General features: G+C 43.0%; 1 protein-coding gene across 1 annotated transcript; it reads right to left on the minus strand.

The window, feature by feature from the left end:
• Positions 1-5182: 5182 nt before the first annotated feature.
• KDR (kinase insert domain receptor) lies at positions 5183-52170 on the minus strand. Its single transcript, XM_083458007.1, has 30 exons — positions 51604-52170; positions 44301-44391; positions 43563-43759; positions 42220-42362; positions 41618-41786; positions 39752-39906; positions 38577-38751; positions 37321-37432; positions 36507-36670; positions 34258-34414; positions 30653-30776; positions 29231-29339; positions 27299-27643; positions 26824-26970; positions 25341-25472; positions 22474-22580; positions 21898-22033; positions 20155-20259; positions 18322-18435; positions 17109-17197; positions 15679-15823; positions 15156-15256; positions 13635-13757; positions 13405-13516; positions 12032-12131; positions 11442-11547; positions 11148-11299; positions 7496-7595; positions 7326-7414; positions 5183-6525 (listed from the first exon to the last, which is right to left on the minus strand). The coding sequence occupies exons 1-30, from the start codon at positions 51674-51676 to the stop codon at positions 6348-6350; spliced, it is 4050 nt and encodes a 1349-aa protein (XP_083314133.1). The 5' UTR covers positions 51677-52170; the 3' UTR covers positions 5183-6347.
• Positions 52171-72089: the final 19919 nt, after the last annotated feature.

Here is a 72089-nt window from a genome sequence, read left to right on the forward strand (position 1 = left end):
AACAAGTACTGAAGAGTGACAGAAGACTCCTGGCTCCACCCAGACACAACAAGTCCACTGCTACCTAGAAGAAGAAGAAGAAGAGTTTGGATTTGATATCCCACCTTTCACTCCCTTTCAGGAGTCTCAAAGCGGCTAACATTCTCCTTTCCCTTCCTCCCCCACAACAAACACTCTGTGAGGTGAGTGGGGCTGAGAGACTGTGACTGGCCCAAGGTCACCCAGCAGCTGCATGTGGAGGAGCGGAGACGCGAACCCGGTTACCCAGATTACGTGACTACCGCTCTTAACCACTACACCACACTGTGGTTACCAGACGTCCCCGTTTCCCAGGGACAGTCCCCGGATTTACAAATTTGTCCCCGGACAAAATCCATCCTGGGAATGTCCCCGGATTTCATTTAATGTCCCCGGATTTATATTTTAAGTGTTGTAGATTTATTAGCAGGGAATGAATGTTGCATGATTGGTTCAATGGCACAAGTCAAATGATATGGGGCCTTCCGGCGAGATAAAATGGCAGGCATCACAGCAGTGAGTAACTCCTGAAGCCAGCCAGAGCCAACTGTGCTACCAGGATGTCTCCAGGCTGCTGAGACTGCTGCTGCTGCCACCACTGCCGAGGGGGAACTGGGGACGCCCGGTGCGTCAACTGGGGGAAGCGCTGACACACGCACCCTACGACCCAAATTGAGCCAGGAGCGAGAGCACCCGGCAGCCTAGCAGGCTGCCCAGCGGTGCTCCAGGGCCACGAAAACCCCGGAGCCGATGCAGGGAGGAGGAGGAGAGGAGAAGGGGAAGGAAGAGAGAGAAAGAGGAAGGAGAAAAAGAAGGGGAGCCCCGACCACTGCCGCTGCCACTGAGAAGGAGACGTAGGAGAGCACCAGGAGTGCAAGGACACATGGCTGAGCCGAGGCCTGACCTAAGCCTACTCCACAGCAGCTAGCACCCTAAGAGAGCAGGCCAGGGCCCAGAGGAAGGCCATGCGACAGAGGAGACCACAGAAGAGAAGATATTACTTCTTAATTTTTTAAAAAAATAAGAAAACTTTTCTCTCTCTCTTTTTTTAAAAAAAGTGTCCCCAGATTATTTGAAAAAAAATCTGGTAACCTTAACCTAGTGACTAAACTACATAATGGCATGATCTGACCACCCATTGCTACCCTGTGAGACTAAGAAACATGTGCTTTTCTGTTGTTTTAAAACAGCCAGTGGAATTATATAAACTGGAAATAAATTGATGATTTGTGGGCATGTCTCTCTTCCCAGCTTCCCAAGTCTTGCTCCAAAAAAAGTCTCCAAAAAAAGTGCTGTGGCTTTAGTCTGATTTGACAAAGCAAATTAAGTCAAGGGGCAACCAGTAACTCATCACTGCAACATCAACAATAAATCAGTTCTATTTTCTGCCATTGATCGGTGCTATCTGCTAGGTGGGCATTTCTCACCAGAACTGGGCCAAGACATTTTGCTGCCTAAGGCAGAATTGAAAAACCCTCTAGGTGCATAGTTCTCAAAGCTACATAACTTATTTGGCACCTGAGGCAGAAAATCCCACACGTGCCTTTCTCTGCAAGTAAAGTTCAACTATACAACCTTTAGAAGACATCTGAAGGTTGCCCTGTATTGGGAAGTTTTTAAATGTTAAATGTTTTATTATCTTTTTGTATATGTTGTAAGCAGCCCATAGTGGCTGGGGGAAGAAGAAGAAGAAGAAGAAGAAGAAGAAGAAGAAGAAGAAGAAGAAGAAGAAGAAGAACTTATGCCTTATTAGGAACGGCTAAGGGAGCTGGGCATGTTTAGCCTGGAGAAGAGGAGGTTAAGGGGTGATATGATAGCCATGTTCAAATATATAAAAGGATGTCACATAGAGGAGGGAGAAAGGTTGTTTTCTGCTGCTCCAGAGAAGCGGACACGGAGCAATGGATCCAAACTACAAGAAAGAAGATTCCACCTAAACATTAGGAAGAACTTCCTGACAGTAAGAGCTGTTTGACAGTGGAATTTGCTGCCAAGAAGTGTGGTGGAGTCTCCTTCTTTGGAGGTCTTTAAGCAGAGGCTTGACAACCATATGTCAGGAGTGCTCTGATGGTGTTTCCTGCTTGGCAGGGCGTTGGACTCGTTGGCCCTTGTGGTCTCTTCCAACTCTATGATTCTAAGAAGAAGAAGAAGAAGAAGAAGAAGAAGAAGAAGAAGAAGAAGAAGAAGAAGAAGAAGAAGAAGAAGACACACCTATTTTAATCGGAGGGTATGGAAATGGGGTTATGACAGAACACAGACAAAACTGACATAAACCAGGGGTATAACTTTGCATTGCCATTTAAGAACAGTGGCTGATAAGCCTGGACTTCTTGAGATAACTCATCAGTCAATGTTCATGGTTCAAAACATTTTCAAGTATGAAAATGATGTATCAATGGTATTTAATACCTATAAAATTAGCAAAGATGTATAGAACTGCTTCAAATGGAAGCACGTTCTACTACATGTGGTGGACATGCAAGATAACAAAAGCATTCTGGGAAATGATATATAATGAGTTGAAAAAAATGTTTAAAATATAATTTGTGGAAAAACCAGAGGCTTTTTAATTGGGAATTTTAGGTGCAGAGATACCAAAGGAGCAGAAACAATTATTGATGTGTGCAACGACAGCAGCACGGATACTACTGGCCCAGAGATGGAAAGAAGATAAAGTCCCGACCAGAGACAAATGGCTGATGAAGATGATGGACTATGCCGAAATGGCGAAATTGACTGGGAAAATCAGAAATCAGGAAGAGAACTTTAACAAGGAATGGGGGAAATTTACAATGTATTTAAGAGAACACTGTAAACAACTAAAAACTTTGGCAGGATTTGAGTAACGCTTGCAATGTACTAAAAATAAATGGGGGAAATTGATTATTTAAGAAAAATAGAGAAAATAAGTGAAGCAGTTGAAAAAGATTAAAAATGGTAACCATGGAAGGATGGAGGGGAGTCAAAGGGTTCAGAGAATCCTAGAGGATTGTGTTGATGTTTAATGTTTGAATTCAAATTTGCAATGTAAAACTCAATAAAAGTGTATTTTAAAAAGCAAACAAAACATTTTCAAGTATTCCACTTTGCATTGTGTGCCACATGACTGCCTAAATAAGATGCTAGGTTGTAATCCTTTATGTTTGGGGCCCATCTGACCTGTAACTTGTGAGTTAGCAGAATATATCTCATCGTGATCCTGATAGGGTTAACAGCTCGTTACATCTGTGTGAGGATTATGCTTTACACTGCACAACTTTATGGTTACAAAAGCCAAACTTCCCATAATCCCATTAAACAACTTCTTATCTCAGAGATGCTGAGATGTTTATCAAAACCATTTGTTAAAGAGCTCCTGCTAGTTTCCAAAATGACCCCATGGAGGTATTCCCAGGACTCAATCAGTCTAAGATGCTGGATGCTGTGAGATTTAAATCACAGTTCCCAGCCCAGCAAAAACCCAGGCCTAAAACTGAGAATAATATTATGACGGTGTTCTGTCAGAGGTTTTCTCTAACCAACTGGGCAAAGTGTCCGTGTTCAGCACTTTGTTTAAGCTGTTTTTGCTTTTGGTATATTTTTCTTTATTGTCAAGAATAATATCTAGCTACAGAAGAATAAAAATGTCCTCAGCGGTAGAGGTATTTGTCCTTTTTTAGTCAATAACAGTCAATAGCAGGTTGATAAATGCAATACATCAGGTAACAATAGAACAAATAACTAGGGCAGCCCCTATTCACCCTTTTAGTGATGATTTGATGTCACATCCAGGTTTGGCACTGTGCGCATGTGCATGATTGTGTGTCTATCGGACACACATAAATCAGTTCTTGCCTGTATTAATACTGGGCTACATGGACTCCAAATGAGACACCTTCCTATGTTCTTATGTGCCGATCTAGAACAGGAGTAAATACCATAGTCCCCTCAGAGTCCAACTCTTATCAACTCCTACAACCATGACCAATGGTCAGGGATAACAGTGGTTGTGGCCCAACACATCTGGAGGCTACCACATTAGTTACCCCTGCTCTAGAAGTAAAATCTCTAACTAGGTATGAGTATGCTCTGCATTTTGTCTATACTGTAATGCACACAAATGTAAATGTGTGTGCATACCTATAGTGCCACATGATGCACACTTCCATTTCCTAAGCTATGGTTGCCAAGGTATATTTCGAACTGATTATATTATATTACACACCTAAGTAAACATACGTAAACTGAAGCTGTGAGAGTCAACAATCCCCCCTCCCAAAGCTCTAAAAGAGTGTATCATATGACCTAAATCCCCATAGTTAAATGTTTAAATTATGTGACAGAGGGCTGATCTGTCATGAGTCGAAATTATTTGGACTGAGTTGAAGTTGCTTTACATTTCATAATAAAATATTGTATAATCTGACATCTGCTAAGCCAGATGTGACCCAACAGATGCTTTGCCAAAAATATTGCATTGAGAATATATATGTTTTTATTGAAAGGCCAGGTGCCTTTCCATGAAAATGCCTAAGAAAAGAACTGCAGATGAGTGCTAAATAGATCAACACATTTTCTGACTTGTTCCTGAAGTGGATTACATGTCAGACCGGAAGTAAGACCAACTTCCTTTCAAAACCAGGTGTTAGGTTATTTCAGTGCTGGTTCTCAGCTACAGCACCTTCAAGATGGACAATCAAACTGAGAATCCTCTATCTAATCTTACTGAATACTCTGCCCAGAATGAGAATGACAGCACCATTACAGCAGTGGGCCCTCTCTTTTTCTAGGAGGCCTTGGCACACGCCCAAACTTGCAGAAGGACTATAACTCAGTGGTAGAACACTTGTTTGCATGTAGAAGGTCTTTGTTTCATTTCCTGGCGTCTCCAGGTAGATGTCTCCATCTTGAAACCCTGAACAGCCAATGCCAGTCATTGTAGAGAGCAAGATGGACCAATATTCTAACTCTGTATAAGGTAGCTATCTATATTTTTATGGTTATCCCCCAGGCAGCCATGATTCTGATGTAAAAGTGAGCCTCTCACACATTTTAATTCAGGTCTTCTCAAATTTTACAGCATTTACCAAGAACATGAGGCAGGATAAACAGAAACCTGGGAATCAGCCCTAACACATATATATCCACAACAAGTTTTCAGAATATGTTGGGACCCAACCACACATTTTTCATTATATATAACATATATTTATTTCAACAATATATTACATTTCTTTCTACGCAACCAGGCTATAAATACTCTATGTGCCACTTCTGATAACTCATAGCTTCCCAAGTTTTGAAATTTTATACAAGTATTGAATTTAAAAAAATACAAAAGGTAAGAGCAGTCAAAATAGTTTCACAATGTCTTTTTTTAAAAAAAGGGAATATTGTAATTTACAGCACGTGTTAAAAACTCTGGCATACAAACACACAGAAAACTTTCTAACAACTCCTAGATTGAAAAGCATCAGTCAAAAATCTGAGCAGCTAGTTATGCAACATGTCTGTGATACATGTGAGCTTACTGATAATGCTATTTGCTGGGCTACATTGGGACTACATCAGGATTTGCCCTCTCCCCAGCAAGAATCACGGTTCTGTCAATCAAGAGTGACCAAATAAACAAGGATCACAAAAACATAAGGTAAACTCCAGGGTCACTTAGCTGAGTCTATATGTACTGACCAAGCCAAGACAGAATTGTCTGTTTCAGTGTGAACCATTCACTGATAGAACCTCAGCTGATCAAGGACCACACGGCAAAACAGGACCTCTTTCAGTAAGAGGGATAGTCCCTCTGCTTTTTGCCAGTATCCACCAGGAAGATTTAGACTGAAGGCCCCTTTAATTGAAGAGAAATAAATGGAAATAGTTCAGCGAGCCCAGCAAAGTAGCAATAGCACCTTCCTGAAGACAGATGCCCAAAGACAAGAAAGGCACTGGCGAAATGGAAAATCCAAATGGTTCTGGCCAACCACTATTCCACATTCATATCATTGCATAGAAATGTAGTGTATCAATATTCCACTTCACGTACACCTCACAGTTCACAACACTGTAACCAGGCACTCTAAAACAGGCATAGCCCTGGCAGTGCTTGGTGGTGACTGATAGGCTTCTTGAAGAATGAGTTTGGATCCAGTATTCCACAGACACTTTGGGTCCTTCTCATCAAATAAGATGCAGTAAAAGAACACATACACTTTCCAGTCCGGTGAATGTAGATGTTTTGGGCGTCACATGCCACTGGCTCAAGAAAAAGGCCATGTTTGGTGCAAGTTCCAGTTATTCCGTCTTTTGGAGGGTTTCTTAAGCGGGAGGTGAGCTAAGAGGCATCCCAGCGCCTAGGCCAGTGCACTGCAAGTCTGAGAAGCATCTTTCCTGAGAGTTAAAAGTTCTGTTTCTTCACCACAGTATGCCGTGGTGTCTGTATCGTCTGAATGATATCCTGACTGGTAGCCACTTGTTGGATCTGAAGCTTCAGACATAACAGACTCATTACTTTTACTAGAAACCAGGCCACTGCAAAATAAAAATACAGAATTAGCAAATGCACAACACACTCTGCAATTTTTTTCCCCAGTTCAATTTTTGTTTTGTTTTGCAGATAAGCATATACCACCAATGGTAATGGTAAAGGACCCCTGGACGGTTAAATCCAGACAAAGGCGACTATGGGGTTGCGGCGCTCATCTCACTTTCAGGCCAAGGTAGCCGGCGTTTGTCCACAAACAGCTTTCTGGGTCATGTGGCCAGCATGATTAAACCGCTTCTGGCACAGTGGAACACTGTGATGGAAGCTAGAGCACACGGAAACACCGTTTACCTTCCCGCCACAGTGATACCTATTTCTCTACTTGCACTGGTGTGCTTTCAAACTGCTAGGTTGGCAGGAGCTGGGACAGAGCAACAGGAGCTCACCCTGCTGTGGGGATTCAAACCACCAACCTTCTAATCTGCAAGCCCAAGAGGCTCAGTGGTTTAAGACCATGGTGCCACCTGCGTCCAACCACCATTGCATCAGGCACTGGGAGGGGTGGGAGGCTTCATTGACCCTGTTGAGATACCTGTTCCCAGGTGGTTCCTCTTCTCCCCAACATGAAGTTTGTCACTATATGAAACTTTTAAGTATGGGTGCCTGAGTTCCCTTGTTTACCTCCTCCCTACCCATCCCTCTTTCCTTCTGGGCCATGTCTTTTGGATTGTAAGTCTGTGGGTAGGTACTGTCTTCAGTCTTAAAAAATAAATAAATTTTCAAGTGGCCACTCCTGTTCTAAACCATTCTGAAACACATACATTATTGCTCACTTGCCCCTTCTTACCTAAAGGGCAACATCAGCTGTTTAGATTTATCTTCTAGTGCCTTTAGCTCTTCCGAGGCAAGAATCATCCCACTGTCTGTCTGGTTATCCTGAAAGACATGTGTCAAATTGATCAATCGATGGCAAAGTGCAATGAGGACTGAAGAGCACAAGCAAAATCAAAGACTTACTTCATGAACCACTGTTGTTACTGTTGGTTCTACAGGAACGTCTTCAAAGGTCTTTACACTCACAGGACGGCTTTTTCTTTTACTTCCTTTGCGGTGCTGACTGGAAAACAAATATATTGCCTTTGTCAGTGTTCCTGTAAGTTCAGGGGTTGCTAATGTTTAGGCAGGCGCCAATGGGCACTTTTTGTAATTATGAGAACATATTACAAAATGGCTGCCATGGTGGAGTGGCATAACGGAACAGCTGCCATGGGGCATGAAGTAACACAAAATGGCTGCCATGCCTAAGAGTATCACAAGCAGTGTTGGCTGGTGGCAAAAGGCCCTGGTAGAGGGGAAGGCAGGGAGATCAGTATCAGGTGGAGACAGAGTCAATAATAGGCACAGTCATCCCCTGAGTTGCTGTAAAGAAGATGGCGGTAAGTTGGAGGCCAACTGAGGGCACACTGAAATTGGTGGGGCAGTACCCCATTCACCCGAGTAGACCAACCAACCTCCATCGACCACAAAATGAGGGAGACATCCCTCCCCACTTGCCCATCAACAATAAAGGCACTGACATCAGCCACCATCACATTCATTCCCAGGAAGCAACTATTGGCACCTCTGTTCTGTTCAAAATAGAAGGGAGGGTCCCATTCCTGCAATCTAATGAAATGTGGGCATGTTTAAGAAGGAGTGTTCGGTGGAGCATAGGCCCAACCAATGCAAACAGGAACTGAGGAGGAAGAGCAAACAATATCTCACACATTGTGGATTCTAAGGGGTTATTTACTGAGACTTTACTGAGACCCTTGCAGGCACTGAAGTGTAGGTGGGTTCCCATGAGGCAAGACACAGTGATAACAGCAAGAACCCTTATTGAACTAACAGAACTGGACAACAGGGGCAAAGCCACAGCTTATATAGATTTCTGAAGGTCTGGGCCACTCCCACTCCCAACGCTATTGGCTGTCTCAACTTCCAAGCAGCGAATCATGACTCAGTGTTTAAGGGCCAATGGCAGAGGCCCAAATTCTGAAATGTTCTGTAATTGGATATCATGTATCGAATCAGAACACAGGGGCTCAGAATCCTTAGTCCAGACTCAAGCTCAGGCCAACACAAAAAACTGAATACATAACAGGCACCATAGAAGGTATTGGTGGGGTACACTGGTGCCTGTGGGCACCATGGTGGTGACCCTTGATATAGCTGATAAGAGTGCTCTGCTCAAGCTTTTCAGTATCATAATCCAAGATCAGGGCAGCACAACCTGTGACCCACTAAGCCAAATGCAGCTCACCAGCAGCTACCTGCCTACCTGCCCAGGATGCAAAGATAGAGAGTAGTGAAGCAACAATTTGTGTCCCAGTTTGCTTTGGTGGATCACAAATGGCCGTTGTCCTGAACTCCCAAATACTGTATCCATGAGTTCAGGGAAAGCACTATGCATTTGGTTCTGATGAGGTATTTCTCTGCAACCCATGGCTTTGAACATGCTTTTGGTAACCTGAACTGATCTGGAGTCATTTGTAGCGAACTTTTTTCATCCCACTTCAAGTCTGTAAGTAAGGTTTGAGCAGAGGCTGGCAGGCTTCTGGCTTGTGTTTATGGCAGACACTTCATCATAATCATACAGTGGTACCACTGGTTACGAACTTAATTCATTCTGGAGGTCCGTTCTTAAACTGAAACCGTTCTTATCCTGAGGCACGCTTTCGCTAATGGGGCCTCCCACTGCGCACGAGCCTCTGGCGCACAATTTCCATTTGCATCCTGGAGCAAAGTTCGCAGCCAGGAGCAGCTAATTCTGGGTTAGCAGAGTTCGTAACCAGAAGCGTTCATAACCAGAGGTACCACTGTAATAATTTCAGCTGATCCATCTGCCACAAGCATGGAAACCATGGCTGATTACAAGACAAAGTGGACAGGACAGCCTCTTTTTTTTACTTCTGATTCTGAAAGCAGTTCTTCTGAAGAAAACCCAAGAGACAATCTTATCTAAAAATAAATAAATAAACTTCAGTGTCTTACTGTTTTTCAGCATCTTTTCTCTCTTTTAAGATGCAAACTAACAAAAAAGTCTGGGTCACGCTCATAATTCTTTTCATTTGGACTGACTCTGCTGGAGACGGCAGCAGCAGCTGACTCAGCAAACTCATGCACACACCATCCGCCCTCCAAGCGAATTGTTGAAGTTGGCACCGAACATTCCACAACTCCCCTTCGCCAAAGAAAACCATCTGAGCTGGAAGCATTCCCAATGCTCTGACAATCAGCGCTCCATATTCTCCTTGCAGAGGGCCCCAACAGCTACCTCCATCGCCAAAGTGAGGCACTGAAATTGAATGCTGAAAGGTAGCCGAAAATGGAAGTTGCCCACGGCACATGTGGTGGTGATCTGAGAATGGCACCTCTGACAGATAAACCGGAAAAGCTCTTTCTAGGAGGCATGAACATTTGAACAAATGGCATATTTACATTGCTAAAATATTATTTTGGGGCCTTGATGGCAGGGTGGGGGGAATAAATGCCTTCAAAAGTAAGGATGGTTCATATACTCTACCGGACATCACTTAAGGCAATAGTTGGTCCAGCGTGTGGCCAATTTTTGGTGCTTTACAGATGAATAGTAAGTCTTGCAAATGCTTACTGATTATTTCTCTCACATGAATAAAAAAGCATCCTGAAGTTCCTTATTTGTTTGTTTGTTTGTTTGTTTAAGGGGACTATTTTGGCTTGCTAGGATCTTATGCAGCAGGGTCAAATTATTTCATTTCTGAAAACTTTTAATGGAGTTTACATTTCCTTGGATACATATTTTAAGTCTATTGAATTAGTATGTTGATTGTTAAATTCCATATTGGCCGTTTTAATGTTTATGTGAAAATTACGCTGAAATTCTGGTTTTTGTATGCTGGTTGTTTAGCCGTAATAATAAATATTGATGCTATTTTTGCATAATTGTTAATCATCATCATCATCATCATCAGGGGGCTGGCCCACCCTAGATCCCACATGAGGGCAAGAAGATGGACCCAAAGATCTGATTGCTCAGTACAAGCACCAGGTCCATGCAGCACTCATCCTGATTAGCTCAGGCTGTGCATGGTACACAGGTGCAGAACTTCCCCTTTTTTCTAGTATGGGGTTTGAGCCAGGGGCGTCCATTTTGTAGAACATATACTCTTCCAGCCACCTACCGCGCTGAGCATGATGACTGCCTGTGGAGGCTGCAAGACTCAGGGAGCTATATGGCTGCCTTGTTGTGTCCCTACTTCCTTCTGAGTTTTGCTCCAAAAGCTTTCCTTGTGAGAGGCATTAAGGGATCTGAACCTCTGCCTGGGATCATTGGTGAGCCGTGGGCAGCATTTCTGTGGATGCCTGTCATTTTTACATTTTCAATTTGGGTGCTTCCTTCCTCACCTCCTGAGCCGGATGAAGTAACCATCCCGCGTTGGCGTAGTGGCCACACACCCCTCTGGTCCCAGCGAAATCAGAGTATGGAATTGCTCCACAAATATTGCAGCCTAGTGAACATGGCTAAATATAAAGACACAGCAGCACGAACTCCTTCCTCTTTCTCACCACGATCCCCACTTTCAAAGAAAAATCTAGCAGAGAGGGAAATGCCTAGCAGTCCCTATGGGATTCTCATTAGGCTACAAACCTCAGTTCTAACGTGCTGTCATAATGGAATTGAGAATCGCACACTTCCTCTTCTTCCCTGCAGGAAACAGGTGAGGTTGGCAGGGACAACCCAGAATCCTCTTCTATGTTCAGCAGTGGAGTTTGTGGGAGGACAATATAGTCCTTACCATCCTGATGTAGAAAGACAGACAAAAATAGGGTTTATATATATATATATATATATATATATATATATATATATATATATGATTTGTGGCTGGAGGCACTTCCCCCCCGCCGGGAGTTTACAGTAGTTTTTGGAGCATGACTTTACCTGGCGGACATTTGCTTGCAATACGTTTCCCAAATGTTCCACCAAATCTGAAAAGGTGGGCCTTTGTTTGGGTTCCCCATGCCAGCAGTCCAACATTGTCTGATACCTGAGAGATATAAGAGAATGGTAGCAGTGTTACAAAGCAAAATATGCCCCAGGACAAGATCATATTCTGCTTCTTGGTGATAGGTAATAGCTAAGAGCAACAAGCTGGTCTATACTGTACTGCCAGAACAAGAGAAAAGTTACATTTACACCATTAAAGCACATTTAAAGGACATGACCTCCCGCAAAGAATCCTGGGAACTGTAGTTTGTTGAGGGTGCTAGGAATTGTAGGTCTGTGAGGAGTAAACTGCAGTTGCCAGGATGCTTTGGGCAAAGACATGTGCTATAAATATGCCCTGAATGTTCTTTAAATGTATGAGCTGACTGCGACCAAATAGTTGACTTCTTGCTCTTCCTGCCATTAGCAAAAGAGTCCACTGGCCACCAGTGGCTGAATTAGAGTGAGATTCTTTTTCTGACCCACTCCTAAGTAAATTTTCCATTTCTGAGACAAGGCATGTTTGCACTAGTAAAAATTCTTACATTTCAGGTGTTGTATAGTCTGGCGCCCTCATCCTCGTTCCCTCTTTCAGTCTTCTGCAGAACTCCTCATCAATCTTGACACCAGGGTATGGCGAGGCTCCTGAAATGACAGATTTCCTTTTAGTAAGGTGCTTAAGATGCTGCTGTTGATTTTCAGCGGAATATATGTCAATTCACTGAAATAAGAGCTAACTAAAATGATAGAAGCTCAATTAGACTGGATCTAGAGAGACTCACTTACATTGGACAGGGAAATAAAATTACTTTTTGCATGAACAACAGTCATAGAATGTTCCTGAGATGTGCAGATATTTGATCTGAGTTTTATATTGCCAAGCTCTCATTTTTCATTATTATTATTATTAATTTGTAAATTTTAATTTGCAAGGAAAAGAAGGGGGTGAGATTAAGTAAAATTTGAGGAGTGTCACCACCATCATCAAACAGAGAACCGTCCTGAGACCTCCGGATATAGAGTTGTATATAAATTCAACCAATCATCATCCTCATCATATTACTAATAACAACAGTAAATCACCATCAATGAAAACTATCCAATTTCCAACCAGGAAAAGGATGCTTATTGCCAGAAGTGAGACCTGTTAAGAACTGCAGTGGCAAAGTTTCCTTGAGATAGATTGGGCACATCAAGAAAATTATACAATTGCTTATCCATAGAGAATATATTTATGTTTTATTAGAGCAAGATTATAAGCAATTATTTATCTTGATTAAAAAGAATATGGAATATTGGTAAAGCTCATTTAAAGCCCACTCTATATCCCCATTTGCTTTCTCACTGAGGACTAACAGAGTGCAGACTACAAATACATTTTCTATTCTGTAGAAACATGAACTAGTTTGCCTGCAAGTTATGGAGACATGGATAGGCATCTAAAGGAGATTGCATTCATTAACTCTGTTATCAAAATGTGAGAAGTATACCATGAAATCCTATGGGAAAGGAGGGAAGTGATGCAAAGGTAGTTTAACCAGCCATCTAAAGCCTTGCCAACGTTGCTCTGTTTTTGCTTTTTCTTTGAGCAGTTTCTCTCCCACTGGAAACAATGGTAGAAAAATTACCAGAAAAGACTTAGCTGCTAAACTGGTTTAAATGTCTCCCTGGCCTGTTGGGGAACTGAAATGGCTCTGAATCCAAGCATTTTCATGTGCTCTCCTTCGAATGACCCTGAACCACCTCAACAAACATTTTTTGGCACTTCCGACACTGGAGTTCTGACACTTGGTTTGCAGGATCTCCCTCTCAGAAATCAGGGTTCTGCCTCTGATGTTGGGGACATCCTATGGCCCATGAGATGCCCTCCAAGGGCCCACGGGATTTCACCCTGGGTACCCAAAGTAATGTGACTTACCTAAGGAAAATATCTCCCACAGCAGTACACCAAAGGACCAAACATCACTTTGAATGGTGTATACTCTGTCAAAAATGGTTTCCGGTGCCATCCACTTTAGGGGTAGTCTAGCCTAAATGTTTATTAGCAAAGCAATAGACAAAAGGAAGCATTAAATATATGCCACAATGTCATTGTTAATATCTTTTCCAAGTAAACGTCCCACTATTTCGGAGACTTCGGAAACTTACATCTCCCTTCCTGACATAATCTGGATCTTTGTAGATATCTCGGGCCAATCCAAAATCACAAATTTTGACCACGTTGTTCTCCGATAAGAGGATATTGCGAGCTGCCAGATCTCTGTGGATACACTGCAAGGAGAGGAACAATGGGCCTGTTATTTGGGTTGTTCCAAAGAGCTTTGTTAACCTTGTCTTAATTGGTATCTTCCTTGCAAGGCTCAGCACTTTGTGGGTTATTAAAATGAATGTCCCAATAAGGCTTAAATGAAACTCAGAGTTCATGCTGAGACACAGTCTTTTGCACTGCCTTAGAAGATAAATGAGAGAAGATAAATATTTGAAAACACATCCATAGACCTTCCATGTGTGGGAAGACTTGACATGAGAACGCTTTCAAACAAGCAGTACCAACTGTGGAGGTATAGTACATGCAACACAAACAGGTCGAAATTATGGGTTAGGCATGGCAAGAGAGACAGACCAAGAAGACTTCAGAGCCTGCTCCACCTGGACTCTCCCTTCTTCACACATACAGAGACATCTACCAACAACTGCTCTGTGGAGTAGAACATTAGATGCTGGCTCTCGCTGCAGTGGGGCCAATTGTTTTGTTTTGAAGGTGTGTTTCTTGGTGAATCCAGTATACAGTGGTACCTTGATTTGCGAACTTAATCCATTCTGGAAGTCCGTTCTTAAACCAAAGCGTTCTTAAACCAAGGCGTGCTTTCCCATAGTAGAGGGAACTCAGTTTACACTCAACAGGAAGCAGAACATGTTCTGCTTCCAAGGCAAAGTTCACAAACCAAAACACCTACTTCCGGGTTTGCAGCATTCTTCATCCAAGTTGTTCATAAACTAAGCCGTTCTTAAACCAAGGTGCCACTGTATTTTACAGATGATGTGTATTTGAGAACCATGGCTTACATCACCCCACCCCACTGACCACTTGAAAATTGTTGAGAGTCTTGGTGGTCCAACTTACTGATTTTTCTGACTGTTTTAGCAATTGTAATGTTCTGCATTAGATGCTGTACGATTTTTTAAAAACTGAATTTTATAGCTTCTTTTATTTCTTATATACTGTATTTTATTGTATTACAATTTGAATTCCATAGGATTCAAATCACAATACAATAAAACATAAAGAAATAAAAGCAGCAGCAACAACAAAAATCAATATGAGTATTTGAAGCGGGAGATTTGCCATCTCCCCATCTTTAACCATAAATCCACAGACATGCTGCAGAGCTGATGGATGAAGCTCATGGACCACGTCCTCAGACAACGGTTTGGAAACCCCTGTTGTAAGGCACTTAAAAAACTCTGAATTAAAGGCCAGTGTATGCCTGGTGACAGGTGAATTTACAAGTGCTGACATCTTTAGCAAAGAACTTTACAATATCAACTGCTTTAAATCAGAGTGTATAGCAACGTTGAGTGAACTCTGGCACTATCCTTATCACAATCGTTTCCAGTGCCATGCAGTCATCCGACAAATGTCATTTCCCCCCAAGAGGAATGCCTTACTTTCCGCGAGGCCAGGAATTCCATCCCCCGGGCCACCTGGAAGCTATAGCAGATGAGGTCCTCCAGGCTTAGTGGGTTCTTGCAAGGATCTTCAGATGTTGCTGCAAAGAGAAAGGTCAATGTATATAAATGCATCATACGCTGCACATCCTGATTAGCACTAGGTAAAACTTAGTATACAGAAACCCCATCCTTCCTTCATTTCTGGCTTCCAGGTATAGGGATGCTTGGAGCTGTGCAGTGGGAGTTACCCTCAGTGATTCAGCATGGAAAAGCAAGTTAGAATGTCATATTGTTAAAGGAAACTTCCATACTGCACCAACAGCTGCACAATGAAGGATATAACATGTGTATTTTAGATACAAAATACATATTTTATTTTAAAATACATTCATAAATTGTCAGCAAATTATCAGCGAATGGTACAGGAACACCTAATCCTATAAGAATGGGGAAGCCAAGGAAACACACTTTGATCTCAATATTCTAAAGCCATGGATAATGACGTAAGACGAAAACCCACCATCCCCCTCTTCTAAATCGCAGAGAGATCGCTCCTCTCCAAAGCCGGAACTGGCTGAGCTCTGGCTGCTTGCAATGCTGTCCAGACGTTTCTTTGGGTCTGCAGAGACTTCACCATTTCCCTGCCTGTACCGAGCATGATTGGCCTACAAAGTTTAAAGAAAGAAAGAAAGAAAGAAAGAAAGAAAGAAAGAAAGAAAGAAAGAAGAAAGGAGAAAGATAACAGAACTTGCGTTATTCTATCATGACAGAAAATAAAGGGGTGAAAACTCACACCTTATTAGAAAGGGAATATGGATGAGCAGAAGGGACGTGGGTGGCGCTGTGGGTTAAACCACAGAGCCTAGGACTTGCCGATCAGAAGGTCGGCGGTTCGAATCGCCACAACGGAGTGAGCTCCCGTTGCTCGGTCCCAGCTCCTGCCAACCTAGCAGTTCGAAAGCACGTCAAAGTGCAAGTAGATAAATAGGAACCACTCCGGCAGAAAGGTAAACTGTGTTTCCGTGCGCTGCTCTGGTTTGCCAGAAGCGACTTAGTCATGCTGGCCACATGACCCGGAAGCTGTACGCCAGCTCCCTCGGCCAATAAAGCGAGATGAGCGCCGCAACCCCAGAGTCGGCCACAACTGGACCTAATGGTCAGGGGTCCCTTTATCTTTTATGGATGAGCAGTGATGTAGGAGAGCTGAAAATAATGCCAATATATTTCACATCTGGCAACCAACGCGGCCCTTTGGTTTCAGATAGTACACAGGTAGACGAGTCTTAAAAACCCAAAGCACAAATTTCCAAGGCCCTCTAGCAGCTATGGCAGCTCATTTACCAGAAGTAATGTATTGAGTGTTAACTCTGGAATGGTATACTCGATTCTGACCAAACTAAGCCTCCTAGAACACAGTATACATCAGGGTTTCCTAATGAGATAACAGAGTATAATTTAGTAATCTACCATGAGAAGAATGGAAATGTCCACACAGTAATTGCAAACGTAAAGTGTTAAGGAAGGTATAAACCCATGTTGGCCATGATACAGCCTACAGAAGTGTAGGTTTCACTTAGAAATGTTAAATCGTTATTTTAACTCCTATTTTTTAAATATTTATATTTCACTGAAAATTATCAATGAGAAAATAAAGCAACAGACAAAAATGAAAGCAAAAACCCAAAACCAAACGAAAAGAATACTTGAAATTGTGACACAATACAAAATATAGGTATATAAGTAATAGCTTTTCCAACTAATGAAAAATTACTAATGGGACATTATAATTTTTATAATTGCCTTTTCATAACTGCATTCCAAATATCATTGCATTTATCCAGTTATTTTCACTCCTATTCACATCCAAAAGATCTCACAGTAGAGAAGTCAAAAGGATCTTAAAACTGAAAAGCAGAGCATCCTTCCCCCTACATTTTATGCAGGCCTCACCTTGTATGGAACAAAATCACTCCGCTTGCTTCTCAAGTACACCGACAGATTTCCAAACTTGCAGTACTCAACAATCACCATGAGTGGCCCTAAAGGAACAAAATGAGAACAAGATTGAGAGGACTTTCTCGTAGCCTTTCCTCTAGCAACTGCCTATATCAGGCGTGGCTAACCTGTGGCCCTCCAGATGTTGCTGTACGCTAAATCCCATTGGCTCCAAGCAGGATGGTCAATGCTCAGAGAGACGGGAGTTGGAGTCCTGCAACATCTGGAGTTCCTCACCCCTGCTCCATATCACACCTGGAAAATGTGTGGTCCAGCAAGCAGAATGAAGCCCTCCTTACCATCACTGAAAACGCACCAGGGATCAATGAAAATATCTGTTCTTGCCTTTTGTTTTGCTTGGTAGGTGCCAAATTGTGCAGGCCTCCTCTGTACATGTTTTATTATATAGTTGCTCTCACTTTCCCATGCAACGTTTTTGTATTTTAAATATTTTATCCCCACCAGAAAGACACTGATTAGCTTACCAGAAACTAATAATAATAATAAAACAGTGAGGAAAAGGTATAAAAGTGCAAAAAACAACAACGCAGTAGCAAAATATTCAGCATTAAAATGGGAGGTTAAATCAATAGACCAAGCATAATTCTGCAGGATTCTATAAATCTCCATTGTATCTTTCTCAACCTAGAGCTTCTTTTTAAAGTTAAATACCTCAAAGACACAAAGAATCATTAGGTTCTTTGCCTAGTGAAACTTCCCCTCCTGAAGCTGAACCTTGGCTTCCACTTTTCACCATTATTTCAGCCAATGAGAAACTGGGTTCATGCATTTGCTGCAATAAGACCTAGCTTTGCCATAAAACAGGCTAGGAATGGGCAGGGTGAATGCATTTTTTCCCCCAGCCAGCAGTGGCTTTCTAAGGATGCACAAAAAGGAGCAGATAACACTACCACACATACACATTACAACCAAGGAAGGAAAGCTCTGATTTGCTGTTGTTTGCATTGCTGTTTTACGAAACACTGCGTCTATTTTTGTTACACCTATTTTTGTGGCTTTTGTTTCTTGATGTTGACCTCCAGGTTGTAGACAGAAGTCTCTGCAGGCCTAGCTGCTTGAAACCCATTAATGGCAGACTCTGGGGGGTAAAGCAGTGAGCACCACTGAGCTATGCCCTCTCCACAAAGTGGCAAAAAGCAACACTTACCTCCTGGTTTTGTGCAGGCCCCAAGTAAATTGACCACATTGAGATGATGACCAATATGAATGAGGATTTTGAGCTCCGACATCAGTGCCCTATGTTCACTGTGTGTTGCACCCTCTATAAATGAAAAAGAAAGATAGATATTGTCCTGTCTATTGAGTAGCAATAAAAGTCCGCTTGCCATCTTCCTTCCAAGTAGGATGGGAAGGAACCACACAATCCAACAGGTCCGTGTGGCTTCTTTATGACTAGTGAGCAAAATCTTGTGTGATCGAACTTAAAGCCTATGTTTATGAAAGCATTTCTATGAACCTAAGAAGGTGCCTTATATCAAATCAGACCACTGGTCCATGTAGTTCAGTGTTGTTTATATATTGACTAGTGAAATAGAGCTAGTGGCTCTATTTCCCTGGAAAATAGTGGTTCTATTCCCTCTTTTCCCTGGAAAAGACCCTGATGCTGGGAAAGATGGAGGGCACAAGGAGAAGGGGACGACAGAGGATGAGATGGTTGGACAGTGTTCTCGAAGCAACCAACATGAGTTTGACCAAACTGTAGGAGGCAGTGGAAGACAGGAGTGCCTGGTGTGCTCTGGTCCATGGGGTCACGAAGAGTCAGACACAACTAAATGACTAAACAACAACAATGGCTCTATAATTTTAGAGAAGAGTCTTTCAAAGCCCAGATTGGAGATGTAGGGGACTGAACCTGGGACTTTCTGAACAGGGGCATAGCGTGGGTTACCGGTGCCTCAGGGCAGAGCAAGTGTTGCACCCCCTGATGGACTAGGCAGTGGCCAGTCCCTTCGCCAGCCAGCATCTAATCAAGTGCACTTCTCCTTGCAAACTAGCCCCAACCTGGGAGCAGAGATAAGGCAAAGAGATGTGAAGCCAAGAGCGCTGCTGTGTCGCCTCACGCTCCTGTCCTTGCCACAAGGTGCTCTGGGCAATGCACGTGGCTCTGGCAGTGCTTTCCCGCCTTCCTCTTCCTTCCTCCCTCCCTCTCAGCCAGCCTAGGTCACATGCAGGCGTCCCTTTTCTGGCCACAAGGAGAAGGGGGAGAAGACACCCCAGCTCCAAAGACCCAGCCCAGGCACAGCTTGCCTCCCGGGAGTTCCAGTCTCAGTGAGGGACCCTGTCATGGGGGCACCTGGTTGAACCCCCTCGGAAATTTGCACCCAGGCCCCTGAGCCCCCCCTGCCCCTCCCTCATGCTATGCCACTGTTTCTGAATGCAAAACTCTTCCACAGAGCTACTGTGAGGGTCGGCTCCTTGCTTGAAGGAAGCCACAAGAGGGAGCAAGATAGTATTTTATCTTAGTTTAACAAAGAAAGCATAGTGCATTTAATGTGCTTAATGAAAATTTAACAGAGAATAGGCATAAACCAGGCTTCCTCAACCTCGGCCCTCCAGATGTTTTGAGACTACAATTCCTATCATCCCTGACCACTGGTCCTGCTAGCTAGGGATCATGGAAGTTGTAGGCCAAAAACATCTGGAGGGCCGAGGCTGAGGAAGCCTGGCATAAACAGTGGGCAGAAAGCATGTGTGGAGTTCAAAATATCTAACCAAGTTCAAAACAATCTAACAAACTGGGAAAAGAAACTCATTGCTTAATGGAAACAACTAATACAATAAAAAATGAATATACTGTACTCTCCCAATATTCTATTACTGTTATGAAAGCTTCTCACCCTCTAAGTGAGAAAAGATTGGCAAGTTTATATCTTGTAGCTATATCCAATAGCTACAACCAATTGAGGTCTTACAATGTCATCAACAAATGTTGATTGCCCAGAACATCCTTCATAGGTGAATTTTAGTTCTCGAGCCTCACCTTTAAGCATTTTGACTGCAACAGTCCGGCAGGTAGTCATTTTATCGATTCCAAATGCATCTGCTTCAATCACTTGGCCAAAGGCTCCCCGACCAAGCGGCTTACCTGGAGACAAAATTAAACAAAAAGATAATTTTTAAAAATATTTCTACTGTCCAAGCAATTGAAGGGAGCTGGCTACGTATTTAGCAAACAAGGCTGGTGGATTGCGCCGCAATGAAGGCAGAGAGCACCACAGCTATAAAGGGAGCAAACATAAAAGAAGAATCCTGCCTCCTCACATGTCATGTTACAGCAAAACATACACCTCAGTGTCGACCAACGTTTCTGGAAATGGCATCAAAACAAGAAGTCTAGAGCACAGGGTTCCTAATTGTGGTCTGTGGTCCACCAAGAAGAGTTTGGATTTGATATCCCGCTTTATCACTACCCGAAGGAGTCTCAAAGCGGCTAACATTCTCCTTTCCCTTCCTCCCCCACAACAAACACTCTGTGAGGTGAGTGGGGCTGAGAGACTTCAGAGAAGTGTGACTGGCCCAAGGTCACCCAGCAGCTGCATGTGGAGGAGCGGGGACGCGAACCTGGTTCACCAGATTACGAGTCTACCGCTCTTAACCACTACACCACCAATGGTCTGCAAGCTTCATTTAGAGGTGGCCCTTGACCTGTCTAGGGCTTTGCGGTTATAGAGAGAAGATGGCACACCTAGTAAATTAAATGCTCATATTCAGTGCTTTGTTTCCTAGAAAAGGAGGAAACTTCACTCACTGTGAAGTTGTTACAGTAAATTTCACACTTTTTAACCGAAAAGAGAGACTGCGTACCCTTGAGTACCCCCTGGGGGGGAGCACTGCTCCTATTGATTTTTAATTGTATTTTTATTGCTTCTTTTATTTCTTGAATTTTAATGCATACAACTTGAAATCCATGGAATTCAAATTATAACACAAAACATCCAATACATAAAAGCAGCCATAAAAATGCAATTTTTAAAAAATCAAACAGCATTGCATTGCAACTGCTACAAAAGGCAGAAAATCATTATGGGCTCTGACAAGACTATGTTTTAAAAAAAAAAGTTTGGGCACCACTAGGCTCAAGTGATTTTGTCTCTAGGCTGTTGAACTGGGGAACAGTAGGCAGCACAGTTCAAAAGAATCAGGGAAACTAGGCCCTCTAATTTGTAAGCATTGTTTCAGCACCCCAGAAGTGTGCCACTACGATGTTTACACTCTGTGACAATGGAATGTTACTTTGCATACACTTATGATTACTTCTTTTTAGAAAAAAATTACAAAAATATCTTGTGTTCCCAAGACCTGGTTGGAATCCAGTGCTGAGGTCTGGTTATGAAATTAAAGCCTAAGGAGTCTCCTGGGAAATTCCAACTCCACTCTAGGTATTTCTTGCAAACCTGAAAGTTTCAGCGCAAACATGGTGCTCCCCAGTGGATAGTGAACCAGGAGTTTCAAGCTCCAATCAGAGCACACAATGACCTCCATATTAGATATTAGGATAGCTCAGGTGGTTAGAATGTGGTGCCAATGTTGCAGGTTCGATCCCCGTGTAGGACAAGTTCTGTATTCCTGCATTGCAAGAGGTTGGACTAAATGACCCTCAGGGTCTTTTCCTATACAATTCCATGATTCTATCACGCATTTCCAAAACCAGCACTTAATTAAAGCAGCCTCTGATTTCAAGTTTAGAGGGACATTTCACTTGCTCATTTGTAACGAGACCCACCTAGCTTTAGCCTATCTCTGGGGAATTCCCATGTGTTGGCATCGTAAGGGAGACGTTCACATTGTTCATCCATAGGGACTTCATCAGGATCCATGATGATAGATAGGTAGCCAGTCTTTAGTTCTCCTCCATTGGCCTGAAAAAAATAAAAGCAGTAGTCGTGCAAATTAAATACAATTATCCTTACTGCTTGGGCAATGAGCGGTGGGTCACATTTACTGGCATTATGGATGTCTGGAACTTTTTTTGTTTTTTTGTCCACAGGAATGCAAGTATGCAGTTCCCCCCCAGAAACATCGCAGGGCATGTGCCCACAAATCATTGTTAATTACTTGCTTTATTAATTTCTGGAAAAGGTCTTCTTCTTTTTTTCCCCCTCCACCAAATGCCTGGTCAATTAAAAAGCACAATTTATGTGCCCTCAAATTCCAGGAAAGAATGTGATGGTACCAAGAGGAAAAAATGCGGCTGTTGATTTAAAGACAATGCAAGAAACAACACAAAAGAGTCCCCATCAGTTTTCATTTGCCATGCAAGATTGATGCCGATGGGACAGTGGGAGAATGGTTTCATTACCCGCTTAACGGTCCGGAGAATGATTACGAGGAGCAACCAGAAGAACATGGCAATTACCGCCGTTCCAACCAGAATAATGAGCTCGAGGTTCGTTTTCTCATCAGTGCCTGGGAAGAGACAATCGAACAGTTCATTGATAGTAGCCCAGAGCAGGTCATCAGCTGAAGTACTGAAAGAGGTTCCTTGTCTGAGAACAAAAATGTTAGGAGTCCAACACGTAGCAAGTCAACGAAGACAAAAATGTGTTAAAGGGAAAGTGTATGTAGGACACTTCAGTACACAGCACAAATCCCTCCATTGGAACCCGAGGTGAATTGACCGAAGAGCAGCCCATAATACTGGTCAGTCAAGGCATTCTCTGATTCATCTCCTCACTCTATGAAATAAACCAAGTTGTGCACACAGGTATGTGGTAATATTGGTCTCCCAGCAGGGAGTAAAGAACTGAGCAGATCCAGTCAAAGTTAAGCACTTTTAGTTGTAATCATATGTTCCTGCAGAAAGCCCTGGGATTTTAAAAGTGCTTTAATTTTGTTGGATTGTGCCTTTTGTCGCCAGATAAATTTTCCAAAATATGACTTATTTATACTCCTCTGAATGGATAGAAGCCAACAAGAAGTATTATATCAAGAAATGTTGGGTAACTAATAAGGAGGGATGAACAAATCTGCTTATTTCAGGTCTCTCAGTTTCTCATTTTTATTATCTTAAAATTTAGTTTTCCACACTTCTGCATCAATTTTATTTCCTTTTTTGAAAAATTCTCCATGAATTTCTCAACATTTCAGTGTGAATACTCCTAACATACATTTTTGACAATTATACACACATTTCTGCAAGGAATCTCTTGTAATAAAATGCATTTGCTTTCACCAACACATGCATTTAAACGTACACTTTATACATGTGGTTTTTGTCACCATTACTTGGCTGGAGAACTGAATGGCAAAATTCAGAAAAATGCAAATATTGAAGGACGGCTGAGTTTTGGAAAGTGCAAATTGGCTAAGTTTGCTTTTTTAAATGCAAACTGGAGTGAATTTATCTCCCATCCCTACTAGTAAGTGATCACTAGAAGCCAATGAGAAAGGTACCAGTAATCCCAGCTGGGCATGAGATTTTGTTAAATGAGGACTCAATTCCTAGAGGAAGACAGCGCTCCTTGGGAGTAAATGAATCAAGATCCCAGAAGGTTGAAGGCTGACCTCACCAGCATAGGAAACAGATGTAGGAGGCTCTATACAGATTACAAAGGAACTGGACCAGGTGTAAAGATTAGAAGGCCCAAGAGTTTCAGTATCTGATATAGTGTAAGACTCCATCTTAATATTTTCTTAGGATGCCAAAGTGCCTAAACTTGATTTTGTTATAGACAAGGTGCTATAGCTCAGGGAAGGTGATGTAGGTCCAATTCCCACCATCTTCAGGTAGAGCTGAGAAGATTCCTGCCTGCAACACTTAAAAACTGGTGCCTATCAATGTACACAAAACTAAGCTAGATGGCATGGCCCAGCAGTCTTAATTAAGTCAGCTTCTTATGGGGTAGAAGTTTACTCTGGCAAACACTGATTAAGCTTATCAGCACCAAAATGGTTCTGCAATCAACATCAAAAGAACTCATTTTTACCATGACGTTCACTCTTCACCCCATGGCTGTATATTTCAGCTCTTCCATCACGCAATCTGTGCCTCACATTGGTTTATTGTTTTAACATCAATCGACAGCCTGCGATGAGGCGGGTGATAAATTCCCTCATTCGAATCACTCTCTCACAATCACGTTTCAATTTCTACAAGCCAAAGTAGGCTACGCTCCAGCAAGTCATGTTTGTTGGATAACTGAAAGCACGTATTTACATGGAGGTCTATTTACAGGCACTTTCCATCCCACACAAAAAAAAAAAAGTCACATGGCACATCACTTCAATATCCTGCTGCGGACTGTAAGAATAACAGGATATAGCTTTGGATTGCTTGGTTAAAATAAAAATAAAAACAAAACCCTCAGCAGGTCATCACGCTGGGGCAAGGTTTCTTTCACTAGCTGACAACTCTTTTTTAAAAAAAAATGTGTCTAGGGGTGGCTTGTTAATATGCAAAACAAGAAATTTGATCAGAGATTTTAACAGAAGGGTGAGATCTTTGATGAGTGAATGTGATTCAGTGGAAATATTTATTTTAGGGGGACCACTTACACAAATGACTGCTCCTACAATTTACTTCAATGAAGTCAAAGGAGCCACTCAGATATCTTGTTGTGGTCTACCTAGCATCCTCCTAGTCTTTTCTATTTGGATTTTGACACCTCGGCTTACAGTGGTACCTTGGGTTAAGTACTTAATTTGTTCCGGAGGTCTGTTCTTAACCTGAAACTGTTCTTAACCTGAAGCACCACTTTAGCTAATGGGGCCTCCTGCTGCTGCCACGCCACCGGAGCACGATTTCTGTTCTCATCCTGAAGCAAAGTTCTTAACCCGAGGTAATATTTCTGGGTTAGCGGAGTCTTTAACCTGAAGCATATGTAGCCCGAGGTACCACTGTATTTGTTTCTTGGCTACCACACAGTTTCTAGTCTCCCTGACTGGTCTACAGTTCTTACAAGGTTGTTTCCCTTCAGCCCTGATTCCACTCAACAAACCACGTATGTCTCAGTGAGCTCAACGGTTTTCTGCAAGAAGAGCTTGCAACATATATTTACATTTAAGCCGGGAGGGAGAGGGCTATCGAGACCCTGCAATAATTGATTTTCTGTATTGACTAGATGATGTCTGAGGTACTGTCAAATTTTATGCTTCTATGAGAATAAAATATAAATGGAGCAGAAAGTAACACTTTGCGAAACCCAGAGACCCATGGTTCATACCAACCTTCTACTTCAAAAAATGCAGCTGCTTTTGAACAGCCCAGGATATTACAAGCATGGCAAGTGTAGAGGCCTTCATCTTCTTTCCTCACCCTCCGTATGGTGAGAGTTCTGTTCCCATCTTTCAAAACAATACCTTATTTAAAAAAAAGAAGACACAGATACAAACGTTTCTTTCATTGCCTTTGTTAATTTGACTTGGTCTTTGTTCTTCAGACAAAGACGCCGATAAACGTGGAATTTTGCAAGGGTTTTCTTATCTTTCACGAGGCGCGTACAGAAGCTCTGTACTTTGTACACTCCAAACCCCCACTTTGACTCTTCCATCCAGTCATGAGCCTCATTTAATCTCAACCAGAGCTCACCAGGATTAAGCCCCAGAACCTGCTTTCAGTGATAAGGATTAGCCAACCACCCCAATGATAAAGAGGGGAGTTCCTCTGACAATGTGAGCAAGGAAAGCCTAACCACACATTTGGCATTAGGAAAGGGCTTTCAGATCAAAGGGCATGTCTTCAGCACAGGCAAGAGCTCTCTCTATATATATTCCCTTTGGTTAATTTTACAGTGGCTGGATGGAATTTGATTATCAAGGCCGACCCTACCATTAGACAGTGAGACAATTGCATCAGGTGACAGATGCTGGGAGCCAGCAGTGGCAGCTCCCCACTTTCCCGAATTCCCCTGATCAGGGGCATTCAGCCCCTAAAGTAGCCTGCTTGTCCTCAAGTGCACTGGAGGACATTATGCCATTGCATTATGACAGTCCAGGCAACTGAAATGGGGTGGGGAGCATGTTGCCCTTTGCCTCAGGCAGCCAAATGTATTGTGCCAGCCCTGATCTACCTGCAGAATTCCCCATATCCAGCGCACTTATAAAGCTCTCTAAGAACCAAAGAAAAGCCTTGCTGGACCTACCAAGCCCAGCTCTGTTTCTTATGATGGCCAACCAAATGCCCATGGGAAACCCAAAAGCAGAATAGGAGGCCAATGGTCCTCTCCCACTGTCATTCTGGGATGCAGAGGCATGATGCATTTGATCCTCAAAGCAATATAGGGCCATGGCGACTAATATTGAAACGAATGTGCACAGATGTTTCAAAACCAATCTAATCAGGTTAGTTGAATGCATGCACAGGGTCCTCCACTGTACACACTGAAGGGTCTGTTGGCAGAATCAGAAACCCTTCCTCTGCTGGGTTCTGAGCACACAGACAGAGCCCTCTGTGCACATAACTGTATGCATGGAGATCTTTGTCCAGGGGTTCAGCGCATATGTGTAGATTGGGGGCAGAGCCTAAAGCCACAACGCCAATGCTCATTCACCAAAGCAACAGGTATGGTAAAAATAAAGGCTGATAAAAGTAATAGTGTGTCCCACCAAATATCAGGAGCACAGAAAGCACATTATGCAAAATGTACCTCTTGGTCAAGGAATAAATTAGGAATGACAAGGGTTAGCCACAGGACAGAACACACGGCCTCACCTGAATCTTCAACAAGGGTTACGTTGTTTTTAAACCATGCGATGAGTGGAGAAGGAATTCCATTTGCTACACAAGATACTTCTATAGTTTCACCAATATTTGTTGTTTGATTCTCAGGGTTTCGGGTGATTGCAGGTGCCACTGGTTCTGTTGCGGTGGTGGGGGATAAAAAATTCAGGATTTTAAAATGCAACTTATGAATTACAATTCTGAAGCAGCTGGTAAGTCATGGTACTGTTGGAGCACGAGCTACAAAATGAACATCTATAGCAGACTGGACTTTTGCACTTCCCAACTATTATCAAAATACAATTTAAAATGAATTATTTTGAGGGCGAGGCAATACATTTGAATGTTTAAACTAACGTTTTTATGCGGATTTCAAAACCTATAGATTAATCTGGAATTGAGCTATTATGACTAAACTCATAAAAATTAGTCACAATCATGACACAAGAGAGTTTCCATGGGTTACCTTGAATAGCGAGGTGTTTGACAAGGCAGTGCCGTGTTTTGGTCTTTTTGTCCTGGGCTATGCACACATAATCCCCGCTGTCCTGGAGAGAAACATTACGGAGCATGAGTTCCATGGTGATGTTCTCTCCATTGGCTCTCGCAACTGTGGCATTCAGCTTCTGCAGAGCGTCCAGGTTCTTGCAAACAGGCAAAGGCAGCCTGCCAAGCCGCACCATGGAAGCGCGAGGACTCAGCTTAAACCAAGTCAGGTTTTCAAAAGTGAACTTGTCTGCCATACACTGCAAGGAGACATTGTGCTTCTCAGTTGGCTGACTCTTAGGCTGGAGGTTAATTTCAAGTCCTCCTGCGAACACAAATGGAGGAACTGGGATCAGTCATGCTGAGAAACATTTTGTATTGAGATGTGCAGCTAACACTTTCATTCTGGAAGTGGCTAAACTTCAATTTTCAGCTCATTACTATATTTATTTTAATTGTGTCTATACTGCTTAATCATCCAAACCTCTAAGCAGTTTTCTTAAAGCAATATAAAATAGACATTAAACTACCAATAAAATCAGATGCTAAAAAGAAGATGAGCTAAAAAAATAATAATGTAAATATAAGTAAAATCAACCGCTTTTAAAGGATATGCATAATAAAAAAAATGGCAATCAATGAAAACAATACAGTGAATGAATCTTCACAATATGAATTGCCTAATATGATTGGTTTGTATTGGTGCTGACACAAAGCAATCCAAACTCAAAACAAAAAATACCTGCTAACAGAATGCCCACTGATTGTCATTTGGAAAAGACTGATTGATTGAATCAAATGCTGAGGAAATCTAACATTCTCCTCTGTACTCATTAATGAATAGTGTAGTACCCAAATCAGTCGAAATGGATTTGCCCTTCCACCACAGTGTTTGTGAGAAGACTACATGTAAAGACAGACAACCACATACTTCTAATCAGGCTCCACCCCTTGGTAACTCCAATCATCAGATCTTTCCTACCTCACACAAAGGCCTGGTATGAATGCAACAATAAGCAATGTCTGGGGATTGTCCACCCTGCTCTCCTCCTTTAACCCATGAGGAGATGGGAAGCTTTTGATTCCCATTTCAATGAACCACAGTTAATAGCACTCTACCTCTGAACTCTAAACTGTGTTAAACCTTAACTATGGTTAGTTAAGACTAACTGCAGTTTGTCTGAGTTAGGATATGATACCTAACTGTGGCTGTTTTAAAACAGATGTGAATGCTTCCAAACTCCTCTTCCTGGACACGCCAGAGGAATAAAGGGGAGAAGGGGATGGCATGAGCATGAGTTTTGCTGCTGATCGTTTCCATAACGATAAACTATGACTTATCATTCTGTCCAAAGTGGGCAGTGACTGAATTCCTCTCTGGGGAGAAAGGGACAACTGGATCCATGGTCAGCACTGACTATAGCATTCCTGGACTTGGCAGTATATCAGAGATACTGCTTGGGTCAGATCCAATCCTGTTCTACCTCTGCATCTGTACCATGGATAATTTAGGAGTAAAAATCGGTTTCCAATCCTGGATTACTCTCACTGAAGTTACGCCAGCTTTAACATGATGGCTCATATAAAAGCGCCGTTCAAAATCATAATTTTAGTTGACGTTTCACATCAGAATAGGAAGTGAGTGCTCAAAGTTCGGTTTCCATCTTAAAAGAGTAAAAATGATCCTAAAGACAAACAGCACTTCCACAGAACCATTCTAGGATATCATTATTTTTAAAGGAAATCGTAAATAGCACAAGTTTCAAAAGAAAATCTAGTGCAAACGTTGAACATCCCTGCACATATCCTAGCCGTCTTACATATATTTAGGAGACATTTTTATTTTCCTGCAGCATTAATGAAACACATATCCGTTTTGCAAACGGCAACACAATCATTGAGCTATACTTACTGGTAACATGAAAGGAAATGACCCTCTCGCCTTCTCCAACTTTGTTACTAGCCACACATCTGTACAAAGCAGATACATTTGCTGCTTGAATTGTGAGGGTGCTTACAGTCTACAAGAGAACAAGTCGAGCCGTTACATACCTCACAGGCACTAAAGGATTTGGTTAAATCTCACACAGTAAGTCAGCCGAATATATCACCATGGAGCTATAGGCTATCGTAAATCCCAAGGCAACACAGCCAAACCATAGTTTTAGGTATCTGAAGCTTCCTTGCCCAGCTGGTCACCCATTTTGGCAAACAAAAGTGAAACTGTTTAACCTTCCTAAACCATCTTCCTACAATGGCCAACACAGATCTTGTTGTCAGTACAGATATTGAACCAAGTAAAACTGAAAATAGACAACTTTCTCCAGCATTCTTTCTGTGATATGATGGTCATCACTAAGCTTATTTATACCAAAGTCTTCAACAAAATGTACTGCCTTCTTAGGATTTCAGCCATAAACGTCAACCCTAATCACACTTAGGGAGAGGTCTGTAAGTTCACTGGTAGAGGATCTGCTTTGCATGAAAAAGGTCCCAGGGTGAATCCCAGGCATCTTCAGATAGGACAGGGAAGTCCTGGAGAGGCACTGCCAATCAATGTGGACAATACTGAGCTAGGTAGACCAATGGTCTAACTCAGTACATGGCAGCTTCCTATGTTCCTTGAGGGTTCTTAATTCACTCACAGGAGCACAGACAGAGCAGGAAAAGGAAAGGAGCAAAGCAGCTGCAATCTCCTATTCAGGAACCACCACTTTCACACTACGTCTTAGCATTACATGTGTGAGCCTGGTCAATGGGAAGAGGCCTAGGATTGTGCTGTTAAGCCTTCCAAGGAAGGGTCAAATGCCGTTTATCATAGTTCCGCATGCAGTAAGCTGCAGTTAAATCACTTTGAAATCCCTCCTGCCATGATTTAAACATTTCCACCTCCGAAGGCTTTTATAATTTGCAATTCTAATTCTAATTTGTAATTGTATTTACCTTGTCTTCCCCCAATTTGTTTGCTCATTTTTATCGTGCATTTCAAAGCATGTGTCTGTGTCGACACATTTTAGGGATTTATATTAAAATATTACAGGTGCAATCCTCTGCATGCTTACTTGTGAACAAGTTCCACTGAACTTAATGGGATGTACTTCGGAGTAAATACACACAAGATCACGAGGTATGCCACTATCAGTCCCATTTTACAGGTGAAAAATTGAGGCTGAAAGAGAGAACCTGAGGCCACCTTGACATATAACAGGGCTGGGATTTACACCAAGTCTCCATTGTCCAAGTCTCCCTCACTGGACCACACGGCTCTCATTTTCATGACCACACTCCTTCATATTCTGTATTTCAAACACAAGCTAGATAATGACTGCCTCACCTTCATTTTCCCTGCAATAGCGACAAACTGTGTTTTTTCTGTTTCAATCCGATTTCCACCTCTTCTGTCGTTTATGTCTTTCCACTTCTTACAGGCGTAAGGATTGTTCCCCAGTCCAGCTTGGCTGAGTGGAAAAGAACACATAAACAAACATGACCCTTCAAGTTTCCGTTCGTTCGTATCGACAAATGCCCAAGATGTAAGCCCATAAGGTAGAGACAGGTACATCAGGCACCAGGGCAGAACTTTCTGATACTGCAGGCTTGGATTACAGGCCACTAGACTCCCTATGAAAGCTGTGAAGGAGGAGTGAGAAATGAACATCAGTCCCTCTTATATTGAACTCAGGTGGCTGAGTGTCAACAAGACAGGAGCCATAACGGAGCTGATAAGAAATAAGAGGGGTGGATCAGCATGGTCAGGTGAACTCTGGAGTAAGCAACAAAGGGAGTACCATACTCAAAAAGAACAGCGAATTGAGGCCTTAGCTAGACCAGTGGCTTCCTAGGACCATGGACTGTTGAGTGTCCATTTGAAAAGAAAACCCCCCAACTGGAGGAAGGGTGATTCCCATCTAGCTTCAAGTGGTGGGTCGGGACCCATTAGCCAGTCACAGCGTGATGCAGGAACATTAGTTTACTATGGGAGAATATTAAGAAATGGGTCCCCAAATGCATGTTTGGGTTAAAAGTGCATCCTGGGTCTTAAAAGGTTGAAGATACCTGGCTTACAATTTCTTGAAGGAGGGCCCAGGCTGGCTGACCGGCCTCCTGAACAGAAGTTCTTCTACACAGGAGGAGAGGATACACCACAACTTTTTGTTGCAGATCCTATTTGTAATAAAGAAGATCTCAAACTATATATTCAACCTCCCAAGATGTTGCTGCTGGTATAAGAATAGAAATTCCCAGGGCCTAGACTAGAGGTAAAGTCCCACATGAGACCACTAACTAGGTCAATTCAATCAGGATACTGATGGGAGGGCAAGAAGCTATTCTGGAAACAAACGTTGATTCATAACTTTGACAATTTGAGTTGATTCCGTTCTAAAGGCAGACAGAGAGCAGCAGAGAAATTACTGGATTCCTTAAAGTATTTCTTTAGGATTCTGGGCCTTGTGCAGGAAATAACTAGCACCAAAGGAAGAAGATAGTGGAAGTCGTTTTTTAAAACAACAACAGGAAAGCTGACTCCTTTTTCTTTCTTTCTTGAAAAAATAATAATAATCCGAAAGGAAGTCTGGCCTTGTGTGAAGCTCAGATAAGGGAAGTGGAGTGGCCCTTGGTCAGAAGCTCTTTCTATCATCCCCAACATCAATCAAGGCACTTCCTCTGAGATGCCCTTTTGCAGAGATAAGGCACAGTGTCGAATTCAGCAGAGGGTCGCCATAAGGGAAATCAGAGCAAGAAAACAGACAGATTCGTCACGAGTACAAACAACAACAACAAAATTGCGAGTTAGCTGTTGTCCAGAGTTAAAATCCTATACTGCATAAATACAATTAACCGTAATCCTATAGACATTTACCTCGGACTAAGTCCCAGGGAGCGTAATTACTTCAGAGTACATATATATATATATATATATATATATATATATATATATGATTACACTATTAAATAGAATGCATTACTGTAGCCAGACCCTCCAAGTGTCCCTATTTTCCAGGGATGTCCCAGATTTACAGAAGCCGTCCCGGTTTATGATTTGATCCCAGAATGTCCCACTTTTCCTTAAGATGTCCCTATTTTCATTGGAGAAATGTTGGAGGATATGGAGTTATCCAACCTCTGAGCCGTCTGAAGGCAATCCAGTATAGGGAAGGTTTTTTAAAATGTTTATATATATGTTGGAAGCGGCTCAGAGTGGTTGGGGCAACCCAGTAAGAAGTGTGGGATATAAATAGTAAAATTTTCATTATGGAATGGGACGACCCTATTTTCATCAGAGAAATGTTGGAGGGTTTGCCGTAGCCCAAGAGGACTGTTGGGTAAGCATAAGAGTTCTGCTTATTAAATGCTAACAGCATTGCTCAGGAACTCTAAGAAGCCACATACAAAAATCAGTGTAGTTTAGAAATAAATGCTTAACAAGAGTTTTGAAAGGTTCAGCCTGCCATCTTGATTCAAATGGTTTTCCATTGTATCCAAACAGACAACAATCCACGCCTTGATCTCAGGAACCATCATGCAAAATTTGGTTATGATACCGTAAGAAGTGTCCAAACACACAGGGAACAAACAACTTTCCTAAATATTTAGTAGCTTTTTATCTTTTTAAAACAATTGTTTTGTGGGTTTTATACTGTCAGCCATCTTGAGCAACTTTGTACAGAAGGCTGGGATATATATAGCTCAGCTTAAAACAAGCAAACAAATAATCCTAACAGTACACTAAGCCATCAGTTAAAAATAATACTTCCCAAACTTAACAGAGAAGCATGTGATAAATAGATACTCATTTAGAGACTCCTGTGATGCATGATTTGCCCTTGAGAGTGAAAATATTTGGGTGTTTAGCTGCCTGTGTTGCTGGAACCAATTCCCAAGTGCTTCACATTCACAGAGTCATAAAGGAGCTGGAGGAAGTTGTGTCGACTGCCAGGAAGGGGTGGAAATGAATATTTTTATACAGCCTCTGCTCTTCCTCCAGTCTAGCCCAAAGTTAGGTTTTACTTTCCCACTTCACTGCACCAAAGAGCTATTTCAGTGAATAAGGTACAGCAAAATAAATTGAAAGAAACATCTTTGGCCAGAAGTCAGGGCTGTGTGCATTCTAGGGATGAGGATAAATAGGAGGTGAGAATTTGGATTTCACCAGACACTGTGGTTAGAGTGAAACCTGAAGCAGATGAAAGAAGAGGCTCACTAAAGAAGAGGAATGAAGAATGCACCAACCCAACACTCACTGTGACTTGCTTTCCTAGCTAGAAACCATGATATCCTCGCATGTCTGAATTAGGCCGCTGATGCAGGTAATAATGCCCAATGAAATTTGGGGAGCCAGAGATAGGTAACATGCTAACACTGCCAGCGCTTCTCAGAGATTTCTGATTTGGCATACAGATAGCATTCCAAGAGAGAGCACTCTCAGCTGATCTTATGGATTGTTATAAAGGGATAAGGCAGCCTCTTTGGCACACTGGATCCAAACCAGAAAAAATAGATAGTAAAGGGACCCCTGACCACTAGGTCCAGTTGTGGCCGACTCTGGGGTTGCGGCACTCATCTCGCTTTATTGGCCGAGGGAGCTGGCATACAGCTTCCGGGTCATGTGGCCAGCATGAATAAGCCGCTTCTGGCGAACCAGAGCAGTGCATGAAAACGCTGTTTACCTTCCCACCGGAGCGGTACCTATTTATCTACTTGCACTTTGATGTGCTTTCGAACTGCTAGGTTGGCAGGAGCAGGGACCGAGCAACAGGAGCTCACCCCGTCACAGGGATTCGAACCGCCAACCTTCTGATCGGCAAGTCCTAGGCTCTGTGGTTAACCCACAGCGCCACCCGCGTCCCTTAGATACTAAAGTAGTTGGACCCTTTTTAGAGAGTCTCCAAGCAATACCAACTTTAGGGTTGAATCAATGGCAAGTTGTGTTGTACTTACTGTGGGTTGAAAGTACATTCTTCCTCAAACTGCCAGTACCACTGAATCCTGGCCACGGCTGGAACAGCGTATACCGTACATGTTATGGCTTGGGTGGAACCATACTTATATGAATCCACAGGAGCTAGAAGTGCATTCTCCCCAATTTGAGGTGGAACTGCAGGAGAAAAAGATAGGCAATTACAGATAGGCACGCAGTTACGAAAGAGGGGAAGAGTGTTCTTCAAAACACAGGACACAAAACTACCATCACTGTTTGACAATAACCCAAGGGATAAAGGTAAAGGGGCCCCTGACTATTAGGTCCAGTCATGACCAACTCTTGAGTTGCAGCGCTAATCTCACTTTATTGGCCGAGGGAGCCGGCGTACAGCTTCCGGGTCATGTGGCCAGCATGACTAAACCGCTTCTGGCGAACCAGAGCAGCACATGGAAACGCCGTTTACCTTCCCACCGGAGCGGTACCTATTTATCCACTTGCACTTTGACATGCTTTCGAACTGCTAGGTTGGCAGGAGCAGGGACCGAGCAACGGGAGCTCACCCCATCGTGAGGATTCGAACCACCGACCTTCTGATCAGCAAGCCCTAGGCTCTGTGGTTTAGACCACAGCGCCACCCGTGTCCCTCTAACCCAAGGGATACTATTGTGCTAAAAAAAAATGGATACTTTTGATGCAGCAGGCAGAAATATTTCCTGAGCAGCCAAATGAAGGGGGAATTTGAGGAGGTGAGACTGAATGGGGCAGTTGGGGGGTGTCAGGAAGGATGGGCGAGACACAGGAGGACAGCAGGGGAAGGACACGCGATGTGCGGAAGTCAGGGAGAGCAACGAAGACAGGAAAAGAGCAGGACACAAAGGCAACTCCTACATACACACACAGAGTGCGATGGAAAAAATAATCTTTTTGTGAAACAACTGGATAATCAAAAGTCTTCCAAATAAATAAACTGAGGTGGATGTTGGAGTCAAGCAAAATAAGCGCAATGGATGGCAGCCCACCTGGGGTTTGAGAGACCAACAGCTTTTGTTGCCTGTCTGAGGCAACACAAAGAGAGGTGTGGTGAAAAAATAGAATAAGAGAAGGCTTACTGAGTCAATGATTTGGCACCCAACACTACTGCCAATGTGATACTGGGCACAGTTTAAGGATCTGCTTTTAGCAACTTGGAACCCAACTTGCCCACTGTATCTCTGGCAACTGTGCTCATCAGATGGGGCACTGCTGAGAGTACCAGATGCCCCAGAAGTGTGCTTTAGCTTGTACTAGAAACTGGGATTTTGTGTAGCAGTTCCAGCTCTCACAAATCAGCTACCAGCCAAAATTAGACTGGTGCCCAGCACGATGTTTTGACACCCAATTGATGAGTTTTTCGTTGTTGTTCAGAAGAGCTTTCTCTGAGGTGTAAACCGTGTCGTTTATAGAAGATCAATTTTATATCTGACAAAATTGTTTTGCTGCTTATAGAGTTTGTTTAACAGATTAGAGTTTACGTTTCTGGGTTTTTATTCTGTTCTGTACACCATGTACACTGCTTTGGTAGCTTTAGCCTGTGAAGTGGGGCTATAAATGTGTTTAATAAATAAATGAAACTGGATTGCTGTGTTTAGAACCACTCTAGAAAATGTGTTAAAGGGATGGTTATTTTTATATATATGTATGTTGCTGTTCCCCCTCCCCCAGGTGGGGAAGAGGGGAAAATTAGTTCGCTCTGCACTTTAATGCAAATCTACCTAATTTACACTTCCCCAAACAATGTGTGAACCAAAGTGCCACTATTCTTTGAAATACACACTTCTCCACCCCCCAAAAAAGGTAGAAAAATCCTATTAGGATTACTAATGCACAAAAAAATGCATATATTTGAGGAAATAGCATACAAAAATTATTTGCATTAGAGGAAATTGCTTAGGAAAAAATGAATTAGGCAAAATTTCATGCAAAAATTATATATTAAGGGAAATGCATGCCAAACAATTGATTGGGGGTGGTAGAGAAACAGAGAGAAATCAAAATTAAGAGCTGCATCCATCTCTGTCTTAGGGTAATAATGATTGGCAGCCACAGCTCTGCATTCTGAGGGGCACCATTCCAACTTTTTGACCTATCAAGACATGCACATAAAAGCCCCTCCCCACAGCACCTGATGTAAACAGAGCAAGCCCACGCATTGGCAGCTTGTCATCGACTTTAGTGGAGGCAGAATTTCCCTCTGAAGAAAACAAAGATTTAGGAGAGATGAATTTACCATTCACAACCAGATGAAAGGTGTGCTTCTCTTGCTCTTTGTTAATGGGATTGGTCAGAATGATGGTATAATTCCCAGCATCTCTCTCGCTCACTTCGGTGATTGTCAAGGAGTAACCGAGTTTAAGTGTTCGATTTGCAGCTATGGGTTTTCCGTTTTTATACCTGCAAACAAAGAAACAAAGACGTAAGTGTTTGCTTGGTGGGCTTTAAAAATAGAATGTAATTAGGCAGAATAGATTTACTGAATTATTTCATTGTAAGAATACTTGTCCACCTTTCATAAGGTTGAGTTACAACATTATTAAATAGAGTTATAAAAACATACGAAACAATTACAATTATAAAAACCAGTAAGCTGCATAAAACCATTATAATGAGCAAACAGTATAGAGTTATCAAAAGGAGGTGGATTCTAGAAAGCTAAATATCTTAACTATCAAAGGTCAGGTTAAAAGCCTCTGTTGATATCCTACATTTTTTCAGGAGATCTCAGGGATAAAGTATCAAAGAAACTCTTTATTCTTATAGTAGTCCTGCAAGGTAGGATTATTCATCATGGCTCAATGGGGATTCTCACATCCATGTGTCCTACTTTATAGAAGACAGTCCTCTATTTGGAAAGCTTTGCATTTAGATGTATGTATGTATGTATGTATGTATTTGTTCATTCATTCCATAAAATTTATATACTGCTTGATTGTAAAAATGAACAAAAAACCATCAAAGCAGTGTCTTCTCTTGGACAATGTATATCCAGAGGCATTATCCAATTTTGGCTCTCTTGTTATAGAAAAACCTGCTCCAATTCTTACCATTTTGCATCTGGAGGTGGGTACCCTTTGAATATCACAGGAATCTTAGCCGGCTCGTTCAGTCTTGTCTCCACCAAAGATTGCATTCTGCCCGTAATGATGAAAGGTTTTTCTGTCGGAATTTAAGAAGGCAGCAAGAGTTTTTAGATAGCAGATTTCTTCTTTTCCTGAAGTAGAGGTTTTCTGACTGTACGTAGATTTTTTTAAAAATTGAGACTAATGGTAACCTCTATTGAACAAGAGGAACCTTCTGTACTCTGGAAGCCCAACACAATTGTCCTAATATGCCTTTCTCAACACCTGCTCTGCATCATTGGCAGCCATGGGGGAGTGCCATGACATCACAGCATGCATTTCCTTATTCATTACACAGGGGAGAGAAGGAGGAACTAAGGAATTTGTCCAGGTGTATCTTGCAAGGTTCCATATCATCCCACTGTGCGTTTTTGAAGATATTTAAACATTTAGAACAGAATCTTACTCAAAGAAAGTCCACTTAAATTAACTGAGGTCCATTAATTTTAATGGAGCTATTCTGATCTTTATTAAATACAACCCTCGGTATCGTCCAGAATTTTGGGTCTGCTTCTCCTGTTCATTTCAACCATGCATGGCAGCGGTGACAACAATAGTTGGCTGAGTAAAGGTGAATAAACAGGGATTGGCTTCAATTGGAAAACAACCCCCAATTGTTCCTTTACAACTATGGCCTTGCCATACACATTAGGTGTGCATGACTGTCAGTGAGATGGTCTGGTGGACTAACTTGACCCAGTGGACAGGGGTTCTCCATGCTGAGCCTATAGGATTGTACTTTACATCTCCATTGTTTCCAGCTCATTCGCCTCCAAAAACAAAGCAGCGTAATTATAAAAGATTGAGGAAATCCTTGGACTTTGGTTTAATAGCTGTCTCAATCAGCATAGTGGTCCTGCTCACCTCAGGTCAGCTGTGTCACCTACTGTTTACCAAGAGGCAGAAGGGGAGGCTAGCAAGTTCAGCACAGCGCAAACATGCCAGCAGAGCCAATCTGGTCTCCCGCCAATGTGTTTGCACCGCATCGACCTTGCTGTCAACTCATCCCTTCCTCTTCTACCTGCCAGCAGCGACTCAACCAGCTAGAGATCAGGCGAGTGCTGCCACCCCAACATGTTGTTTTTTACTGGTCTTGATTTTACTGTGGTTTATTTAAATCAGAGTCTCTTCTCCCTCAGAATCTTCTTTGCACAAGTATCAAATCCAGGGGGGTGCCTTACCGTGGACGATGACATAAATACTGTTTTCCTTAGTCATACTGCTGCTGGAGGCGGTGCAGCTGTATTGACCGCCATCATTTACGGTCACGTGGTCTATGGTGAGAGTGCTCACAAACGTCTTCTTCCCTTCGCTACCAGTTGAGGTCTTTGCATCCCTGATTACAGCATGGCTTTTCTGTAACGGAGTTCAAAGGGATTGATTTCAACATCACCTCTTTAGCCTCCTCTCACCCATGTAACATAAAATGTAGACGATGTTTTTCTACGTTGAACAGATGGGATGGACGATAGGGCTCCTGTGCCTTTATAGACAGATCTGTAAACAGCTACTCACCCGGGTGAACAAAGATTGTTCCCAGAGGAGTAGGTATGGATGCTTTTGCAATCTGGATAAAAATGGGTTTCCTGTTGGCATGCCACTAATGATTTATATTGGAAATGCATACCCAGGTGGACTGGCAACACCAGTAACTTTTGTGAACTTACTGCTACCACCATTTGACAACTGTGCAGGAAGACCAGATTTCTGTAGAAGGTACTATGTTTGAACATCTGCACTTGTGGGGGGGAAATGGCCTCAACAGCTATTAAACAACTATGAAACATGTCCTCTTTTGCATCTGGTTGCCCTTATTCTTAGCACCATGTGCTTTTCTGAATATATCTTCTCCAGCAATATGATGGAGCACTATGTTAGTAGGAATTATTGGCTACCCTCAGGAAGGAAAGGAATTCCTAGCATTACTGGTGCCGCTGAGAAGAAGACAGCAATGGAGGAAGGACGTGAATCAGCCATCCCTGTATGAGTGTGTGGTGGCTGCCGACTGTCTAGCTGTCTCTGGCATGGGTACAGACTGATGATGTCAACAGAGCAGCTGATGATGTCAACAAAGCAGCTAGCCAGTTACCAACCGCACACTTGCATGGGGCTGGCTGAGGTGCTCCACAGCTTCCACTGAGGAGGGCAGTCATTCCTCCCACCACGATCCTAAGGCAATTCCTACTAGAAAATGCTTCAGTGACTGCCGCTAAGTTACACACAAATCATCCCAAAGTTGGGAGCTCTAACGTATCATTGTTATCCATGCATTTCTGAGAGCTAGGCAGCAACAACGCAAAGGACCGGCAATCCTTCGGGCTTCAATCCACGAGTTTTATCTTTAAAGGGAAGCTACCTTGCTTGCTGTCGTCCTGCTTGATGGATAGGCCCATGCAAACACGATTGCCACGTTCAGCTCGGTCCTTGCGGTGCAGTTTAGCGTTAACTTCTCCCCTGCAGCCAGCTCCACCTGGTGAGGAGGGCTCATAATAAGGTCATGAATTTTATATCCTGAGTAGAAAAGGGGGAAATGAAGGAATAACAAGTTGAACCAAAGCCACATTGTAAAACTGTCTCCATTTTGGGAGGCAACCAAAACAGTGAAATTTCAGATAAATGAGGGAGTTTCGGAAGTGGGGCCTGGATTGATCTTACTGCTGATTATTTTCAGTTACACTCAGAGAGGACACACTGAAATAAATGCACTTGACTAAGTTTGTGGATTTCAGTGGGTCTTCTTTGAGTATGGTAAGTTTGATATCACCCAGCAAATCCAATTGGCCATAAAATCGTACAAGGCTCACTTCCCAAAGCTACCACTCTGCCCACCTGCCACACACCTGGTGTCATAATTACACCAGGAACTCATTTTTGCCTCCATGGTTTAAAACCATGTGCCCTGACAGAGCACTTGCAAAGCAGAGTGCATAGGCCTTTGCTTTGATAATAATTTTTATTAATTTTCAATTACCATCCAATAATAGCCTCATTATAATAATACCAAATTATAATGCAATTACTAATACCAATCATTCAAATACCGAATTGATGGTTTGAATATTTTCTTTATTTCTGTGTTCCAAAATCTTATTTATTTCAATTACATTCCCTTATGCAACATAATACATAATCCCTTATACAACAACTGCAACATTAATAACTTCTATTCGTGTCGACACATTAAATGGTTTATAGAACTACAAGTGAGGCACTCAAACAGTGCCTAGGCCTTTGCAAGCCCTGACAACCAGCTGGTCCTCAGGCGTACAGCAGGTGGTCATCGCTTGGAAAAAAGCAGCCTCAGCCAAATCGGAAGGCCTGGCAGACCAGAGATTCTCCTCTGCTGGTTTTCGCATTAATTTAAGGAATGTGGTTGGGTTCAGTGACATGCGGTGAAATTTTTCATAGGGGAATAGTTAGGGCTAGAGGCGCCAGGTTGAGAGGGTGATGGGGGGATGTTTCACGTGTGAGCATTGCACCTCCCTCCCTAAGCCGGGCAGAAGCTTCCCAAGTTTTGGGAATGAGGTGCCAGAGGAACATTTTGGGGACTAGCCTAGTCCACTGACTGCACACCACTGGTTGGGTTTTGTCAGATGGCAGTGGTGGTTGCTCGTGAGTAAACAGTCAGGACTCAGACCTGTCTTTTACAGGTTTTATTTTGGTGCAAAACTATTTACAGTGCAGAGCCACAAGTTCATGTCTGCCTCAATCGCCAGCAGAATCCGGGAGCGGTTGTTTCCAGGACCTCCCCCAACATAAGAGCTTCGTCACCCCCAGCTTTTCCTTCCTTCTTTGCATTTTACACCTCTGCGCAGGGTGGGCAATGGAAGAGGCGTGCTTCCCTCCTGGCCGGCTTGGCCAGGAGCGGTGCTGAGGCTCCCAGCAGCATCCTCTGGCCCTTTCCCCTCTTCCCCACTGGGGGTGTGGCTTTCCTCACCACAGGAAGAGGAACTGCTTCGCAAGATTTTCAGAAGTTCCCTGTAACCCAACTGCCCCTCTGCTTCCCTACCCTGTTCCGATGGCAGTACCCTGACATGTTTCTTCGTCTGACTTTCACCCAGACAGTATCGGACAGCCACATTAGTTGAAATCCATACCATTTTAGTTTTAGAAAGATGATGGTTACGTTAAGCAACACAACTTCATGCTGTTCTGCTGAACCCCCTTCCATTAAGCTAAACAAAATGTAAATAACAAATAAGATGGCCACAGAATGGCTTACCTACAACGACCACAATGTACATCACAGATTGGTAACTTTTGCCATCTATCTTTGCTTTGCAGTAGACCATGCTCACGTCGTTGATCAAGTTGGTGGGAATAGTGAAGCCTTTCTGACTGTCCCATGTAATCGATTTGCCATCAGGGACAAATATTTTCTCCGGGTACTTCTGCATGGACACCAGGATATATCAATCGGTTAAACTGTCTCAGAGAATTGAAAGGATGTCCAAGTTGTCCACCACATTCTCATCCCACCCACCAACATAGTCTCTTGCCATCAACCCCTCCTCCAAATGTAAAGAAAGTGTGAAGGTGTCAGCAGCAATTAGTCATGGGGACAGCAGGTGCTTTTCTGGTGGCAGCACTGCATTTGTTGGAACAAGGATGGGACAGGTCAAGGAGGAAGAGATTAGGTCAGGAAAGATCTTGGGTGACAGTGCATGTGAACATGTGGGGCTACTGCCACCTTGCCCTACTCCATCCCCACTCAAATGAGCTCAGCATCAATGGGAGGATGGTAATGGCTCTGGTACCCTTCAAGATGCCATGAGTGAGAACTACTAAAACAATGGACAAAAGGCAGCAATTCCTTTGTCTTACCGCATACAGAGATACGTTCAGATTTGACGTGGAGCCAAGGCACGGTACCACCACAGTTTTGTTTCCAGTTAAATATACCACACCAATCTGATCACTAATGGAAGTCACAAATGGAGACCGGCCATCGGGAAGGTCTGTAACATCTGCAGGGGGTAGGGGTGGGGATCAGATAAATACAGTACAACCAGTTTGCAAATACTTCTTAATTTTAAAAGCAAAATGATATACAACAGTGTAAACGAGTGATTCCATGTTAGGAGGTTGGAGTTCTAAGGGGAGCTAATGGCAGGTGGAACCCCCAACAAATCTGTATCCTGATCATAGCACTCTCTGCCCGGCTGAACACAATGATTAGGACTGAGATTACCTCATTCCCCTGCTAACCGGATGATTGATCTGAGGATAGGAGAAAGAGTGATCTACATCCTGTCTGGCCAGAGACATCCTTGCTCTCTTGCCAGAGGAGCTGAGACAGAATGAAGAGGCGTGATTTTTGTGCCCCACTGGGCCTGCGCCAACTCCTAGGTAGGCTCTTGTGTCTGACCTGTGTCCATGCGTGGTTGATGCAGACACCAGCATGTTTGCATGCTCTGGTGTGTGCATGTGATGTGTGTGGCCTTTGCAGCAGCACACATGCTGTGGGTTTGGTCACATCTACCACCTGGTGGTGCAGCCTTCAGGTCCAGAATGTTTACCCACTGCTGCTAAACCCAACTACAGTATTTTGGTCAGCTACCGCTCTTCCAGATTACCGTGTTAACTGCTGATTACAAGCACCAAGGAAACAATTTATTTTGATACCGAATAATTCCTGCAATTGTAGCTTTTATTGAATTGTTTTTATTGGGTATGGAATCGTTTTTGAATTGTTGCTTTCTACTGAGTGGTTTTATCGTACACCATCTTGGTATTATTTTAATATATAGAAACTTTTAATAAATTTAGCCTTGATAGCTCAGTTGGTTAGAGTGTGGTGCTGAGACCACTACGGTTTGGTCCCTGTATGGGATGGCTGCCTATTTCTGCCTTGCAGGGCATTGGACTAGATGATCTCCTTCCAACTCTACAATTCTATGATCATCAATTATAAACATAAATATAGAAAGCCCCAAGCACCCATTATCTGCCTTGAGAATGGAAGCTGTAGTCCTCTCTATAGGAAATGCCAGGGTCAACAAAGAAGTTTCTTTGCTCACAAGAGAGTGTGGGTATGTGAGGTTCTATGAAGCCCCTTAAAACTTTATACATGTTTACTCAGATGTAAGTCCCATTTCTCCAACAAGACAAGCAAAGGTATAGAACTGCAGCTTTAATCTTCAATTTCCCAAACAGTCAGCACCTACCTTGTACATAAACATACACACTTGACATTGTATGGTTGTCTTGGTAAAGGCACTTGTATGCTCCCGTGTCATTGCCTGTTACTTTTGTAAGAGTGAGCATCTTACAGTAGACATTGTCTATACAGTCTGTCACCATCACTCGGTTTTCAGCACTGGTCTGGTTGTTAGGCCAAAGCCATTCCAAAGCTCTTTCACCACTAAGGTGGAAAAAAATGAGAGGTATGAGTAATGGCAAACTCTGACATGATGCAGGAGTTTATCATGGCAGACCCCATAGCAATGCCCCCAAGGGGAATCCATAGTCACGCACCCTAAAGAAGAGTCCAAAACTGCAGGGAGCTGTGTTGACCTACTCAGTATGGGGGATCAGCAAGAGACATTATCAGTTAAAAGACACATTCCAGCCACGCAAAAGTGCTCAAGGAAGGGGTAGATCAGGGCCAAGGAAGGGTGTGGCTAAGTGAGAATCTCGAGAGCCTGCAAGGAGATGCCTAGAGGGCTAGCATGTAGCCCCCAGGCCTCTGGTTCCCCACCTCTGCCCTAAAGCTTTAAACAGGTGAACCAGGAATGCTTAGATACACTTGGATTTTCCTTGGTTCCTTGTTTACATGCTTCTCGTTTGGTTATCATCTATTATGGAAAGATAGCAAAGAAAGTCACAGTAAAAGGGGGGGGGGAGTGATTCAGAAGAACACACACTTTATAAACACAACCATCAATGTGACGCCCCAGCCTTACCTGCAATTAATTTGCAGCGTATCATTGGCTGTCACAGTAATAACAGATTTTTGGATGCTAAGGGATGGTGGATCCAATGAAACAGATGAGCCTGCAAAATAACAACAATAAAAGTAACAGTTCTATTATTTGTACCCTACCCATCTGACTGGGTTGCCCCAGACCCAGACCAAAGCCTAATAACTGAACATGCCAAATTACACACACTCAACAAAAATGTGATTATATGTGTCATACATAACTCACTCGTATGAAAATTCTGCGCCCATGCCTGATCCATGCAGGTCAATGGGATAAGGGTTGTGCATTTGAAGAGTTAAATTAGGAAGGATTTCACACATCATACAGAAATTCATGAGCTCTGTCATAACAGGAAGAATGGGCAGATGGTCAGAGGCTAGCAACTCAGCTCTGCAATTCATACAGCAAGGGTGGAGTTCCTGTTTTGTTGCACCGCTAACTTCAAGGTCTAACTAAAGGATGTGGGGCATTGAAACAAAGTGAACTTGACTCTACATGATGATCTCATTCTCTCAGGAACAACTTAATTCTTTTCTTGCTGTTTTAAATAAAAAACAACAACAACAACAACCAATTAATTATAAATTCATCATTTGCCAGTGCTTCCAATTAATTAGCCTCATTCGACATTATTCTGAGGAACACATCAATATAAGCGTTAGACCACTGACTTAAAGAAGGGGTCTTTAAACTGGGAGTCTGGTGTGCAAAATGGCTGACTGATCCCACTGCAGCTATTAACAGCAAGGTTTGTGTATGTGAAGATGAACATACAGTGGTACCTCGGGTTAAGTACTTAATTCATTCCGGAGGTCTGTACTTTACCTGAAACTGTTCTTAACCTGAAGCACCACTTTAGCTAATGGGGCCTCCTGTTGCTGCCACGCTGCCAGAGCACGATTTCTGTTCTCATCCTGAAGCAAAGTTCTTAGCCTGAAGCACTATTTCTGGGTTAGCGGAGTCTGTAACCTGAAGCGTATGTAACCTGAAGCGTATGTAACCCAAGGTACCACTGTATATGAATGTGGTTTGGATTGCAACTCCTATCAGCTCCAGCTAGCATGGGCAGGGGGCTGGTAGGGGTTGCAGACCAGAACAGAAGTTGATGGAAGCTGTAGTAACTCCTCTCAAAGTTAACATAATCCTATTGCTCAGATTTTTAGAGGATGCTTCTTTTGCTACCCAAGAGCTGAGAATTACACAGACCTTAAAATTCATCTGTTCCTATAAAATAAGGTTGCCATCTTTCAAAAAGTGAAAATCCATACACAAAAGTTGAGCTTTTTTTTCCTTTTATTTTTTTTTTTGCAAAAACTCTAAAACAAATGACGTTCTTTGAGCTAGACTTCCAACATGTGTTGCCATAGGTCTGGGTTTTCCCACACATTGAAGCAATTTTCACCCAGTCACTGGTTCTGAATGCTGTATTTCGGCTATGTCCGGGAAATATGGCAACCTTACTATAAAACCTATTTCAAGGAAGATGTTCTAAGCGTTTAGGTAAGATGTTCCAAGCATTCGTTGCACTAATTGTGTGGGTGGTTTTCAAGTGGTTTTCAAATGATGCCCCCTCAATGGAATGGCAGGCAAGCTTTTTTTAAAAAGGCAACTATTGATCCTTCTCCCACAATATTCAATAAAGTGGAAAATAACTGGGCACATTCTAGGGCACACAGTCAGCTCTCATGGCAATGGCAAAGTCCAGCAACCCAGATTAGTGCCCCACAGGAATGAAAGTGCATCCATAGTTCAATGAGGGCCATGGCTTAGTGGTCAAGGACCTCATTTGCTCCAGTTCAATCCTCAACATCTCCTGGTAGGTCCAGGAAAGACTCCTGCCTGAGTCTCTGGTGAGCACTGCCAGTCATTGTAGACAATGTTGAGTTAGGCGAGCCAATTTTCTGACTCAGGGATGAGACAGCTTCCTATACTGGAAGTCACATTCATACATATGGAAGTTGAGAATACGGCTTTCCAGAACAGAAGCCCTGGTTTCTATATACACTTGAGATTCCAAAATGATTCTTTTAGTAATTCATATCTGATATGTCACTTGAAACAGGAACTCTGTTCCATGAGCAATACCAAAGAAACACTCAAACACAAGGAGAGGAAGGGGAAAATGCAATGTAAATATGCTGCTATGAAAGACTGTGATTCAAAGACAAAACGGAATTCTAATAAGGTCCATTGGCAAACCATTATTCTATAACTATTAGGCTACGGCAGTAATATTTCATTCATGAGTTGCTTTTTATCTGAATGTATGTCACTCAGACAGATTTTACATTCTGTTTTGGCAGCCACTGGCTCAAAGGGGAAAATGAATGCTAGAAAACATCTATAGGATTGTTAGCATGTCTACACAGAAAAAAGTGGCACGAAGTTCAAAAAGACTTACTCCCAGGTAAGTGTACAACTAGAATTGCAACCTCACATTGTCCTTTCATCCTAAATTTATTATTAATATGAAATTACTTCTCTCATATTAGCTTATTTTTTGCTAGCATTAAAGTAAATATATTAATAAACAGTAATTCTAAATCATCTGCTCTGTGGTGAAATCTGCTTGGATTTCTCTTCTCCAAGCCATTTTATTGCGACTGCTGGCACTACATCTATCATCTTAACTATTTAATTGTTGTTTCACTGATCCCTAAAACTGAGCAGCCATCTAGCAAGAACTGTACAGCTGCAGCCCTAGGCCCACTTACTGTGATTTACTTCTGAGTAAACAGGCATAGGACTCTGCATTGCAATCTGCCACTGATTTCCACAAAACATTTGCTAAGATTGTGCTCAAAATGTATCCCTCATCTCAGATATCCTTGGAGCAAACCTGCCAAATTCATATATTTATGTGGATCACAAAAGCACAGAGAAGATAAAAATGATGCCAAGCATAGATTTATCTTCCCATTTGGGTATCACCAATGAAAGCCAAACAAGCAATAATGGGTGTGGGAGGAGGAGGGGGTATTTTAAAAAGAAAAGGTAAATTATATGAAACCTAACATTGTTCATTGGACCATAAAGAAGGCTGATCGCTGAAGAATTGATGCTTTTGAATTATGGTGCTGGGGGAGACTCTTGAGAGTCCCATGGACTGCAAGAAGATCAAACCTCTCCATTCTTAAGGAAATCAGTCCTGAGTGCTCACTGGAAGGGCAGATCATGACCTTAATAAAATATTATTTTAAAAAAATGGAAGGGCAGATCATGAAGCTGAGCCTCCAATACTTTGGCCACCTCATAAGAAGAGGAGACTTCCTGGAAAAGAACCTGATGTTGGGAAAGATGGAGGGCACAAGGAGAAGGGGATGACAGAGGACAAGATGGTTGGGCAGTGTTCTTGAAGCTACCAGCATGAGTTTGATCAAACTGCAGGAGGCAGTGGAAGACAGGAGTGCCTGGCGTGCTCTGGTCCATGGGGTCACAAAGAGTCGGACACAACTAAACGACTAAACAACAACAAAACATTGTTCAAAATAGTCAAGAAGTCTAGCTCTTCCTTTCTGATCTTGCTCGAAATACCAGTCACTGGTGAATAGCCATGAGGAGAGACACAGTGGTTTTGCTTGTGGCCTTCTGAAAGGCATCTGATCGGTTCCTGTGCGAAACAGAAGCCTGGACTAGATAGACCTTTGGTATGATCCTGCAGGTCTTTTCTTAACTCCTTAAAGCAGGCTTAATGGGAAAATCGGGGGTGATGTTCCCAGAGCCTTGATCCTTTGCTCACCAATATGAGAAAGCACCTATTTCATGCACAGCACATACCATACTTTATGCAGCACATAGAACAGCACTGCAACAATAACACTCTAGTTATCCAGCTTTCAATAAGAAAGCACCATAAGCAAGCCAAAAGAGTCCTTTAGCAAAGGCAGATCAAGGGGAGCGTGATTGGTCGGTTCGCACCAAGTGTTGAACTCTTGGGGCTTTGCAGGAGACACCACAACTATGACACCCTAAGGAAGGTGAGAGGCAGGGGTGCTAGATTTTGGTGTTGCACAAAGTGTCACTGTAATTTGAGGAGCCAAGGCCTGCCACTGCCTTTAGCCCTTCAGACCATTAGCAGCACGAGTGGTTTGCTCCTTAACTGCAATGTTCACCACCTCATCATTAGCACCAACAACATAAAACTAGATGCCACTTGGTAGACCTCAATCTACCTATGGCCACAGAAGCTGTGTCCTGGGGACCTCCTTCAAATAATCACAGTCCTTCTGTTTTGCTGCTGCTTTCCTTTGTCGTTGTACAAACCACAATGATTAGTTCAAATCTCCCAAGAATCTCCTTCCGCCAACCCAACTTGCTGGGTTAGCATTTGGTCAGTGGTATTGTAGAATTGGAAGGGACCAAAAGCAGTGCCCGATTTACATATAAGCTAAACAAGCTATAGGCTAGGGCCCCACTCTCTTGGGGGCCCCCAACAAATTTAAAGGGGGGGGAACTGGATGTACATTTCCAAAAAAAAGATAAAAAACAAATAAAATAAAACCTACATACAGCAAGAGTGTTTTGTATTGTGTAGGCTCCTATGATGTAAGTAATGGGCCCCGCCTGCTATATAAAGGGCCCCATTACTTTCAGTAGCTTAGGGGCTCATCAAACCTAAATCCAGCCCTGACCACAAGGGTCTTCTATAGTCAACCCCCCTTGCAAGGCAGGAATCTTTCACTCATGGGGCTCAAACCCACGATCTTCAAATTACAAGTCTCATGCTCTGCCGACGGAGCTATCCCAGGTAGTGTACTGCTGTTTGGCTGGATTTTTCCCTTGTTGCATTCTCTTTTGTTTTTTAACTCACACCATTGTCACCTTTGCATGTGCATGGCGCTAATGGTTTAGAACATGCAAATGCGTGCCCTTTGTCATGGACTTTGCTGCTATAGGATGTAGCGCTCAGTGGAGACTGGCCCATTAGGGCAAATGGGGTGTTGTGCCACAAACCTCAGTCTGCCCTGAGCCTGCCCCACCTGCCTGCCTTCTTACCAGCCCAGAGACTGGCACAACCTGTCAGCATCCTCATCCTTAAGTCTCTTCTTAAATTTTATTTTGCGTTTTCGCATTTTACAATGTGTCAACAATAGAAATTATTCCCTTACCTTTTCTGTGACTTCCCTCCCTCTCTGCAGTTTCTTATTTTATATCCTATTTTTTACTGCATCACCAATTCAAACCTGTTCACAAATGTATCCTTTGTACTTCCTTTAAGTTGTTTTTTACTGCTTGGGTTTATGTCAATCCTGCTAATGCTTTTAATTGTTTACCATTTGTCTTCATATATTCAACACATTTTCTGTTTTTTAAAAAAAGTTTCTCAACTTGATCACTTATTCCTCCGGCAAGTTTCGCCATCTCTGCGTATTCCATCAGTTTCCGTTGCTGTCATCCTTAGTCTCAGTGATGCCCTTTGTGGAACTAAAGATGGGAGACGGATGGTGGTGAATCTAGAATTTATTGTCCCAGCCTGTCGTTGGTTCTGGCTCCATTTATCATTGCATCGTTCACTCTACTACAGATGAGCTCCCTGCCTTTTGCACGCTCCCCACCCCCGGTCCCAGTGGTATCACTACTGGTATCACTGGTTGCAGTGTCAATGGGTTAATAATCCCAAAGGGTTAGGTAAAGCAAGACTGGCAAGGATTTTAGGGGGTATTTCACAAAATGAATGTCACCTCTGAGCCAGGGAAAAGATGTATAAAAAGCAGCACATCATACACACTGATGAGAATAATAACAACAACGATAAAGCTCACCAACTTTGGCCCCCTCCTCCCCGAAAAAGCTCACCAACTTAGCCAAAAAACGGTCAACAACTTTTCTGTCTGGATTTTCACTTTTTGAACTATGGCAACCCTGTGATAATAACATCAATAGTAATATTACTAAGGATGATGTGAAGACTGCATGCATGTCATCCCTGTCCCTGTAATTGACAAAGTGGTTCCCTGTGGTCCATTATTTTTTTTAAACATACCAACACGAACATGTGCAGACATGCACATTATTTGCAAATGATGGCGTAGTGCCATGGTCAATATTGCAGCATCAGTGTGAGTGGTACTTTAGAGAGGCCAAAGAGGGCGGGCTCCTGTCCCAGAAAAGTTAAAATCTATTTAAAATATTAAAATAGATTTATTTATCTGTTGAATTTATATACTGGCCGTCTCAGGGCGGTTCACAGAATCTAAGCACCGATTACAATTTTTTTAACCCTTACACAAAAAAGGATTGGGAGGGGGACACTTGTGTGAAATGGACCTGAAAGTGGGTTTCTTGGAGAACCCATGGTGATCCTTCTGGAGGGGCAGGAGGAGATTTGGAGCCAGGGCTCTAAATCCTCTCTTCCTTACTCTCCAACCTCGGACTCTCTCCCTGCTGCTAAAAAAGTCCCAACAAGAAGTTTGAGCCCTTCAGCCAGCCACATCCTTGCTCAGCTGAAATACGGAGGGGAGGGGGGAGAGAACGAGACAGAGAAAGCCCCCAAGGCTGGGCCACTCCAGCTCATCCAGATAACCAAAGTAGCTTCAGGTCAGCTGTATCAGCCCGGTGCATATGGCACAAGGCTTAGCCTTGCCTGCTCGAAATCACTCGTCCTGAATTCAATGGGGTTTATTCCCAGGTACTTGGCCATCGTTGGCTAGAGCGCGGTGCTGACAACGCCAAGGTTGCAGGTTCGATCCCCGCGTCAGGGACAGCGGCATATTCCTGCATTGCAGGGGGTTGGACTAGATGATCCTCGGGACCCCTTCCAATTCTACGATTCTATGACCAGAGAAGCCAACATGTTGCGGAAGGGTCGCGTGTTGCCAAGATCACCTGCGCATGTTGGATGCGGCTCGCTCCGTGCGCCAGGCGCTGCGCAAGACAACGCGGAATATCGGCGCTCGGTAGAGCAATCCCGGCCACGTCTACTCGGAAGTAAGTGCAGCTGAATTCGGTGGGGCTTCGTTCCAGTGAAAGGGGCTACGCTTGCAGCTGGTTCTTTCCACCTTTCTTTGTGCAAAAAGACCCCCACCCCACCCCCGCGCGCCAAATTCATCTATTCTTCGACAGGCTATTTCTTCCCCCAACCCAGGGAATTCCTCGGCACCTGGGGAGGCGGCGGGTGGGGTGTGTGTGAGTGTGATCTGTGCCAATCTAGCTTGGCTGAGCTGATTCCCTGAATCCTGGGGAAGGGGAGCTCCTAGGAGATCGGCAAAGTTATCCACCAACCAACCCAACAATAAACAACAACAACAACAACAACACACACACACTCGTGCGCTTCTCTTACCCGCCTCAACCAGCCCGGACTCCGCGGCAGCCCACAGCGCCAGGATCAGTCCCAGTCCCGCCGCCAGCTCCATGCCTCCTCGGAGCAACAAGAACCACAACAAAACGCGGGTGGCAGAGCAGGTCAAGTCCAGGGGAAGCTACCCAACCCCGGGTGATCTCTATTATAGCCCAGACATCAGCTGCGGGGCCAAAGCCTCAGCCGCTTTGCCTTCGATCCGACCGCTTCAGCCAGCCAGAAGATCCGCGGAGCAGGCGCGACAAGCGCACTTCCTTAGGCGGGGCAGAGAAACAATATTTCTGCGGATTCTCTTCGAGGCGCTCCGATGCCCCAGCAGCTTGGCAAGAGTCTTCCCCGCCAGGCGGGGTTTTGCAAATCCGTGCTGACCAATCCCCGGGCCCAGCGCTCCTTTGGAGGAGGGGCTTGACACGCTAGCCCCGCCTCTGACCCTGATGTTTCTCCCCAATGCCGCCCCTCTTCTTCTGGGGTGCATTTCTTGGAGCTTCAGCCACAAAACCCAGAGGCAAAAATAAAATAAAATAAAAATCCTTTTTGGGAGGTGTACTTCTGAGATTCATTTCCACGCTTTTCTAGCTCCCACTGGGACTACATGTGTGTCAGAGTTCTGCTTTCTAACTAAATCGAAAGTTATTGGCTTGCAGTTCAACCACATGTTTCTGCAAACATCTTCCCCGTTGTGATGGATAGAGAGGTGGGAAACTGACCTATTTTTAAAGTTTTCAAGCAACTGTATGGCCAAAGTCCGGTTGATGGGTTGTACCCTGGCAGTTTTGATACCTTCCTGAGTAAGATTGAAACTAGTTTCAGTAAAAGCGTATTTCTATATATGAATTACTACAAGTGGAACCTGCAACAAATTTGTGTGTCCAGATATTCACTTTTGAAATATGGTAACCCTACAAAGCGCACATTTTTTTAAAAAAAAAGTACTTAAAGAAAATGGACTCTTTGCAGTTAAGAAAGTGATGGGGAATCATTCTGAAATGTATGGAATGAATTCAGGGAAGATGTATAAACACCCCACAAGCAAATCAAAACAAATATTCCATATAGACCGGACATAGTCTAACCAGCGCATTTTATGCAAGAGAATTAGGATGAATGCTAAATAAACATTCCTGTTTTGTCTGCTTTTTATTGCATATATGTATGGGTTCTTGTAACCTGCTTTGATATTTTAAATGAAATTGTGGCATACAAATATTTTAATGAATACAGTGGTACCTTGGGTTAAGTACTTAATTCGTTCCAGAGGTCCGTACTTAACCTGAAACTGTTCTTAACCTGAAGCACCACTTTAGCTAATGGGACCTCCTGTTGCTGCCACGCCACCGGAACACCATTTCTGTTCTCATCCTGAAGCAAAGTTCTTAACCTGAAGCACTATTTCTGGGTTAGCGGAGTCTGTAACCTGATACGTATGTAACCTGAAGCGTATGTAACCCGAGGTACCACTGTAAATAAAAATAATAAATAATGTTTTGTGGACTAGAGCCCAGCTCATCAAATGCATGACGTGTTGTACTCTGGTTGAGCATGAGGAGACCATCTCAATCCTGCTCTCAGAATCAGGAGTGACTTCCTGTGCGTTAAGATTTGTTACTCAAGACTCATTTCCAAGATCTCTAGCTTGACTTAAGTCTGTTTTTTAAAAAAGAATTGAAAAACCTGCACATCTCCCATTAACACTGGAAACTCAATCTCTGCTACTCTGGTGGCCCAAATCTCATTAGACGCAACTTGCAAAAGCTCTGCTCTGAAGGCTCTGCAGGGAATGAGGGGAGAGAGGACCCCCCCCCCCAGCCATTCCCAGTCCACTTCTTCCGCTCCTGCTGTTCCTCTGCATCAGTCACGATTTCTCTTCCTCAGACCTGCCACAAACACCTCGTGCAGACAGGCAGGAGGGTCTGGTTGAAGGAGTCTGGACAGGACAGGAGGCAGCAGGAGCCCAGGACAACAAGCTGCCTTTTGTTTCCTTGATTGTTGAAAACAACAAATTCAGAAGTGAGATCCAGGCGGAGAAGATCCTAGCTTGCCGTCTGCGTTATCATTTCTGGCATCTGTGGGCAACATGAACAGCTTCCTGTTTAGCCCTCTGAACTCAGAAAAGAAGGTAGAGCCATTCCCTTTCCTCTGTACTGTGCTTATAACTGTCCTACTTAATAAAGTTACAGAACTGTTGAGGCATGAGGAACGTGAAAGCCACTGAAGCTGGCATCTTACATTTCCTTGGGAGTAAACCCCTTGGAACTCAACAGGGCTTGAGTTTTGCTTGGGCTTTGAGATTTGCTTTTGGCCATACTAGTCATCCGCTCACCCCAGAAAATAGGATTCCCCCCCCCCTTTGCCTTGAAGACTTTGGCTTACTTGCTTCAGCTTCCAGATAACCACATACAGTGGTACCTTGGGTTAAGTACTTAATTCGTTCCGGAAGTCTGTTCTTAACCTGAAACTGTTCTTAACCTGAAGCACCACTTTATCTAATGGGGCTTCCCGCTACCGCCACACGATTTCTGTTCTCATCCTGAAGCAAAGTTCTTAACCCGAGGTACTATTTCTGGGTTAGCAGAGTCTGTAACCTGAAGCGTATGTAACCTGAGGTACCACTGTATAGGGAGAAGTGGTTTTGCAAAAGAACATGAAACATGTTTGATTCATACACTATCCAGTTGCTGACATATCTTCCACCTGGATTTACATCTGTGCTGCTCGTAGGTTAAAGTATAGATATGCATAATTTTTACTGCTGCTTTGCAACCTGCAGCGATAATATTCAAGGGAGATAATGTAATTATATTTCCCCTGGTTCAACCAGCAAAAATATTTTGACTTTGGAGGATGGTGCAAAAAATAAAAACAAATTTATGCAACCCAAGGGAATGGGCCTAAAAAAGGTTTGGGGAATGTTATTTCTGTACTGCTATGGATAAACAGGTTTATTAAATGGAAATATAGCAGGTGGGTTTCACATAAGAGCAAATAACCTTTGGATGTGATAGCAGTTTGTTTGCTATGGGGCAATTGGGCTACAATTCTATATGCAATGACCTGAATGTAAGCCGCTTTCAATACAGTAAGACTTACATCTGAGTAAACATGTATAGGATTACACTGTATGAGGTAAATTTAGCCATTGCCCCAAGCGTCTTGCCGCTTATGTACTATTAAGATTATATAGGATCACTTAATAGTGATTACTTATGCTTTAACAATTAAACGATCATGAGTATACTCCCTTGCTTTGTAAATTTAACATGTATCAGTGGCTCGCGGGATTTCTAGAGGAAAGGAGAGGAAAGAAATAAACCACAGAAGAAAATTGAGGTTAGACCACTGCTGCCGAGACATGAATGAACTAAAGTTTCATCATGACTGTGTAATGTCCAGAACCAGTGAAAGTCATTTTCCAGTGCCCCTTGCCTTCTTTTTAAACAAGCCTGTCATCAGGAAAATGAGCTGGGAATCACTCCTTTCACTTCCTCCCCATTAGATCCACATGTTTCCTGACCTGTTGGCTTTTTCAGCAGGGAAGCTTGCCACCTGTGCTTCAGATCTGTCAACACTACAACGTCCTGTACCTTTCACATGTCCAGAAATTGTTATTTCAGCAAAAATGACCACGCAGGACTACTCTAGTTATTCAGCAGGCGGGCATTTATTGGATTTCTGGTTCCTTCACCTTGGGCTTGATGTTCATGGTGCCCTTCCCATGCAAATGAACTAAATATCTGGGCCAATAAATGAGTTTGCTTTCGCATTTTAGGAATAAAAAAATGAATCCAGCAGGTTCAGATTGGTCTTGTTTTTCAATCCAGGGACATTTTTATTTCAGTCTCCATTCATATGTGCAAATTTTCATTGCCCCTGTGAAATTGAGCTCTGGAGCTCTATTTGCATAATAATTTTTGGCACACTGGCTGGTAACATTGGCACCAATAGGACATGGCTCAGACAAAAGGTGAAGTCTGTGCCATATCTAAGGAAAGCTGGTCAGGTCAAGTGACAATAAAGTTAAGGTCCATTCACATAAGTGAATAATGATGTGGCAGCTACCTGAACTGTAAAGAAGGCAGTCTCACATGGCAAACTTTTCCTGCGAAGCAACTTCTCATGCAAATGGCTTGGCACAGAGGTGGGAGACCTTTTCGCCCAGAAGACCACATTCCCTTCTTGACAGCCTTCCAAGTGGTGGGTGAGACTAGAGAAAAAAAGGGGGGGAGGAGCAAAAAAAATGGGCATTTTACCTTTCTGCAGTAGCATAATTTCTAGGTAAAAAGGTGAAGGACTCCTGGGGGGTTAAGCGCTCATCTTGCTTTCAGGCTGAGGGTGCCAGCGTTTGTCTGCAGACAGCTTTCCGGGTCATGTGGCCAGCATGACTAAACCACTACTGGTGCAACGGGACACTGTGACGGAAACCAGAGCACACGGAAATTCCGTTTCCCTTCCCGCCATGGCAGTACCTATTTATCTACTTGCATTGGTGTGCTTTCAAATTGCTAGGTTGGCAGGAGCTAGGACAGAGCAACGGGAGCTCACTCCGTCGCGGGGATCGAACCACTGACCCTCCGATCGGCAAGCCCAAGAGCCTCAGTGGTTCAGACCACAGCGCCACCCACGTCCCTGTTTTAGTTTCTACACACAGTTGCACACCCCTCTCTGTCCTCTATCCAGGGAAGCAAGGGTCAGGGTCAGAGTTCAAGGACATATTCCAGCTAGGTAAAAACACTTGGACTGTGAAGCAGGGACCGAGAGGGGAAGACTTCTGAGAGCCAGATAGAGAGGAATTAGCCCCCTACCCCAGACTGAGGTTCTCCACCCCGGCGTAAGATGTGAAACCAGCAGCATTGTGTGTTTACATAGTGCCTGGGGCACACACACATGCACCGGAGGGGGCGCAAGGTGCTGGGTGCAGGGGGCGAACACAGCCCAGCCTTTGGTGCTGCCACTTTGTGAGGTGGGGATCTGATCCGATCCCAGCTTTGCAAAGCAGCTCATGGAGGGTGGTGTGAGAAGCACGCAACAGCCATGTGCCCTTTGACCCCAGCCCATTGAGGGCAAGGTTGGGGTCAAAGGGCAAGTGGCATCCTTTTTACACTACCCTCCTCAAACCACTTTGTGAGGGATCTTTACCTGTGCACACACGTAATCGAGCTGCAAGCTCATACTCATAACCTTTAATAAGTGTAAAATCTGGGCACACAACGGCTGAGCTATAATTGTGCGCTTTCTTGCACACAAACGCTTTTGCATGTGCGGAGACACAGCTCCGGCCAGCGTCCACTGTATTGCAGAAGGAAACCCGTTATCATACAAGCGATTGTATGTGAGAACTGGATCTCAGACAAAGCTCGGACGCTAAGGTGCCGGCTGCCTGCTAGCTGTGGTGAGGATGCATATCTGGTGGAAGGAGCCTGTCTCCCGCCACCCAGCAGACCCTAATGCTCATGACTCTTTGGCCTGCAAATGACAAATCCCCTGAAATTGTAATAAACCCCCTGTTTGAAGACTGACACTGATTTATTGCTTTCCAAGTACAATGTGCACAGCTCGATAGGCGGAAGCCCATTATGATTAGGTTGGCCAGACATGGCGTATGGTCCTAGGATGTCCTCTACGTCAAGAGCGCAACCAGCTCTGCAGTAAAAAACAAAAACAACCCCTTTATTTATTTATTTATTTATTTAAAACTATATAATCTGCAAAACCCTAATTGTGTTTACATAGAGGGAGAGCAGTAGCAGAAAGTAGAGGTTTAAGATAAGACAGCCAGATAGTGGATTAGCTGTAATCTGCAGGTCTAGGTCTATGGGCACGTCACAAATCATACGCTTGCACTTTATAGCACAGCATCTGGTAGGCTTTTTCAGCATCTTGTGCCTTGTTTTAGTTTCTTTTTTACCCCCAGAAACAGCAGACATTTAGCCTTCATGGTTGAAATGGGGGGGGGGGGACACCTTAAAATAGGAAGGTGAGCAGCCAGGGAAAAAAAGTGGGTGGGAGGGGAAGGTCCAGAAACTGAAAGTAGTTGTATTAGGGTTTTCAGTGACCTGGAAATAAAATGATCTTCTCTCAGCAAATCTAGCACATGTTTAGAATCATCCCGTTTTTCTTTTGCCTTATGTTGAACTACAAATCCCCCTCCTTCAAAACAACAACAACAACCCCTAAACACAAGGTGCATAGTGCTCAAACCTACCCATTTTATATAGGTATCACCTGCCCTGACCCACTGACAACTACTGCATATATGGTCAGGTATGAACCCATGAATCTCCAGGAGAAGAGTTGTATAATTGTGGAACAGCCATTAGTGTTCTTTCCTCATGTGCTAATATCTGCAGGAAGGAATGCCAGTAGGCGCTTTATAAGAAGTGGGTGGTTGTGTGGAAATGAACATATGGGAAAATTGTATCTGGGATGCAGCAGTGTCTGAGCTTCTCACCAGAAACAGGAGGGAAAATAAAGCCATAACAAATAGAGACAACTTCCAAGAAACATAGACCCCTTACTTTAACTATGTCAGGGGCGCTATTTACACACACACACGTCGCACAGCGCCAGCCCCCCCCCCCCCAGTCCGTGAATCATAGGGGCAAGCCAGCGCACTTGAACCATGTTAATGACCAAATCAAGACCTTGCTATACCAACCGCTCAATATTCTCAGTGGAGAGGTTACATTAAGTAATATGCTTGAATGTTGAATGTGCAAATTTATGTCTAATGTCAATGAATAGGACAAACTCCATTAGCTGTACTAGTGGATAGGTGTTTCATGGTTCTTGTATTTGTTTAAAACATATATATATATATATATATATATATATATATATATATGCACGTAGATATGGTAGTGTGGGTCTGTACTATAGTCTACAGTTCTACAGATCAGGCTTATATGTGCTGAACTCTGGGTATGGAGACCATATCCAAACATTGTCCAATGCATGAGGGTTTACTGCACATGGCAACCCCATGTGCACAACTCCATTGTAGAAACACCCACAAAAGTATTTTGAAGATTGAGATCTTTAAGGTTCTGCTTTAACCACACTGAAAATACCAGGAAAACACAAATTCACCTCATTGAGTAAGTGACACACACACACACCCCTTGACTAGAATAATTAGGATGCAGTTTAAAATTGTATGCCTGTCTTTGGGGATTCCAAGGGACTTTGATGCAGAAAGTGTTTAAATGACAAATGTGTATTTATTTTACATTACGTTCAGCATGTTTACTTTTTATGATAAGGTGAGTTATCTATAGCTTGCATAATCTTTCCCTGTCATTCCTAGAGATTAAGCACCATTTTCTCTGTAAACATGACTTTCCCTCCTCTTTCTCATTTCCCTAAAGGGAGCGCCAATTCAAATGGCTCCTTCACACAGTGAGCAGGCAAGGTCTAATAAATATATCACAAGGCATAAAAGAAACCCTGTGACAAGGGAGTCTTAAACCCTTCTGCTTATCTGAAGATATTTCTGTTTCACTTTTGTTTCCTGGATTCCCCTTCTCCTCCTCCTCTTTAATGAGAAGCTACTGAAAACAACTAATATTGAAAGAAATGTTGGAAGGGTACTTTTTCAAAACCAAAAACATTGATTAGAAAACCAGTCCCATTCTCTTGGACACCATTATTAGCTGTTCACCCCAGGGAGAAATATTGCAAACATATTGACTGCAGACTTTGTACTGCATTCTGTCTTCAATCTTTTAAAGAAACAATATTTGATTTAACTTCTCCATACTGAGATAAAGGTAGAAATCTATCCAGATCTGTTACTAAAGAGATTAACAGCTCTAGAGTATCGCCAGGTTAAGATAAATTTACCTATAAGGTAAAGGTAAAGGGACGCCTGACTATTAGGTCCCGTCGTGACCGACTCTGGGGTTGTGCCGCTCATCTCACTTTACTGGCCGAGGGAGCCGGTGTACAGCTTCCGGGTCATGTGGCCAGCATGACTAAGCTGCTTCTGGCGAACCAGAGCAGCACACGGAAACGCCGTTTACCTTCCCGCCAGAGCAGTACCTATTTATCTACTTACACTTTGACGTGCTTTCTAACTGCTAGGTTGGCAGGAGCAGGGACCGAGCAATGGGAGATCACCATGTCGCGGGGATTCGAACCGCCGACCTTCTGATCAGTAAGTCCTAGGCTCTGTGGTTTAACCCACAGCGCCACCCGTGTCCCAAATTTACCTGGGACCACCTCAAATGTGATAAAAGCTGCTACATTAAAAGGCACCTCTATGAAGGGATCTACAGTATCATTGTGGCTAGAGCGTGTATATCTGTATGTTCCTAAAATCCAAGCAGAAAATGTAGATCAATATTTAAGAATAACCGCCCCCCCCAATGAACATTTCTGTTTCCCAACAAAGCTCAAATACAAGTTACATGAGGATTTAACCTGGAAAGCTACTCTCATTCTCTCACACTCACAAAATCAGAATGACTTTTGTACTGTGAAATTTGAAATACAATATACAAAACCAGGGCAGGGGACGGAATTCAGTTCTCATATAAAGGCAAATCCACCTGTTTTACATTTTACAACACAGTATCAGAACTGAAGCACAAGCATCCTTCAAAATTCACACTTCTCTGAATTTTGCAATGCAGTTCTCCAAGAATGCATACATGTAAATTATGTGTAGAAATGCATATATGAGAGGAAGCAGCATACAAAAATCCACTGTATTAGGGTATGTTGCTTTAGACAAACATGTATATTAGAGCAAATTACACACCAAATCAGAACACACTAAAATATTGATGAATATTCATGAGGACTTTTTTTAAAAAAGCAAACCGATGTGGAGATGTGGAGAGCTGAGAAACCTGAGAAACTGAGAATAGCCAATGCTGCCCAAACCACAGCAAAGCCTTTGAACAGATATCTGAACACAGGAAGAGGAGGGGATGGTTTGGGTGTTTCCTGTCCTGTTGAGTGAAAATTCGGTAACCTCAGCAAGTTTATAAGAGCTGATGGAGGCCTTTTTTTTTTCCAAGGGAAGGCAACAGCTGGAGAACTGGCTCTAAAGGTCTCATCCTGTGCTGTGTGATGCTCTTTGACCACAATCATTTTGAAATCCAGCGGTCTGAGTCAGGGTAACTTTAACAGGTAGGTTGCTGAAAACAGCGAGTAGAACATAGCAGTAGAACTTCGAAAGGTCCCTGCAGACACAACAAAATATGGAAATTTGCTATGAAACTCCCCCACCGCCCCAAGCACAACATGGTGTCGTGCTAAGGATGTGGAACTGTTGTTTCCAGGTGGATCCTACGGCTGCCAGATCACAAAACCAGAAATTCTGGGATCCGGAGTAGATCAAAGGGTGGAGTTGGGAATGGGGCACACGTTTTGTTGGCAGATTGGGGAGTGGAACAGAGGCCAGCAAAAAGAAAGAAAGAAAGAAAGAAGCTGCCTAAAATTTTACAGCTAAAAAAACACAACAAACCTGAAGTGGCAAGGTAGAACACATTCTTCCACTTATAATATATGTTCTGTTTGTAGTTCTCTGTAGCCTACAAGTATTTGCTTTGTGTGACTGAAAGATCACCAAAGCTGTTTGCAACCAACAAATCATTTGCCAAATTGGAAACGTTTGTTCATCTGAAAGAAACTTATAAATGAAGTCCTATATTTATCATTTGAATTTAGTGACTCTGGTTCTTTTAGTATTCTAAAAGGATTCCTTCACAGAAAAACAAGACTTGACTTTCCAAATGCAGAGAAACAAGTTTATGTTTACTTTCAGGAGAAGAAAAATAGAACTAAGGGATGAAAATACATCAAAGAACCACTTTAGGATGTTCAGAACCCATAGAGAACTTTTGTCATCAAATGAACGCTTGAAGGTTGGAATATCAGTTGTTCAAAAGCAGCATGGTTAATTTTTGTTGACTCTGGGATGTTTGCTATAACATGGAATGCTTCTACAAATCTCTATCTTTCTGTGTGCGTGGACCTCAGTATCAATGAAAACTTTCAGGAGATCATAAACTGTGTTGTTGTTTTTTTATCCAACCAAGAGTAGCTTTTTCCTGCAGCAAAGAGCAGTGTGTTAAGGAAAACAGAAAGGAGGTGACTCAAGGTAGCTCAACCCCTGTGTTAGGTTAGATTGAACAGCAATCATTTTGAGACATTTTTGTCTTGAGACAAACTGTGGATTGGCCAGAGGCTATTTAGAGAAATTGTTGTTTTTTTTGGGGGGGGGGGTTGGAACATAATTTTATTAATCTAGATTTTCAAGACAGTCTACAAAAGTGAACCATAAAACAAATCTAAAACAGATCAAAAACATCAGAAACAAAAGCAATTATCATAGCAACATTAAAAATTCAAAAAGTAGTAGATATAAAATCAGTTAAACTTCAGGGCAATCTTTTTTAAAAAAATTCTAAAACGTGCCTCTCAGGGCAGAGTTGCACAGAGAAATACTATTTGAAATCTGGTCTTTCTGAGTTGCACCTACAGAAAGTAGATTTAGACTTCCCATTCAAAGTAAATTAGGGCTGGTACCCTTTTTATAATCACAGTTTTATGACCAGATTCCCACTGGCTATTCCCATTTTTCAGAAGAAATATGAAATAGTGGATTCTTTTTTGCTGAGAAATTTGCTTATCCTGGTCACATGAATGCACTAGAGAAGGAGCTAACTATTGCTTTGTGAGTTTCCGCCCTAGGGATACAATATAGGAAGTTAGGGCTTGTGTGAGAAACATCCAAAGCTCTTACTTCATATCCTGTAAGGTTTGGGTGACATATTTCTATATGCAGAAGCATTGGATCAGGGGAGATACACCGGAAAATGTCAAAGGCTAAAATGGAATGCCTTCCACTGGGAATTATGGCAGCAATGGTATACTGCTTGTAAGAATTTCTTCAGCAGTTCACAAGACCTTAATCCTCAAGTCCCTTTTGTGTTATATGTAGGAGGATTTATTACCCATAAAGGCACTTGATGCAATCAGTTTATTAACAGCTATAATAATTAATTTTCTTATTCAGGTATCTTTTCATCTGCTTCTTGCCAGCTTCTCTTCTCCCTTTGTCACCTAGTACTCCTCCTAGCAGTTCGAAAGCAACGCAGTGCAAGTAGATAAATAGGTACTGCTCCAGCGGGAAGGTAAACAGCATTTTCGTGCATTGCTCTGGTTTGCCAGAAGTGGCTTAGTCATGCTGGCCACATGACCCAGAAGCCGTACGCCAGCTCCCTCGGTCAATAAAGTGAGATGAGCGCTGCAACCCCAGAGTCGGTCACGACTGGACCTAATGGTCAGGGGACCCTTTACTCCTCCTCTCTCTCTTTTCCATCAGATGTGGGTGAGACTGTGGATGTCATGAATCAAGGCTTAGGCATAGAAATGGATGGGATAAATCCAAATAAACTGGGGGCTTGTCCACACTAGGGTTTACTGCAGTTTGTAAATGTTCACATTCTTATCTAACTGGCACAGTCAATACATCAATCTTGATGCTTTCCCCCTGTGGGTTGCAGACAATTTGTTTTGGTGTTTTGGGGTGTGTGGATATATTGTCAGTTTCTATTCGCCTTTTCATGCCCACATTTTTGTTTTTAAAGAGTGACTGGGGAACACCCAGCGAGATGGGCAGAATATAAATATTTATTTATTTATTATTATTATTATTATTATTATTATTATTATTATTATTATTATTTACTTCAAAATGTCTCCCTATATTTACTCAATGCAACATTCCTCAAACGTTCTCTTCTCCCATCTCCCCCTCCTGCCCCCTTACTTCCCCAGCTCCATTTAAACAACAACAAAGTTCCTCATGTATCTTTTGAATCATATCACTTGTGCCAAGTCTGAGATGCTCATTTCCACTTAACACAGACTCTCAGCTTCTGGCTTCCATAATTAGAAAGGGTTCTTGCATCCTTAAGGAGTTCATGTTTTCAGCGAGACAGAGCCAATATTTCCTCCACCCAAAGACTACAACCCATATCTGTTCCCAAGCTAAAGAAGGAAACAAAAATTTCACACAGCCTTCTTAGTCACTTAACAAGTTGATGTTCTCCAGGTACACCATGTTGTACTCATGTATTTATTATTGTAACAGTGTGAGAGTAAAATGAGCTGAAACTTAAGACTTGCAGCAGCCAACCTTTCTTAGAGAGTAGGCAAAGAATAGTGTTCTGAACCCCTAGCCTAACTGGCAGCAAGTCATTATGCCAAACCCAAAGTCAATCCACACAAGCAAAGTCCAAAGTTCAGGAAACACAGTCCAAGACCAATTCCAGTAGCCAAGTCCGGCAGTCAGTCCAGAGTAAAACCCAAAGCACAGTCCTGTAGAGATCTAGGAGCAACCAAGTCCATGTCCATCAACACAGGCAGTTGAGCAGACAAGGCACCTCAGCTCTGCTTCCCTTTTGCATGCTGATGGCAGCATCTGGGCTTAATGGGTTATGTGACCCTCACCTGTTCTAAGTCTACTCCAGCTGAGGAATCACACCCCTCCTCCCAGAGCTAGCGAGCCCCACCTGGCCAACCAGGGAGCTGGACTGTGGGCCTTTGCCTGCCTCAGCCTCCTAGAGCGTGCCTTCTGCTGCTCCCTATACCTTAGACGCCATCTTGTTCATGGAGACAGGGGCCTCTCTGTCTCTGGTGATGGGTCCTGCTGCTCTGGTTCCTGTGCACTGACCCCCCATTCCCTCGCCATCCTCCGTCACCCTGCAAATACTTCCTTCTCCACCCCCTGCTTGCCCCAGTGTGTCCCAATCCCGGCTACTCCCCTCGCTGGGATCCTCTTCTTCCTCTTCTTCCTCCCCATCATCTTTCCAGTTCATGACATCTAGTCATCGACATCATGCGTGTATGCTAATTCAGTATGTAAGAACCTATGGGAACCCCTATGGATTCGGTCAACCTCCAGTTCTCACAGTAGCCAAGCAGATGCCTTTGGGAAGCCCATAAGCAAGACCTGAGAGAAACAGCCCTGTCCCCATTTCTGATTCCCACCAACTGTTATACGGAGGCATATTGCCTCTCACAGTGGAGGGAGGATATAGTCTGTTAGTCATTGAGGCCATTTATAGTCTCACCTGCCACAGGGGGGTGGCTGGTGCCTCTTCAGACTGGCAGGGCAGGAGCCAGGGAGATCAGCAGTAGGAATATTGATTTAATTGACACAGAAATGGGAAATGTATGTGTATTAATGAAAGTTTAAAAGGGGGAGAAATGGCTAGCGTGGTTAAGAGTGGTGGACTTGTAATCTGGGGAACCGGGTTCGCGTCTCCGCTCCTCCACATGCAGCTGCTGGGTGACTTTGGGCTAATCACACTTCTCTGAAGTCTCGCAGCCCCACTCACCCCACAGAGTGTTTGTTGTGGGGGAGGAAGGGAAAGGAAATTTTGAGCCACTTTGAGACTCCTTAAGGGGAGTGAAAGGCAGGATATCAAGTCTAAACCTCCTCCTCCTCCTCCTCCTCCTCCTCCTCCTCCTCCTCCTCCTCCTCCTCCTTCTTCTTCTTCTTCTCCTCTGCCCCCAACCAGTTTTCTAAGGGATCCTAAGCTCCTTGATAGGTTAATGAGTAACTGTCGATTGTTTTCTACTCTGTGCTGAGAGCAAACCTTTGATCATGTGATGAAGGTATTGAGTTGCAAAATTCCATTTTGAAAAGATTTGCCTTTGAGTCTTTGTCTCCCAATCTCCGTAGAGTAAGGATGCAAAGGAAGCTCTCCGGAAGGGAGAGTAAACAACCGAAAGCCAACGGAGGCTGGAAAGCAGGTTGTGGGGAGAGACAGACCTCTGCTTCTAGGTCTGTTTGGATTATTTCATATTTTCTAAGATGCCGAGCCTGTGCTGAACAGCACAAGACATTGTATGGGTGTTTTGGATGCATCGTTTACCATGTTCTGTTTTATTTTGAAGAGCTCAGCCTATAAAAGTTTGAATAATACTTTTATGGGCCTGGGCAACGATTTTTTCCAAAAGGAGTCCATTTATATGCTTCCAGTTGCTTCAAAATGTGCAATATTAATAATCTGCAACAGGTAGATCCAAAAGCCAATGACACACAGAGCCAATGTCATTATGTTTTGGACCCCATCTTCCTCTCTGCTAAGTTCTACAGTGGGGCAACCTTGAGGAAGAGGAAGCTGACTGCCACTGCCACCACCTGGACTGCTTGTAAGGTAAGGAGGTGTGGCTGGTTACGGTAAGTGCAGACTGGTATTGGTGGGGAACTGGGGCAGTGCCTCCTTTGCCCTAGTGGAGCTGCCCCAGAGACAACATAAGACATGAAGCAGAGCATCTTTGTAGCAATGGAAAACATCAACACATCCTCGGTTGTTTTGGTGCCTGCAGTCCTGCCCTCATGACAGGTGAAACTGACTTGATCTTCTGATTTATAAAGACAGATCAGTTGCATAAGGACACACAGCCCTCCCCTTTTTAAGACTGAGGTGTGGAAATGTTCTAGTTATAGGTTGTCCCTGACAGCATCCCCCATCTTGTCACGACACTTTACACTGTTTATGTAACTTCAGCAGAGCAAAGGAGAAGAAGAAAGTGGAGGCAAATGCTTTTCAGGAGTGGTTGAATAATGAGGAAGAAAATGCCGCCTTTTTTATCTCTCACGTCGAGTGAGGCAAAGGATTTTATCGGCTACAGTCTGTGGCTGAAATCACCGTCTCCTTCTGGCTGCTTTTATAGTCTGATTAGGCTATTACTTCCTGTAGTAAACCACCACCAAAAGTCAGAACATTAAAGGGAAGAAACAGAGTCAAGGACAGGCTTTCAACTCCAACTCTCCAGTCATAACATTTGTTGAATTTGTGGTATCAAGGTATATCTGGGTGTAAAATGCAAATGTTTCATGACCAAGAGTAAAATGTGCCTATAATTTTCACTGGCATCAGGTAGAATTAAGGGTACTCAACAGTTTAAAAAGGTCAGTAATGCTGCAATCCTATGAACACTTACCTGGGAGTAAGTCCCATTGGTGGGGCTTACTTTTGAGTAGGCAAGTATAGGATTGCACTATACATGTACTATATATGTATGAGAAAATAATATATAGAGGGAAATGGCAAAATATTTATAGATTTTTTCCCATAAACTCTCTTCATTGGCCTTTCAAAATTATTGTTCCCAGTTAAGCACCTGAGGATGTCATGAGCCCAAACTTTTCTAATACATTCCAGGCACAATTTATTCAACGCTTTAAGAATTGCTGGGTGTAAAAAAAAAAAAAAATGTAATCCAAATTAAAAGCGGCTGCTATTTTGGATCAGTTATCTTGGCTGCATCTACAGATCTCAAAATAGAAAGTAAATGAAAAACAAAGGTCACGATTCATTTCCCACCATGTTTTCCCTTCCTGCACATGCTGTTTACCATGTGGGGATCCCAGGCTGCCATTCTACACATAGCTGTCAACGTTTCTCTTTTTTTAAGGGAAATTCCCTTATTCCGAATAGGAGTCCTCGCAAGAAAAGGGAAAGGTTGACAGCTATGATTCTATATCAGCAGCCCTCCCACACACGACTGGCCCATTTTTGTACTTTTTTTACAGAATATTCAAGTAAAGGATGTAAGCGGATGTAAGGGCACAATATATTTGAAGCTTGACATATGCCACATTTTTCTCCAAAGAGCTCAAGGTGGCGGCAAACATGATTCTCCCCACCCCCACCCCTCATTTAATCATTTAATTTGACTGTATTGCCACATTCTTCAAGATGGGGGGGAAGGAGACAGTGATTTCGATCAGGTGTGTAAGATAGCAAAAGTTGTCAGTTTTAGGCTGCCTCCGGGCTGTCAAAATTTTGTAGGAGTTTTTGTAGGGAATTTACGTTTTGTGTGATTAAAGTAGGTTATAAAACACTCTTGCCCTGAGCACAATAAATCAATAAAACACACACCCACACACCCAAGGCCACTACCAGTCAGTGGAGACCAGGGAAAGCAAATGTGATGTTGTTGTTGGACTCCAACTCTAATTATCCCTGGTCATGATGGCTGGAGTTGTTGGCGGTTCTGGTGCAACATATGGAGTTGACTACCACAGAGTACACAAGGCTGGGTTAACTTGACCCATATTCTGACTGAGTATAAGGTAGCTTTTAACTTTGGCTGGTATATGGTGATGTCTATTTCTTAGGTAAACAGTTTAGGATAAGTCACTGCTTATTGACAAGAGACACAGTGCTCTGTTTGGGAGATTATGTGTTGCGTGTCAGAAACAAAGCTGGATGCTAGCTGAGCCAAAAGTTATGAATGTTGCTTCCGAAATGTCTTCCTGCTCATGACGACGCTTCCCCGAGTTTCCCAAAATGGACCGACACATTTTTTCCCCATTGCAGATTTGTTGTTTATAATTATTTCATTTATTTATTACTTCTTTCGCATTTGAAGCTTTAATGAGTTTGTTTGTTTTTAAAAATCATATTATTTTATTAAAGATTTCTCGGTATACAAAAGTATGTGCAATGTCTTTTTTCAAGTTACATTTTCTACAGATCAGTTTCATTTGTTGAGACATTAGTGTTACATTAGGAAGAAAAGGGGGAAAGAGGTGGAGGGGGTCATGGGGTGGGGTCGGGTGGCGATATTTCTATTTTACTTAATGTATGTGTGGGGTTTTGTGTCAGCGTCGCTTGTGCAGGTTCTCTTTTACTATTCGCTTGTGTTCCTTTGGTGGTGAGAGAGGTTGGGGTTGGCCTAGGGTGTGGTTGTTTGTTTGTGATTGGCTTTTATAATTTTTAAAAGCAAAAAAAGCAGACTCTGATATATTTCTCACCTGGATTAAACAGCCAAGAAACTCTGCAGAAACTTATTCTGTAGGACCGAACAATTACATCAGTTATATGGAAGGTCTGTTCCTGGAAAGAATGGTTCTTGTTTAGATGTTTGTCCCCAACGAACAAGCGTGTCTTTCTGTGCATTGAGACTCAGGTTAGCAAAACTTTCCCCACCTTTCCTGAGCCACTAGATGGCAGCACTTTGGGATGCTGTTTTTAAGACATCCCCAAGAATATTGTGCAATGCTTGGGGCAGAAGTTCATTCAGCTGTGCAGCCCAGCAGCCCACACCATTTGAAGATACTGTGACCTGCCTAGAGGGAAAGAACTAATTCTAAGGTAGTTTATTGTAGAAACATTTGCAGAGAGAGAGAGAGGGAGAGGGAGGGAGAGGGAGAGGGAGAGAGCATGCAGGAGAAAGGACATTGCAAGGAAGACTGAGGGTGTGATCTGTGCTGGGGTTCCCCAGAATTTAGCCCTTGGATCTGTTTTCAATACCAGTTTGGGCCCTGGGATATGTGAAGTATTCATGAACAACAGTGCCTCTATGCATGCGCAAGGATTTTGAACATCCAGACAGAACAGAACATTAAATGGTAGGCCCAAGGACAGACAGTACCAAAATATTTATCTACCTTTTTCCAGCAGAAAGGACACGATTCAGAAAAGACGACAGAAGCCAGTGTTATTTTTCTAGAAAAAGAGGTGCCGGAACTCACCACAAACGCCTCTCTTGTTCTCTTGCAATGGCAACGGCACCCAACGGAGAACTCAGTTCCAGCGAGTCGCAGCTGGGGAAAAAAGCCCTGGTGAAAACTAAGGTGGAATCAATTAGCATTAAACCTGTGTAATTCAACAGAAGAGAAAATCTTAATGAGGGATACCCTAAAAGGGGAGTAGCACTCAGGATGTTTGCTCATATGGACATGGTTAGTTACACAAACAGAGGGAGAAGAAGATAGTATTAAGTCCTTCAATCTATCCAATGAAAGTAGTTTCTGTTCCTGCTGCTGCTGTAGTTAAAATATTTTACCTCAGTCACACTTTTACATGAATTGAGGGTGGATCCTGTAATGGCCATTGTCATCTGGTTTCCTTTTGTCATCTGGCTTTCAAAACATGCTGCACTGTTGATCATTTTCCTATCTTATTTTGATGGCCCTCTCTAAGGGAGACCTCCTTTGACCCTGAAACTAAAGCCACTTCAGGGGCCAATGAACAAAACAAAACTTAGAGATCAAGTCAAAACTCCACTTTCCAAAAAGAAAACATACTTTAAAGAAGCTGTTGCTTACAACTGACCTTTGACCTCCTCCTTTCTTTTATAATGGGACCAGGGGGGAAAAAGGTTCAGCACTGAAGGTCTAATAAGATATTTTTGTTTCTATCTTGGAAAAAAGGAGGATCTTTTTCAGATCCAAGACCAAAAAGTGGGAGTGTGATTTACACCAAAAAGGGCAAAGCCATGATTTAATGAGGTCAGAGGGAGTTTTGCTTTCAGCATCAATAACCGTACGATTCTACTCAGAGTTTTGAAGCCTTTAATAGTGGATTCAAATGGCCACAGATCACATGCAGACTTGCTTCTAGTTGACAGATCCTTCTTTGATGTTACAAGAAGGCTGTGTCTGTGGTAAAAGTTCAAAACCAGCAGGTCGGTACAAGACGGTTTATATCATAGGAACATAGGATGTTGCCTTATTGGCCATTGACTGTCTAGCTCAATCTACACTCGGGACTCGGCTACATTAGTAAAAATAAATCGTTATAAATGCGTTATAACACTGTGACACCAGGAGGCGCTGTAGAGCTGAAATCAGAACTCTGAAATTTTCCATTGTGAGCTTTACAACAGTTTTTTTCAAAGCATTTTTATAGCGTTTTTTAAATAGCTGTGTAGATGCAGCCTCCGTGGCAGTGGCTCTCCAGGGTTTCACGCTGGGATCTCTACCAGTCCTGCCTGGAGATGCCGGGGATTGAAACAGTAATATTTTTTTTATTTATACCCTGCCCACCTGGCTGGGTTTCCCCAGCCACTCTGGACAGCTCCCAACAGATTATGAAAAACACGATAAAACATCAAACATTAAAAACTTCCCTAAACAGGGCTGCCTTCAGATGTCTTCTAAAAGTCAGGTAGTTATTTCCTTGACATCTGCTGGGAGGGTGTTCCACAGGGCGGGTGCCACTACCAAGAAGGCCCTCTGCCTGGTTCCCTGTAACCTCACTTCTTGCAGTGAGGGAACCGCCAGAAGGCCCTTGAAGCTGGACCTCAGTGTCCAAGCTGAATAATATGGGTGTAGGTATACTTGGCTGAGGCCGTTTAGGGCTTTAAAGGTCAGCGCCAACACTTTGAATAGAATTGTCCTCGGAAATGTACTGGGAACCCGTGTAGGTCTTTCATAACCTACACTACCGGTGTTATATGATCTCGGTGGCCGCTCCCAGTCACCAGTCTAACTGCCGCATTCTGGATTAATTGTAGTTTCTGGGTCACCTTCAAAAGTAGCTCCACGTAGAGCGCATTGCAGTAGTCCAAGCGGGAGATAACCAGAGCGTGCACCATTCTGGCGAGAGTATGAAAGAGTCAGCATGGCCTGGTGGATTTGTGCTCAGCCACAGTTTCTCAGCCTAATGTGCCTCACAGGGTTGCTGTAAGGATCAAATGGGGGTAATCATGTATGCCACCCTCAGAGAAAGCTGGGGTATAAATGTTATAAATACGTATAACAACTTCATTTTATAACTTAATTTTCAGTGTGAGATGTCTAATTTATAGTAACATGATACATGGAAACCATTTACCAACACTACAAGGTCTGGCAGAAATATGAAGCCTGAAATAATGATATGAAAAGAACACTTTTAAAGGAAATGAAAAACTGGTATTATTCCACCCAATCATGCCCGGTACAATATTTGAACTTTTTATTGTTTCCTCCTAACCCCGTAATCTTATCCCATCTACAGTTATTTCTTTGCAAACCATGAAAAATGTTTTCAACCAATTACACATTTCTTTGGGGAATTCCTATTGAATTCTGTGATAACATAAAACAATAGATTCCCTCACCACAACCACCCCAAAGCGCATGGAGTTGTAATAAAAATACAATAAAATATACTGCAAATATCTCATCACTTCAGATACACTTTTCTTTAATTAATCATGTCAGTTCTTAAAGGAAAAAGAGCTGAACCCATTGTGAGCTTTTAAAATTAATTATCCTGTTAAAACAGCAATGGCAACTCAGAGTGGGACCAGGAAGCCAATAACTGCCTTAATTTCTCTTTAAAATAATTCTTGGGTGTCACCAGGAAGAATGAATTCAGAATAATGCAAATCATATCTTAACTGTGATGAAAGTAAACCAGATATAAGATGCATATTTTATATGATCAAAGTGTATAAAACTACAGTATTCAAAATGTGGAGAAAGTGAATTAGGATAAGTTGATCTTCCTCTTTCATAATACAGTGGTACCTCGGGTTACAGATGCTTCAGATTGCAGACGCTTCAGGTTACAGACTCCGCTAACCCAGAAATAGTACCTCGGGTTAAGAACTTTGCTTCAGGATGAGAACAGAAATCATGCTCCGGTGGCGTGGCGGCAGCGGGAGGCCCCATTAGCTAAAGTGGTGCTTCAGGTTAAGAACAGTTTCAGGTTATGAACGGACCTCCA

Source organism: Podarcis tiliguerta (genome assembly GCF_965153285.1).
Source record: "Podarcis tiliguerta genome assembly, chromosome: 9".
NCBI lineage: Eukaryota > Metazoa > Chordata > Lepidosauria > Squamata > Lacertidae > Podarcis > Podarcis tiliguerta.

Coding starts and splice junctions, on each gene's coding strand:
- KDR (XM_083458007.1), bottom strand. CDS start 51,676: ATGGAGCTGGCGGCGGGACTGGGACTGATCCTGGCGCTGTGGGCTGCC. Junction 42,363..43,562: donor TGTGTATGTTTATGTACAAG/GTAGGTGCTGAC, acceptor TACCCCCTGCAG/ATGTTACAGACCTTCCCGAT. Junction 20,260..21,897: donor CAGAGATAGGCTAAAGCTAG/GTGGGTCTCGTT, acceptor TTTTGTCTCCAG/GTAAGCCGCTTGGTCGGGGA.